General features: G+C 37.2%; 5 protein-coding genes across 5 annotated transcripts; 3 read left to right on the top strand and 2 right to left on the bottom strand.

Annotated features, from left to right (window-relative positions):
- The first annotated feature begins 17,447 nt into the window (after positions 1-17,447).
- On the top strand, positions 17,448-33,883 carry LOC129238388 (homeobox protein 5). The gene is made up of 4 exons (XM_054873413.1): positions 17,448-17,678; positions 19,394-19,583; positions 31,014-31,659; positions 33,130-33,883. The coding sequence occupies exons 1-4, from the start codon at positions 17,448-17,450 to the stop codon at positions 33,521-33,523; spliced, it is 1,461 nt and encodes a 486-aa protein (XP_054729388.1). The 3' UTR covers positions 33,524-33,883.
- A 3,624-nt stretch (positions 33,884-37,507) lies between these two features.
- LOC129238522 (protein canopy 4) lies at positions 37,508-38,658 on the top strand. Its single transcript, XM_054873570.1, has 2 exons — positions 37,508-37,807; positions 37,879-38,658. Exons 1-2 carry the CDS (start codon positions 37,635-37,637, stop codon positions 38,423-38,425), a joined length of 720 nt encoding a protein of 239 aa, XP_054729545.1. The 5' UTR covers positions 37,508-37,634; the 3' UTR covers positions 38,426-38,658.
- On the bottom strand, positions 38,640-41,148 carry LOC129238521 (pH-sensitive chloride channel 2). Its single transcript, XM_054873569.1, has 3 exons — positions 40,337-41,148; positions 39,748-40,254; positions 38,640-39,683 (listed from the first exon to the last, which is right to left on the bottom strand). The coding sequence occupies exons 1-3, from the start codon at positions 40,758-40,760 to the stop codon at positions 39,115-39,117; spliced, it is 1,500 nt and encodes a 499-aa protein (XP_054729544.1). The 5' UTR covers positions 40,761-41,148; the 3' UTR covers positions 38,640-39,114.
- A 2,636-nt stretch (positions 41,149-43,784) lies between these two features.
- Positions 43,785-45,572, top strand: LOC129238596 (host cell factor-like). Its single transcript, XM_054873667.1, has 2 exons — positions 43,785-43,985; positions 44,041-45,572. The coding sequence occupies exon 2, from the start codon at positions 44,044-44,046 to the stop codon at positions 45,172-45,174; it is 1,131 nt and encodes a 376-aa protein (XP_054729642.1). The 5' UTR covers positions 43,785-43,985; positions 44,041-44,043; the 3' UTR covers positions 45,175-45,572.
- LOC129238595 (histone deacetylase 8-like) lies at positions 45,309-51,161 on the bottom strand. The gene is made up of 4 exons (XM_054873666.1): positions 50,885-51,161; positions 50,091-50,830; positions 49,658-50,037; positions 45,309-45,468 (listed from the first exon to the last, which is right to left on the bottom strand). Exons 1-4 carry the CDS (start codon positions 50,963-50,965, stop codon positions 45,434-45,436), a joined length of 1,236 nt encoding a protein of 411 aa, XP_054729641.1. The 5' UTR covers positions 50,966-51,161; the 3' UTR covers positions 45,309-45,433.
- Positions 51,162-71,896: the final 20,735 nt, after the last annotated feature.

The following is a 71,896-nucleotide window of genomic DNA, read 5'->3' on the forward strand; positions in this document are numbered from 1 at the left end:
ATAAACATCACATTTTCATTACAAAGAGGCTGGGAAAATGCGAAAGAACGAAAACTCCAAATTATTAAAATGGTAATCTGGTCACACTGACCTCCAATTGCACCAGAGTGACTCCACGAAAATCAGCTGATACTGTCAAATGACTGAGAGCAAAGTAGTGGTTCCATGATCGGCACCATCTTATTATCCTCTCCATCGCGGTTTGAAATATTAAATTAAGTATATTTTTCTTTGATAAATTTAAGTAGTCTGAAGGAAATCATTAAATTTTTAAGGTCAAGTATAAATTGAAATCAAATAAAATGAAAAGTGTTTGCTATATTATATTCTTTTCAATTTCAATTTGCAAAAATGTTTTCATTTTCTCACTGGGCCTTTTCAGGCTGATCGAAAATTCTCCTAACGGTGTTTAATAGCATCAACTATAGTTGTTTTTGTGTCTTTTGTTTTGCCATCTTCACTGGTCATATGCAACTTTTGAAATCTACGAAAATCGTACGCTTTGCCATTGTTGTTGTAATGGCGTTTGTGTTGTTGCTGCAGATTTGATTGGTTATCAATATTTTAATTATACCTTCCGAACGTGCAGATGCATATGCATGCATGAGTACGAGTAGCATAGACATACATATTTGTTCATGCATGCGAGCAAATGTGTATGGATGTATGCATACAGTCCTTCATAGCTTCTACAATGTATACGTGTGTGTGTGGGTATGTTGTACGCTTGTTTTGTAAGTTGCCGGTGTGGGTTGTTATTGTTGTAATAGGACTGGATGTGCATTGCTCTCTGCGTTAATTGAAAAGTGGCTTTTGATTTTGTATTGACAGAGCTGGCGACTATGAAATATGCATGTATACATACATATGTATATATGTATGTATATATGTACATATGTATACATATGTATGTATGTATACGTAAGATGAGCAGCTCTATAAATAAAGCATTTCATGAAAAGAAAGGAAATAAAAACAAGGAATGAAAATAAGATGCGGAGAGGGGGGGAAAAACGGATGTAAAGAGGGGAGAAAAGAAGAGTTGCACAGTACTATATTATAGATACTAATTTCCCCTACACTTGTATAAATTTTTTCACTAGTTGATCACTTTAACCGAAATAGTTAAGTTTAAATGACGCCATGGTACAGATCCAAACTGGTCAACTGCTGTAAGGAGGAGTTAAATTGCGTTGGGTGTACAGGTAAAATTTTTCTGATCTGGGTTCTCCACGACATAGGAACATAGAGAGAAATGAAATTGCTGATCAGAATTGAGAGAATTGATGAGAATTGGTCTCAGAGGTCTCGTATGCGGTTATCGGCATCCTCTTGACCGTTTTTCAAGGGGAATTGCACAACTAATTTCTCACAAAAGCGTAGAACAGATGGAGCTCCATTTCTGCGTGTGCGATTTGGTCCTGGTACAATAGCATTATTGAAATTAGGCGCCATGGCGAGATTAGCCGGCGCAGGGGGCGCTTCGACTATAAATATTTCATGACAATGCAGGAGCTCGTGATATCGGAATTTTCTTTTAAATTCAAGTTGAGTTAAAGCGCACGTTGTGGGCAGAACTAACTTTTTAAAAGATTATATTTATTAGACCTAATTTTACACACACGGATTAAAAACTTAGTTCTTATCGCTCGGCCCTCTATTCGAGTTATACCTCTTTGCGCACATGGCTTCCGCTTCGCTAGACTTCTCGCATTTTTCTTAACTTTTTTATCGACCAATCAGCGATCGACACGTGTCGCAGGAATGCAATTGAGCAATAGCGATGTTTACTCATTTCCTCTTTCACCTAATCTTTCACTTCCTATTTTTTGCTTCTTGATCATGCTTTCATTGTTTAATTACGCATCTAAGCTCATCAAAATCTTCAAATAAATCTGTAAATAATGAGAGATTGACAAAGCCGAATAGTTAGAGAGAGAAGATGTTGTATAGTATTCCTCTTCTCTACATTTTCGGTTAAAAACTGCAAAAATAATGACTGAGCATACAAAATTCATGGAATAGAGAAGCATTTTTCTTGAGCCGGTGTCTAACCTGACGAATTTAGAAAACCCAGCAATGACGAATTCAAAGTGCACCACTCAAAGAATTCGTCCCAAAGAATAGTTCGCCAAGTTGTTGTTGTTGGTGTTTATATCAGCAAAAACATTATCCATAAATGTTAGCATTCCCCAGTGAATGAGAAATACTTGGTCGAACCCGAACCTAAATCAGGGTCGTTCCGATCAAGGCAGGTTTAGCCGCGTTGGATTTGAAATATTACAGTGTAATATAATAAAAAAAGGCATGCTTTGCAAGGCTGAATCCGACCCACAACGTTCATCGAACGCATCATTACTGTAGTCTAGACGTGAATTTATGAGTACGACATGCAATTCGTACAATAGGCAGGTGAGAGAAGAGCGCCGAATGAACCCAGACGAAAAAACCACGTCGTTTTCAGTCAAAGAAGAGAGCAATGCTCACGGTGTTTATGAATTACAACGGTATTTTACACCAACATTTTTTTTCAGAAGGTCAGACAGTTTATAAGTACCTTTATTTGAGTGTTTTGAGACGTTTCGTGAAGCAGTTCGCCAAAAAGAGAAAGGATTTGTGCGAAAACAACTCAAGGATTTTCTACCCTGATAACGCATCGTCACACAATGCCCTCATTAGCCTTGACTTTTTGAACAAGAACGAAACAAATAGTTGGTGTCGAAATTCTGTACGTACAAAATTCTAAAAACAAAATTCTGCTTTTTAAAATTCTGCTTTTTAAAAGTTTGCTTTTTAAAATTCTGCTTTTTTAAAATTCTGCCTTTTTAAAATTCTGCTTTCTAAAATTCTGCTTTCAAAATTCTGTATTACAAAATTCTGTATTAAAATATAATGTTAAAATGTATAAAAAGTGCGCACTTTTCCAAAATAATTACATTACCTCTTTAACATTGTTAACATTATATTTTAATACAGAATTTTGTAATACAGAACATTGAGGGATATTCATTGTCAAATTTAGGCATGGTTATTTGTTAGTAAAACTTTTTACACAATTTGAGTATATGCGCCCCATTGTTTTTAACATATTCGTACATATGTACATACCTACATTAATTATAGTTGACAACAGTTATACATTGGTATGTACATACATATGTTTGCAATCAAATATTACCTGGAGATGAGAACTTCTATCACAAATGGGGAATTACAATTTCACCACACCTGTCTACACCGGTTCTTATATTGTTTGTTTACCTTCTGTTAAGTGCTGACTTTTTGTGAAAGAGCGTGGTTTAATATTATATTGATAAAAATGTCCGAAATAAGAATTTTGAAAACAAATAAAAATAAGGAAATGTTGGGTGTTGATGGGTATTTCTATTATTTAGAAAGAATAACAAAACAAAGGACATATAATTGGTCGTGTTCCAAAAGAATAGCGTGTCACTGTAAATCTCGATTGGTGACTGAATTAAAAGACGGTATCCATTGTGTGATTAAAAGGTCCGGTGTACATACCAATAGCCCTGAGGCAGTGGAAGGTTTTGTTCGCGATGCTAATATAAAACTTAAAGAGTTATCTAAAAAAACATGCTTGCCGGCTAGCCAGATAATTCGAGAAAACATTGTGCTAACTACGAGCGATAGCCGTGATGCATTACCTTCCAAAATGGCCCAAAAAAGTAAAATAATGCGGACAAGAAAAAAGAAATGGAACATGATAGAACCAAAACCTGTAGACGATATTGATATGCCACTTAATTTATATGTCCTTCAAGGCGAGCTTTTTGTCTTAGCAGAAAATTGGGTCGATGATGAATTTTTTATAATTCAAAATCTTCATTGGAAATGCTGAGTAGCAGTGATTGCTGGGCTGTTGATGGAACTTTCCATGTTGTTCCTCGCGTTATAAGGCAACTTTTTTCCATACATGGCAGAGTACATGGCGAAATCGTGCCTCTCGTTTTTTGCTTGATGAGCAAAAAAACGTTGAAGTCATATGTCGCTGTTTTTAACGAATTGCTGACGATTGCAGGTAACCATGAACTAAATTTATGCCCTCAGGGTATAATTTACGATTTCGAAATGGGTTTCATATCGGCAATTAAGCAATGTTTCTCAAATACTAATTTACGCGACTGTTTGTTCCATTTTGGACAACTAATATGGCAAAAGGTTCAGAAGGAGAGGTAGTTAAAGCCTATTTTATGGTTGTGTATGTATACTATGTAATAATATGTATAGATTGGCTCAAAAATATGGGACTTCGGTGGAATTCGCACTGCAAGTCCGAATGATTAAAAGCTTAGCTTTCGTACCGCCAAGCGAAATACCGAATCACTTTCAAACATTACTTAATAACTGCGATGATGAAAGTGTAAAAAATTTACTAGTTTGGTTTGATAAAAATTATGTATATTGATATAAATAATAATAATTCCAAATATTCTCCCGAGTTTTGGTCAGTGCATGACCATAATGCATCGCAAACAGAAACGTTTCCTAGAACACAAAACAATATTGAAGCGTGGCATCGCCGGCTGAAAGTTATTGTTGGAAGAAGAAACTCGCAATTTTACCATCTTGTGCTAAGTTTGCAAAAGGAACTTATTTTAACGAAAACTCAAATATCAAGAAAAGAAAATGGAGAAAGAGTTAGAAAAAAAAAGGAAAATAATTTAAAAAAAACAAACAGCTGCGAAGAATTATTAAGAAAAGAAATGTATTAAGTCACACTACATATTTAAAAAGAATTGCAAAAAATATTGTAATTGGCTACACTATTTAAAATATTGTTATCGCTTAAACATATACATATGTATATTTATGGAATAAATGTTTATTTTGTTACTTCTTGTATGACGAAAATCACAAAACTTGAATAAAGCAGAATTTTTCGCATTAAACATGGAGTCAAAAAACCACTACTGGGAACGCGTTTCAGCAGCCAAAAGGAAGTAAAGAAAAAATTGAAGCCGGCTCTGATGAATATACCGAAAGTACCGAGTTCCAGAAATGTTTCATGAGCTGGATCAAATGTACTTCCATGTACTTTGAATGCTATAATATCACTTTTGAGCAATAAACTTGTATTTGAAATTTTCTGAATATATTCCGGGAAGTTTTTGATTGAGGTGGTATTACCATTGAATATAAATCTCTGAAAATTAAATTTTCACTCGATGAAATATATTGCTTTTTTTTATTTTAATCCGGCGCTAGTCTCGCTAACTGTAGAACCGACTATTGTGGCAACTAGTCCGGTAAGTACTTTATGTGCGTTGAAGTAGACCTGATATGGAATAAGAAAGAGGTGAAATGCAATTTAAGAATTGAGACCTACACACCAGTTAGTGGCCCATTTTTAGTTCTATTATCCGCTTTGAAAGGTCTATTATTCTAAAGCATTAGTCAAGAGCACTTCATGCTGCAGAAATTCATTTAAAGCAAATGGACAAAAAGAAGCAGATACGGCTGCGGTTACGTTGAAGCGTAATATCGATTGCAGTACCACTCAACCGAGCTATTTCTATTTATAGTGCGTTGAAAATCGTGCTTCACTACTACAGCCTTCATTACCTGCCGACTGGGTGGCACTTTAAATCTTTGTTGTGGTAATTTAAACCGCAATTAGTACTAAGTTCCGGCGCAGATGGTGCAGAAGTCTGTACATACAGTTTTGTAATTCGATTATATGCACTTCTATGTGCGCTGTTAGTTAGAATTACCAACAGGATATGAGTAAATCATAATTAAACTCCTACGTTGGCGATTGTATGACGGCAATGAAATTAATTTCAGGTGATTTAGAGTTCATATCCATGCATTTATGTACATAATTTAACACGACTAAATGTTAAACCCACTGGCTGAAGCAATCGCTTGAGTTTCAAAACTGATTGCCGAAAAGAAATTCGGATCAATTTAGAGGTATCGGGTTTTAAGTTGAAATAAAACAACGAAAATTCAAATTGTTTATTATTTTTGTGCAAAACCATTCATGACAAGCCCATCAGGCTATTCTGTCAAATTCGCTCAGAGCCGAATAACGGTCTGCTACATAGAACACCTCTAAACATCTTCCCACCATGAGTACTTTTTTACATAATATGCAATCAGCTGAGTAAGACGTGTTTTTGTTTGTGCTCTTAAGTGTTAGTGTATTTTTGCGAAATTTGCCGAGCGTTGCTGATCCGCCAATTGTTCCAGTTGCTGACATACATACATATCTACGTGTTCATTCACCTGACATACCAGCACTTTTTTTACCACGAATATTTAAAAGGTGCGTACAAGTATGTCATCAATAAGAAAAAATCCAACGAGAAAACCTGCATCTCCCCTGAAAACTGACGCCTGCATCAACTATGTTGAAGAGAATCGAAACAAAAATGGAAGAGCTGAGAGACTCAATCATCCAACAATTGACTGCAGTAATGGTCACTTCAGAAGAGAGAGAGGCTGTTGAAACGGCAAATTTAAAGCTCACGACAACGGGCATTGAGAGAAGAGTGACTGCCGTTGATAGCAGATTCACAGCTGTTTCGGCTCTTCGCAGTGAACTAGCCTCTGCTCAGGCTCAGCTCAATGCTTTTGAAAGCAGCGCAGTTGCAGCAGATATTATTATTAACGGTATACCTTAAGCAGCTGATGAGTGTCGCCATAACTACTCGTTAAGATTTGCAATGCAGCCTAGCACCACGGTGAAAAGATGTTTGGAAGTATATTACCTAGCAGACCGTTATTTTTCTCTGAGCGAATTTGACATTAAGCTAAAAGTAAATTTTGTGAAACACAAAACGAATGGCGTAGAATCCAAAGTTCCCCTCAAACATTTTTTTTTTCACCATACCTAATGAGCAAACCTGATATTTATCAACCTCGGCTTAGCAAATACCTTCGCCTTTGCGTGAGCCCTATTCTTGTTATGAGCCCAGTTACGTCAGTCCATCAGCTGATTATTTCAAGCTCACTGAGAGCTGGTTAATGGACTGACCTTTGCCAGACCTCTGAAATCGTTTCAATATCTTTAACTCCGACTTTTCACGATGGTCGTTGCGGTACGGAAGATTGCATCGAATTTTCTCCTTGCCACCTCCAACATAGAACGCTGCAGAACACACAGCTGGCTGAATCAAACACAAAACTGTAAAAGCGCTTTTTTAGGCGTAATTCCGTCTTTAAATCGGTACACACTCTGATCTGATGTAAGACATACATATATCGTGGGACAAAGTCATCTATCGGAAAACGCTGAGAAATGATCGAAGTGACTAATGGAGTATTAAGCTCAGCTTTTTTCCCTCATTTATTCCATCGCTTTTTTGTTTTAAGTAAAAATGCAACAGCTGTCATAATTTGCAGGCAATAAATTTCCAAATTCTCATGCCACAAATTTCATAACCAAAAATAACCTGCAACAACTATTTAAAGTATTTTTCTCTTATTTAGACAACAGGGACAGTTGGGTGGTTGAAAATATGTACATATGTACGCGCTGAAGTCTAGCACGCATTTACATTTAATGTTTAATGTTAAAATAGCAAATAATATTCAAATACTCGCATATAAGTGACCAAATTAGATTATCTTCCACAACATTTAACCGATTCACTGCATTTTATGTACATACATACACACATACATATGTACATATTAATGTATTTAGGCACTTGCGTCCCAAAGTTCACATGGCAAAGCAAAATTAATAAAAATGTTGAACAACCCTGCTGGAAATTCACTAGTTTCAAACTGGTACGCTTCTAGTGACTTTAAGAATCAAACGAGAATTTTCACCCGTCAGTGCTCGACGATGAAGAATTTATGCATTTTGAAAAAGTCATTAGTTATAAGAAGACATCGTGCCACTTCTTCTGTATTCCATATTTCTCGATTTTGGAAATTAAGTTCACTTTCATCCAGCTGCAGTTGCTCTATCGCTCAATCTTCCCCACATCTTTAGATTTGCCGTGTAGATTTCCGCTGTTTTGCAGCGAATTCTATTCTTCATACAACTTTTCGTGTTACCGTTAACTGTTTAGCCAGTTGAGTCCAATCTATTATCATTTCATTCCATGGTTAACAAAATTCAGAAGGTATGCTCAATATCATATTGTAAACTGGCTCTCAGCGAATTTGAAAGAATCAGCTGATTTGCTGACGTAATATTATAATATTTCTATTCATTTTTTTGCCTTATTGTTTCACATTTTTATTGTTATACACGAGTACATTTCCCCTACTACCCCCTTCTATTTCTTGTTTATCTATTCTTATGGTACGTTCCAGCCATAATTACTCTCAGGGTTGTCGTAATCTTGTAATTTCTCATTCTTGAGTGCACAGGTTAATAAGAAAAAGGAGCACATGAGATTACAGTTGTTTAGCTGTTAAGCGCACGTATGCAATAAATTATACATAGTTACACCACTGTAGAACGCTGACTTTTTTGATACCCCTTCAATATCTTCTGCCATGCCGCTGTTGAAAGGATTTACTCTTTCTCGTTCATCTAACTTCTTAAAGCCCGAGAGTATGACCGTTGAGTACACTACGATAGCTAGCATAGTGAACAGATTTCAGAGGTCAGTACAAGATCAGACCGTTAACCGGCTCTCAGTGATTTTAAAAGCATCAACTGATTGGCTGAGGAATTTGTTTAGGAAAAAACTGAGATTGTGTTGGTGCTATATGAAAAAATCAACACAACCTTCGCTGATGTTGCTTTGTTACCGGCTGAACAACAACTAATTGGGCGAGTGCGTGAATACGTATAAAACGAGCGAGCAAAATACTGCTTGCGAGGCAACCGAAGTTCTCGCTCCATTTCATTTTTCTCCATAGCTGAAGGCCAAACTGAAGTTTGAGAAGAAGTTCAATTTTACCTGTTGTGAGCTCAGAGAGCTTTAAATGCACATACTTGCTGACGTAGAAATCGTTCAATGTATTTACTTTCAGATCACTGACTATTTCAAATTGCCGAGAAAAACATTTTTCTGTATGTCACGCAGATCACAAAAAGTACCCGGAAACTTATTTCTGCATCATTTCTGGCATTTTGGCAGACGCCCTATGCTCCAGTAGGAGTTAAAGGAAAAATGTAAAAATTAATATAGTCGCATGAAAAAGACTATACTTCGAGGAACAGAATACCGCAGGTATACGGAAACTTATTCCTCTACACGATTACAATATTTTCAGCATAAGATACGCCATGACACGGACTCTATACATATATCTCGAAGAGCGTGCAACTCTGTGTTGTAAGAGGATCAAAGTGGAGAGCTTTGCGGGATTTCTGTTTCACGAAGAGGCTCTCAAGACATTTTCATCCGAACTCGCGCTAACACAGCTGAACTTAACATCTCTTTTGGACCTCCCAAGAACATTACTTGCTTCCTAGGGTGCATGTTTGTTGAGAGTCAACCACGAACTGAATTTTCTTGTGTCCAATCAGAGTGGAACTCGTTGCGAAATTTCTTTTTTCACGAATGGGTTGTATTGAAATTTTCATCTGAACTCGAATTAACTTAGTTGAACTCAACATCTCTTTCCTATGATTATTTTTGGGTCTCCGAAAGGACACTACTTCCCTTTCAGGAGTTATATTTCATGAGAGTCACCGACAAACGGAATTTTCTTGTGTCCGATCAGAGTGGAACGCTTTGCGGCATTTCTTTTTCACGTATGGGTTATCTAGAAATCTTCATCCGAACTCGTGCTAACTTAGCTGACCTCAAAATCTCTTTCTTATGATTATTTTTGGGCCTCCGAATGGACACTACCTGCTTTCTATGAGTCATATTTGTTGGGAGTCACCGACAAACTGAATTTTCTTGTGTCCGATCAGAGTGGAACTCCTTGCGAAATTTTATTTTTCATGAAGAGGTTTTCAAGACATTTTCAGGCATTCCAGAGGTTCTCACGACATTTTCATCCGACCTCAACATTTTCACACTTTTCGCGTGACACACTTTTCCAATGAATACTACTTGCTACCTGGGTCTCATGTTTGTCGAGTCCGATGAGTACGCTTGACAATATTAGGCCGATTGACTATTGTGGCTACAACAACAATATGCCAGCTTACAAATGTATCGTAAGAAGGATATCACTGACACATTAAACACTAAATACACCACAATTCTACACAAAGCACACACACACACAACACTACGCACATACGCTAGAGTCCACTGCCGCGCATCGCTTAACCCCCAAAAAACTTGCTGGCTGTAAACAGCACAACCCAAAGTAATACGAAAGTAAGCAGACAGACGATAAAAAATAAATAAAAAAATATGTACTCTAGCGAAAGCATAGGCAGCGCTGACGAGCCAAACAACCATCCCTCAAAAGTTTGCATGCAGACCGGCAAGCAGGCGATGTTGAAGAAGAAGTCATCATTTTTCTGGTCCATCAAATCGCTTAGTTCGGCTATTAGTTATGAAGTGTAGCGGGCCATAAACGAACGCACTCTTGCTTTGAATGACTAACCCAATGGGTTGGATTCGTGCTGTGGTTTCACCAACTGGCGGCGCATGTAAACACTTTGGCGGTAAATGTCGTGCTTGCTTTTGGCTTTGTGTCCTCTGCACTCGCGCGTTTTCACTTTTACTTGCCAAAAAAAGGATTCGCCATCTCTAGCCTTATTTTTTCCTTATTTTTTCTTATTTTTCTTCATTTTATTTTTTTTTTTTTTCTACTTTCAAAATATTGAAAAATATGCAAAAATCCCGAGAAGCTGAAAATATTGCCTGCCACTTTACAAATTTCCTTTACTTTTCCGCAACAAATCATGCTTCGTTAGTTTACTTTGGGATTCGCTGTGAGAAGTCGCAAAGTGTCCACTGTGTGATGAGATTTGCATCAGCTCAACCGCTCGCTCGTACACCCCAGCACAGCTGGCACTATACATAGAATTGTGTATGGATTGGTGCTCTATCGACCATAACGGTTGGTGAAAAATTCACATAATTTGTTGAAAGTCGTGCCATAGTCGAATGTGAATTATGGCTTGCGCATGCGAATATGAATTTCTTGAAAATCTTAGTTTTGTTTTAAATCCCTGCGGAGTGGGAGGCTATTTTCTCCGCAACTGTCTGTCACACGGCCATTGTGAGTTTTTTCAAGTAGATATGATAAATGACTGCTCAATAGCGAATGGACAAGTTGAATTCATAGGCATTTGCGCAATAATGTTGGTTAACATTTCAGCTGTGGGCGCTTGAATAACTACCTAATAGGCGAAATATTGCTAAACGAATTAATAAACTGCAAGATATTTGGTTTTAAAGTTAGAGAGTTGCAAAGGTCTGCCCTCATTGGAATCAGTGTGGCACTCCGTACCACTCCTACTCTAGCGCTTAACGCTATGCTGAATGTGGCGCCCGTGGACATTGTAGGGAAAACTACCGCTACACGCGCCGCAATCAGATTAAGATGTTCGGGCCATAGGCTAGACTTAAGTTACGAACACTCTAGCATTCTTAAAAACTTTGAGTTCATCCCTACGGTGCTGGACCACTGTACACCCACGCTAGGTCCGAGCGGACCTTTTTCTACTCACATTCCCTCAAGGGATAAGTGGGCGGGGTGCAACATTCGGCGGCAAGGCATGGCAAACATGTTCACGGATGGCTCGAAGTTGGACGGAAGGGTTGGTGGGGGAGTATTCTGTAAGAAGCCTCCCATCAAACTTAAATTTAGGCTCCCGGACCACTGTAGTGTTTTCCAAGCGGAGGTATCCGCAATTAAGGAAGCAGTGAACTGGTTGCTTAATTCGGTAATTACCGTTAAGGAAGTAAATATTTACTCCGATAGCCAATCGGCAATTAGGGCCTTGGGCTCGCTGTTTGTGCGTTCGAGATTAGTCGGGGAATGTCTGGCTTCTCTCTCGATTGCATCCGAATACTTCATCATCAGGCTCATTTGGGTTCCCGGTCACAGCGGCATAGAGGGAAACTGCTGGGCTGATGAGCTGGCTAGACAGGGAACTTTGGAGACGGTTTCGTTGCGTAATGAGAAATTGGGGTTCCCCCGAGAACCTGTGGTCTGCTCCTGGAAAGATGGGCCTCGAGTCAACTCAGCGAACGCTGGGCTAGTGCGCAAACGTGCAAGGTCGCGAGATCCTTCTGGCCACGGGTAGATCGGGGACGCTCAAGGGAACTCCTAAGGCTAACAAAGCCCCAGCTCTCAAATTTGGTGGGCATCCTTACCGGACATTGTCCGTTAGGTGTTCACGCCGTGAGACTTGGAATTACCTCAAGTCCGTTCTGCAGAATTTGTCTGGAGGACGAGGGGGAATCATCTCAACACCTTCTTCTCAGCTGCCCTGCTCTCGTCTGGCAAAGACTTAGAAATCTGGGCTCCAACTTTTTCGCTACGCCTGCGGATATAGCCGGCGTAAGTATCATAAATTTGATGAAGTGCATTAGTAGCTTGTTACGACTAACTACGAACGCAAATCAGCCCCCGTCGGCGCCGTCGTAAAATGTATGGTCATCATCGTATCTAATCCCAAGGCTCCTTCTTCCTTCCCATCTCCTTTCTCCTCTCCCATGTATGGCACCACAACGGACGAATTTCTTAACATTTGTCCAAGTGAGCCCTTTAGCTTAGGGCAGCCATTTAACCTAACCTAACCTAGAGAGTTGCATTTAACAAATAGGCATGCAAATAAAAATACGATGGAACCATTGAGAGAAAGATTTAAGAAAATTAGCAAAAAGAAAAATAAGGTTAGGGCAGCATATTTTGCGGCCGCCGTAGCCGAATGGATTGGTCCCCGACTACCATTCGGGAGTATGTAGTTTTGAGTCTCCGTGCATGAAACATCAAAATCATAGAAAAAGTTTTTTCTAATAGCGGACCCTCCTCGGCATGCAATGGCAAGCCTCTTATGATCATAATGTACCGGGAATGTTTAAATAAAACAAAACAGAGTTAAATTTCAGGCAAATTTACTTTATCTCCTTCCAAATATGACCCGTCTGAAACAACACACACAGGCCAACGTTTAACCCAGTCCTCCATGCGACAATGGTAGGCTAACGAAGGGATGGCCTTCAGCTCCTTCGTCGCATTCTCTTTGATCTCCTCTAACGACTGCAATCGCCTTCCACGAAGTGGTAACTTCAACTTGGGAAACAAACAGAAGTCGCACGGGGCCATATCAGGTGAATATGGTGCTTGCACGATGGTATTTACTTGGTGCTTGGTCAAATAATGCGGCACAATTTGAGCTCGGTGCGATGGCGTGTTACCATCATGCAAAATCCAAATATTGTTTGCCCACATTTCCGGCCGTTTGCGACGTACAGCATCTCTCAAACCCTTCAAAACAGATAAATAATATTCTTTATTGACTATCTGGCCCGATGGAAGGTACTCATGGTGCACTACGCCTTGGCAATCGAAGAAAACAGTCAACATCACTTTCACTTGTGAGCAGCTTTGGCGCGATTTTTTCGGTTTCGGCTTCGGTTTCGGCAGTAATTATCCGTTTTATAAAGGTTGGATCTCTTTGGGGTGCAGAAATCATTTCCTCAGCAACCGGGCTTACGGTGGTGTTTTTGCACGAAAATCAGGTCCTTCGGAACGAGTCTGGCTGTAGCGCGTCTCATACCCAAAACATCAATCACAATGTGTTGTGCCGTACCATATGAAATGCCAAGTTCACTTTTTTTTTTGCGGTGAGGTTGGGTTAAAAATGCCCTCGCACCATATAGTAACCGTCGCTACTACGTGTGTGGTGATTCCACTAAAAATATCCCTCCTCTTCTATTGGAGTTTTCCCTCCACCCCGGGACTGCTTCCGCATTGCTTCGAGGTAGAGAGCCAAGACGGCGTCCTAAGAAGGACACTTACTTACTCACCCTGCGTCCAGGGTCGCCTGTTTTGAGAAACCTATGCTCAATGCTCTTCAGCATAACTTTCCATTTCGCGCTTCTTTTTTCAGATAATATCCTCCACAAAATTTGTTACGGCATTCCATTTTTCTTCGTCTATCACCATTTTCTCGATAATTTCTTCAGGTGTAAATACACCAATAGCTCGTTGCAGACCTGTTCTCTCTACGTTCCACCTCTCGCATTAAAAGAAGGTGTGCTCCGCATCATCATATTCAGTATATCCATATATGCAGTTTGGTTGGCTCACTTTACCCATTCGCCACAAATACTTGCGAAAGGACCCATTGTCCGGACAAAAACTGTGTGAGGTAATAGTTAACCTCACCGTGCTTTCTTTCTACCCACTTTTTTAGATCGGGTATTAGTCTCGCTGTCCATCTACCATACCGTTCAGAATTCCATCTTGCCTGCCAAAGTGTGAGCGTTTAAACTCTAATATCGGAGAAACGTGGTACTGGGATTCCTGTGTTTTTTGCCTCCCATCTCCGTTTGCGCTCTTGTGCTAGAATATCTATAGGGATGGTTCCGCTGATAACTACACCGCTGCTTCAGATACTGTTCTGTATGACGAAGCCACTCTGAGAGCGCAGGCGCGTTGCACAGATTGTAAAGTTTTCCGCCGGCATTGCACCCTTAGCGAATCTGCCCATATTTCGCATCCGTATAAGAAAATCGAGTTCGTCGTGTCCAGTAAAAGTTTTCGCTTGTTCTGCGTTGGACCTCCAAGGTTTGCCATGAGCTTACTTAACATGCCGCTTACTTTGGCAGCTCTTGTAGCAGCATGGTTTATATGCGCCTAGTAGGTTAGCCTTGTGTCTAATTGCACTCCTAGGTACTTGGCCACTCTTTTTGTCGATAAAGCGGCATCGAGTACTTGTATGTCTACTTCTAATGGGATACGTCTGTTCGTTAGAAGGATTAGCTCTGTTTTCTCTGTGGCCAGCTTTAATCCATGGTCTTCTAGCCATGTCTGAACTCGGATCATCACCTGATTTAACTTCCTTTTGGCTTCGTCAGTGTTTCGGGCTATTATTACAGCTGCAACGTCGTCTGCGTATCCCATTAAATGCACATCCTCAGGCATCTCTATTCGAAGGATTTCATCGTAGCTTATATTCCAGAGTTCAGGTCCGAGTAATGATCCTTGGGCCGCACCTGCTGTTATTTGTTTGGTCTTACACCCTTCTCGCGTTTCGTATAAGAGCACGCGATTGCTGAAATAGCTACGAATAATCTTCAATAGATTATTCGGGTTCTTGAATGTTACCTTTAAGGCTTCAATTACGTCGTCCCAACTTAAACTGTTGAAGGCATTTCTAATATCCAGTGTGGCTAGTAATACTAAACGTTTATAGTATCGATTACCTGCCTGGGCATGTTCTACGCTAGCTATTACATATTGGATGGCTCCTAAGGTAGATCTGCCACTTCTAAAACCATGCTGCCTGTCGGAGAGGCCGCCGCTGTTCTCTACGGGTTCGCTAAGCCTATGCTTTATCAGTTTCTCAAAGAGTTTTCCTGCGCTATCCAGCATACATAACGGTCTATAAGCGGACGCTAATGTTGGGTCTCCCTTTCTCTTACTGATTAATACTAGTTTTTGTTTTTTCCATATTTCTGGAAAAATTCCTTCTTTTAGGCATGAGTTGTACATGTTTAGCAGCAAAAAAGGGCGTTCGATTGCCAATAGTTTCAATATTTCTGCAACTATGCCATCAGGTCCTGGCGCTTTATTTCATTTCATTGCTTTTGCAACATCCATAAGTTCTTCTTCTATGAATGGGACAGGTTCCGTTGTTTCATACTCGAGTTCTTCCCTCTCAGCACAGTGTGTTGAGAAGAGTGTGTCGACTATTTTGCTTACCATTTCGGTTTCCATATCAGCAGCAGGGGATTTGGCCCCTAACGATTTGCCTCATAACGATTTTGTAGCCCAACCCCCATGGGTTATTGTTTAGATCGTTTCGTCTTTTTGATTTTTGCTCATTTGTCTTTTTTGCTTTGGTTTATAGCTTTCCTCAATTCTTTTCTGCCCTTTTTGTATTCTTCGGATTCCGTTATCGCCGGGCTCAATCTTCTGGCTCTAGTATACTTTCTACGCTTATGGATGCGTTCTAAGTTCTGCGATCTCATGTGTCCACCAGTATACAGCATTTCTTTATTTGTTCTTATCTATTTTAGGCATAGATGCGTTGCAACCTATCTTAATGCATTGCATTGTGTTTTTGCTATTTTTTTATTTTACTATCCGTACAGATCGTCGTTTTATTTTCGTCAATAGTTGCAAGGAGCGTCGCTCGGTTTAGCTTGTTAATGTTCCATTTGCGTGTACTTTTATTTCGATTTTCACGCACTCTTTGGTTTTCCATTTCAATGCAAAACGTGATGTATTGATGGTCACTCCCATTGTAATCTTCCAGGACTCTCCAATCTTCAGTAAAGGTGACTATGCTTTCCGATGCTAGGGTTATGTCGGGTGTTGTGCCTTCACAACCTCGCTTTCGGTACGTAGTCGTTCCTGTGTTGAGTACCACTAAACCTAGTCTGGCTGCCATGTTCAGCACTCGTCTAACTCTTGAGTTCGTTGTCGCCGAGCCCCATTCGGTTGCTTTTGAGTTGAAGTCTCCCGCTATTATGAGGCGTCCCTCTAAACTAAGGGCTTTGTATTCAATACTTTCCAGTTTCCGGGTGAATTCATCTATATTGTCGTTCGGTGTAAGATAACAGCTTATCATTTTGAAAATGCCAAGTTCACTAGAAATCTCTCTTAAGCTGGTACGACAATTTTCAAGCACGATTTCTTTCACTTTCTTCACGTTTTCGTCGGTGTTCGATATCGATGTACGACCACTTTTAAAGTCTTTATACCACTCGTATGCTCTTGTTCTTGATTGAGCAGATTCGCCAAATGCTTTTTGCAACATTTTCAGTGCATCAGAACACGAAATTTCGTACGCAACACAAAATTTCAAAAAAACTGTTTGTTCAACAAAATTATCCATCGTAAAATGCGACAAATTGAAAAAAGTTGACTGACGTAAACAAACACCAGGCAGACACTAATGATCCGATGGCGCTAAAAAGTGACAGATGTGTGTCTTACAGTCCTACCAACATAAGAAAAAGATATGGACCAGTTCCTACGTGCGCGGTTCGTTCAAATTAATCATTTGCGGTACTTTTTGATCATAAGGTACATAGTAGGCTGCCGTGAGGAGGCCATTTATAACTGCATGCAACACTAGCCCTCAATATAATAAACAAATGGCGCACCGTCAAAGGGCTCTCTATTACCCAACCAAAAACTGCGCTAGTGTCGTTCACTAGGAAAAGGAACAACAACATTAAATATCCTCTCCTAAATGAATCCACTCTTAAACTCTCCACGGAAGCGAACTACCTGGGTATCAACCTTGACAAGACGCTCACTTGGATCTCTCATCATGAGAAAGTTACTACAAAGCCGAAAGGGTATTCTTTGCCCGCGCAAGGGTTTTTGGAAAAAACATAAGAGAATAGAGCCCCAGAATGACTTACTGGACATTTACTAAAGTACTTAAATATTCCATGGCATGGTGGCCTAAGGTTAAGCAACGAAAAGCGGTAAATAATCTCAACAAATTGTACCGCCTCATCTGCATCGGTATAGCAGCAGCAATGAAAACATGCCCAACTAACGCATTAGGTCAGGTGCTCCTAAGTAACCGAACAAAAACTATTTGTTACGGAATTTCGGAGACAAATGGAGTGACACAGCGGGTAGGTGAACAAATTTCGATCGGACATCGGACTGAGAGAAGCTGCACTAAAATTCAAAATTGAAATATTTCAAAGCTTTCCCCACCCTAATTCTTCGTGTATGTATTTATTATGCAAGGTTGATAGATCACCAGGCATGGCTAATCTGCTATGGTGAAAAACGAAATTGAGCGAGTAACTTCGGCAGCCACGTCACCAGATACTGAGCAGCAGAATTATGCTCGCTCATTTCTCGTGTATTAACACACTCGTCCAATAAGTAGTTGTTCAGGCGGCAACAAAGCAATACGAGCATAGACTGGATAGATTTTTTCATATACATATCACCAACACAATCTCAATTTTTTCGTAAACAAACCGATTCAATACCCCTGCTATAACAGCCCATCAACTAATTTCTTTAAAGTCGCTGAGAGCCGATTAACGGTTTGATCTTGGACACACCTTCTTCACGTTTATTAGAGTACTAAGCCTCACACGCAGACGAAGAGCAGATCAGTGAGCTTTAGCTGAGCTGATAAGCATCGAAAAGAGAAACGCAGTGCATGAATGCAACAATAATGTTTGATTGCAAAATTGGCACAACGGAGAAAACAAAATAGGCCTCGACGAAGTATAACAAAGTGAAAGCTCACAGACAGAGACATAAGAAGACGAGTATATAGCATGAAGCTGGCTTGGTGGATCCAGACGTGGGTGAATAGAACTGATCCATTTCATGCACGACGTTCTGGGCTCTCCCGAAGCAATGCAGGAAATAATCCCGGGAAGGCAGTCTCACCAGAAGAGGGGAAGGGACTGTTTTAGTAGTCACCACACGACGCAGTAGACGACGTTCGCTGCCCTACCTCGCCCACCAAAAAAAAAAACAAAAACGAAAAAAACACTTTTCCTAAAAAAAGACAAACTAGGACTGAACTTTTTTTTTTTAAATTTTCGCAAGTAGGAAAAAAGGGAAAATTTTTCTAAAATTATATTAATAACAAAAAAAAATAATAATAAATAAATAAAATTAATTAATAATAGTAATTAGAAAAAAAAGTGAAAATGTTTTTAAAATTTTCGAAAGTAATTAGAAAAAGAAGGGAAACATTTTTTAATATGTACGAGTTCTTGATCTTCGAGGTTATTTTAATGAGTTTGTTTCTACACCCCATGGACTAGTCCATCGGACATATGGAATTCGAACTATCTTTTTTCTTTATTCTTTCAGCTAACATTCGTAATCGGCCCTAAATTTAGCTAATGGTTCCCGAAACTCAATATGGGACCTCGAAAAATTAATAATCAGCTGAAGAAGCGATTTGACTACACATTTATATGACTATTTTTTTGTGTAAAAGTTACATCAACAATCCATAGACTATTTAAAATTTAAATATAGCATGGGAATTGCCATTGGTGAGACTACGCGAGAATGCGCTAAAGTATAAGTGAAAGCCATGAAAGTGTTTTGCATGAAATTATTTTCAATGTTTAAAGGCAAGTTTTGAACTATCCAATAAAAAAATTTTTTTTTTTAATTATTCATACGCAATTACATGACATCTCAAACTCTATATGAAGCACCCTGCATATGCACATTTCAGAAAATACTCGTTTACCTAACGAAATTATTATTATACTCGAATAATATTTTACGAAATATTTTCGAACTATTTTTTTCAAAAGCGCAACTAACTCCAACACTTGTTTCACCTTTTTTTCACTTTCAGGTTTGGTTTCAAAATCGTCGTGCCAAATGGCGCAAAACAGAGAAATGCTGGGGACGCAGCACAATTATGGCCGAGTACGGATTGTATGGAGCGATGGTGCGCCATTCGTTGCCACTGCCGGAGACCATTATAAAATCGGCAAAAGAGAACGACTCAGTGGCACCATGGCTACTAGGTATGGAGACGGAAAGTAAATGCAAAAATTTATCAAATTTACTTTTTTATTATATGCCAACAATATTTGATAGCCAATGACTTTAGTAGCTAATTTAGAAGTAGTCAAACTATTTTATTATTATACTATTTTTTTGCATTTGTAGATAAGCCAAATTGCTCAGTAAATAATTTTATAATTATTTTCAATTTTTTTTTTCACAACATAAAATTCCCATCCGCTCATACTCAAAACAACAACAAATTTCAAAAATTGTGAACATATTTGAAGTGCATGACGAATCCATGTCGTCGACGATTTGCGTCATATGTTCATAATATTAACAGCGGCCCATCCCCCTACTTATGAATTTAAACGTTGCACAACATCTCTGTCGTATCTATTGAATTTGCTGAAAATGACTTTGCGGATTAGCCACAGATATTCACTTGGTCGCATAAAATATTCAATAGACAATTGTTTGTCTCAACTAACTGGCTCTGGCAGCGATGAAGGGTGAAAAGCAACAAGCAAGCCCAAGAGGAACAACAACAGCAGCAACCAAGAACAAAGAATGTACGAGTATTAGATTGCTGCTTATTGAAAGGTGCTGCGTGTAGTAGTGCAGTGCAATGGAGGGGTGAAAACTCTGCGACACTCACTAAAAATGCACTGCTCACCACAACTAGGCAGAGCTTTATTATCTGTTTGATTCCCTTCTCCCACTCGCCTTTCCCCTTTCTGATCCTATGCGTTGTATGTGGCGGCAGGTACGTGCTTCTGCGATTCCAGCTCATTGTACTCATTATACGCCAACTTGATCCTTTTATTGTTAATAATCGCTTAATAAAGGCAAAAGAACGATAATAAACGAAACAGCAACAACAACACTTGTGAATGCTGAATGTATTACTATGGGTTAGTGGAAGGCTTTGTAGCATTGCCAGACTTACAGTATCGGATAGCGCAATAAAAAATTTAATTAAATTTAATTTAATTGAATTATAAAAACAAAATTAAAAAAAGATTGAAAATAAAATGAAAGTGAATTAAAACTAATAAACTAAATTAAGTTAGAAAAATAAAAGAAATAATAAAAATTAAATGAAATTAATGTGAAATAATTAAATTAAATTAAATTATTGAAATAAAATAAATAAAAATAAATAAATTAAATTATTAAAATAAAATAAAATTAATTAGATCAATAAAATTTAACTAAGCTATAAAATCAAAATAAAATTTTATAAAATAAAATAAAATTAATTATTCAAATAAAAATGTATTTAACTAAGTAAATTATAAATCTAAATCAAATGACATAAATCAATGTATGCTAAAAAATAAAATAATTTAAATTAAATAATTAAAAAAAAACTTTAACCGAATTACATAATATCAAATAAATTAAAATAAATTAAATAATAAAAATAAAATTAAATTAAATTAAATGTTTCATAAAATCAAATAAATTAATTTAAAGTTCGAAAAAAAAAGTATTAAATAAAATCATATATATGTATACATATAATTGGGCCGCACACCTTTTTTGGGTGTTTGGTCGCGCTCCTCCTCATATTTGTGGTGTGCGTCTTGATGTTGTTCCACAAATGGAGGGGCCTACAGTTTTAAGCCGACTCCGAAAGGCAGATATTTTTATGAGGAGCTTTTTTTTCATGGCTGAAATACACTCGGAGGTTTGCCATTGCCTGCCGAGGGGCGACCGCTATTAGAAAAATGTTTTTTTTTTCTTAATTTTGGTGTTTCACCGAGATTCGAACCGACGTTCTCTCTGTGAATTGCGAATGGTAGTCACGCACCAACCCATTCGGCTACAGCGGCCATATACATAATATAAAATAAAATACTATCAAATAAAAAAAAATAAGATAGAATAAAATGAAATACAATAATGCTAGTTTAAATTAAACTAGAAAAATATAAAATAATTTTAAAGAGTTAATACCACATAAATTATAAAAATAAAATTAGTTTTATTGAATTATAAAAACAAAAATTTATTAAACAAAAATTTAAATTAAATAAATAATGTTATTGTATAAAAATGAAGTAGATAAAACTGTATAATAAACTAAAATAAAGACAACTTAAAATAAATAAAATATTATATAATAAAATTAAATTATAAAAAAGGGAAATTAAATTAAATTATAAAAATTTAATGAAATAACATCAGACAAATAAAATAAACCAAATTTAATAATGCAATACCACAGGAATTATAAAAATAAAGAAAAATAAATTAAAATAAAATATGAAAATAAAATTTAGTAGAGATATAAACATAAAATAAAATAAATTAAATAAAATTATAAAAATAAATTCAATTATGAAAATCAAAAAAATTGAATTAAACATAATTAAATAATATCAAAGAAATTATAAAAATAAATAAGCAAATTGAAATAAATTAAATTAATATAAATAAAATAAACTTAAAAAAAACTAAATTAATATAAATTATAAAAATAAAATTTAATTTGGTTAAAAAAAATAAAATACAATAAATAAAACTTATTTAAAAAAGAAATTAATTAATAGGACTATGAATAAGTTCGTGCGGTTTTTTTTCGAAATTTGAAACTTTATTGACGTAAAATGGTTACAAATTTAATATTCAAAGTATTGTCCATCGCTTACTACTACTTTTTCCCATCTTTCTGGCAATTCACGGATTCCCTTTGTGAAAAATTCGGTCGGTTTTGCCGCAATCCACGAATCGATCCATTTTTTGACTTCATCGTAATTACGGAAGTGCTGGTCAGCCAGGCCATGTTGCATCGATCGGAAGAGATAGTAATCGGATGGCGCAAGGTCTGGACTATACGGCGGGTGGGGTAGGACATCCCATTTGAGCGTTTCTAAGTATGTTTTGACCACTTGTGCAACATGTGGCCGAGCATTGTCATGTTGCAAAATAACTTTGTCGTGTCTATCGGCGTATTGCGGCCGTTTTTCTCGCAGTGCTCGGCTCAAACGCATCAATTGTCGTCGGTAGACATCCCCCGTAATCGTTTCATTCGGTTTCAGTAGCTCATAATACACAACACCCAGCTGGTCCCACCAGATACACAGCATAACCTTCAGGCCATGAATATTCTGCGCCGACGTCCATGTTGAAGCATGGCCAGGGTATCCATACGTTGCCCGACGTTTTGGATTGTCGTAATGGACCCACTTTTCATCGCCAGTCACAATTCGATGCAAAAAACCCTTTCTTTTGTGCCGTTGAAGCAGTTGTTCGCATGCCATAAAACGGCGTTCAACGTCTCTTGGCTTCAATTCATACGGCACCCAATGGCCTACCTTTCGGATCATTCCCATGGCTTTTAAACGTTTGGAAATGGTTGATTGATCAACTCCCAAAGTTTTTGCAACCTCTTCTTGCGTTTGAGCCGGATCTTGATCGAGCAATTCCTCCAATTCGGTATCCATGAACTTTGGCGGCGCACCCTCGCGTTCTTCGTCTTCCAAGACAAAATCACCACTTTTAAAGCGTGCAAACCACTTCTGGCACGTTCGCTCAGCTAGAGCATGCTCACCATAAACTTCCACCAAGATACGATGACTTTCGGCTGCTTTTTTCTTCATATTAAAATAATGAAGAAGAATTCCCCGCAAAAACACATTATTTGGCACGAAATTCGACATTTTCAAGTGTGGTAAAAATATTGTTGTTTACGCTTCAAATAAAAAACTTATACTGACGTTTGTGCCTTACGACAGTAGCTCTCCAATGAATGTTTGGAAATGTGGATCGATGGAATAATAATCAAGTTACGCCATCTGTTGTAAAACCGCACGAACTTATTCATAGTCCTATTAATTAATTTATAAAAATAAAATTAAATTAAGAAACATCAAACAAATTATATAAATAAATAAGCAAAGTAAAATAACTTAATTTCAATTAAATTGTAAACATAAATATAAGTAAAGCCAAGTTAAACAAAACTATATAAAATATTTATTAAACTATAAAAATATAACAAAAGAAATTAAATTATTTTATAAAATTAAATTTAATTTAATTATAAAAATTAAATTTAATTATTCTAAACTAAATAAAATCAATTAACTTAAAATTCTAAAAATAAAATAAAATTCTATTAAATGATATTAAATAAATGTAATTAAGTTAAATTATAAAAATTAAATAAAATAATTTTTTTTTGTGGGTGCGGTTGGTTTCGAAATGCCTTCGCACTTATACCAGCCGTCATCTGCTGCATCGAGTGGTGTGGCCACTAAAACAACCCCTCCTCCTTTTCTGGGGAGACTGCCTTCCGGGACTATTTTCAGCATTACTTCGGGAGGGCCCAGAATGGCATCCATAAGAACCAATTCTATTCAACTTCAACTCTGGGTCCTACAAGCAGCATTATGCAATAGACTCGACTTCTTATGACTCTGTTTGTGAAGCTTCGCTTTGTTGTACTGCGTCGAGGTCTGTCTTTTTTCTCCGTAGTACGCCTTCAGCGTATATTTTAACCGGGTATCTTGGCGATCAACAAGCTCTTTCCACGAGCCATCTGTCGCAACTAAAGAACGTGTATTCGGTGTTATCGCGCGGCTTACCTTACCCATGCGGTAGAGGTATTTCCGTGAGTATCCGTGGTCCGAGAAGAACTGAGTCATGAAATAGCCCACTGCCCCGAAGTTCCATTTAACCCATTTGCCTATGGTAGAAATAAGCTTCGGCGCCCATCGATCACTTGATTCAGTGTTCTATTGACTTTGCCACCGCTGCATGGCTTGGCATTCCGTCCGTTCAGCGGCGTTAGTGGTGGCGAGCTTTTTCCTAGAATCCCACACATCCACTTGTTCGCGGGCCATGAGGTCGATAGGTATCTGCCCTGATCACACAACTGCTGATCACAAAAACTGCTGCGCCTGAGACTGTGCGGTAGCTGAAGCAAATCTGAGTGCTGCTGTCCGTTGCACAGCCTTCAGTGCTTTGCGCTTAGCTTTGCAGTTTAACACATCCGCTTCTTCTTCGCTGCTGTACAGGAGTATTGCGTTTGTGGTCGCCATGATCAGCCTTCTTTTACTCTGGGTTGGTCCATCGGTGTTCGCCATTAATCTGCTCAACGTTCCTGTGATCTTCGCTGCTTACTAGCCACGTGCCGTATCTGCGCCCAGAACGTAAGCCTGCAATCGAGTTGAATGCACAGATATTTCACCGCTTTTTGAGTTACTAGAGATGTGTCGCCTAGCTGCATGCTGATCTCGATTGGTATGGGGCCTCGTGCCATCAGGATTACTTCGGTCTTATATTTGTCAAGCTCCAGGCCATGGTCCGTAAGGAGAAATTAGGTCATTAACATGTCTTGGTTCAGTTTCCTCCTGGACCCCGCAGTGTCCCGGGCTATATATCGGCACTATATCGTCCGCGTATCCCACGAGATTTGTGTCTTCTGGCATTTCTATGCTTAGGATCTCGTCGTAAAAACCACTTGACTACGGCGGCTTATTCAAAGGTGTGAAAAAAGACTCGTCAGTAATCAGTTGACTCATAAAGTTTAAAACTTCATTCGACTATATTTCTTTTTTTCTGGCAACACGCCATTCATATTGTGGCCAGTACCCATTGTTTTCACGTTAATACCCGGCTGATCCTATTAGTTGTGTTTTTATCTATTCGCCTCGCAATTTGGTACGCTTGCGTTCTCACTATTTCCGCGACCTAGCCACTTGCAATTACACCCCTAACTCCTGTTTATGCTGCAGTGCCGTGTGCTTAGGATGTTTGCCTGCTTAAGCCCGTCAATGCATGGCATATGGCTGTCTCATATTTTGTACTACGCCCCTCACATTTCAATAGAAAGCCTACTTCACTCACAAACAACTGATTGTGAGTCGGCGCTTCCATATAAATACATACACACATACACACACACATGTATATAAATATGTATGTATATAATCCACCGATAAATTTTCAAATGTTTGCGCTCTTAATACACACACACACATGCGCATAAAAGCGTTGTTTGTATGAATGAGAATGCGTGAGTTTTTGTTAATTTCAAGTGGCTTAGCGTGGATTTAAAATGGCAATTTTCATTTCGTCTCCTTTTATTTATTAACTACTGTCAAAACATCCAATCCACCAGCCACCCGCCGCTCGCTACATTCCCACAATATCGGGCCCATTCGTATTTCAAAGCCATTCACTTCATTCCGATTGCTTTTTCGTTTCTTTTTGAAATCTGCTAGCAATTTTTAATTTTCTGCTGTCTTTAATTTATGTCCTTAATCGCTTTGATAATTTCAATTAAAATTGCTTTCAAGTTGTCATGTGACAATTGAAGGTGGAGGGGGCGGGGAGCAGTAGGCAATGCACTGAAGGGGAACGTTTTATTGACATTTCTCTTTCTAATTATAAATTAATAAAAAGACATTAACAATGCAGTTAAGACTCTTGGCTAGTCTGGTGGGCGTACTTGCATGTGGTTGCTCTGTCTGTGTTGAGTTTGCTGAATTAAAGCAGCTTAGTATAGGAGGAGTAGATTAGGGGAATCAATAAATTGAATGGTTGTGTATTTTCTATGAGTAAAGGGTGATCAATTTAGAGGTATCGGATTTTAAATTGAAATAAAACAATGTAAATTCAAATTGATTGGGCAATCTTTATTATTTTTGAGTAGAACCATTCATCACATTTATTTTTTAAAGATTTTTTGTTTCCTTGTTCACTCCATTGGGGAGCATAGGGCTCGACAAGACTCAGTCTTGTGTTGGTTTCGTTAATCTATTTTCTGACAGGGTAGGTGATTGGCCTGCCGCTACATTTTTTAAAGATAATCCCTTTCAAAACTCGGCCACAACTGCGCCGTATTTCGGCCACCATCCATAAACACCAATTTTGAATAACTCGCTGGAGCACTTCGGTCCGTATCTCGTGAAAAATTTTGGTAATGTTGACTTCCAATGCCACAATCGAAGCTGGTTTATCCACAAAGCATTTAGACTTTACCTACCCCCACAAATAAAAGTCAAAGGTCTGATATCCAATAATCTTGGTGGCGAATCCAATGGTCCGAAGCGAGAGATAAATTGCGACGCAGTAAATCCATTGTTTCACGGGCTGTATGGCAAGTAGCACCTTGTCTTGTTGGAAAAAATTGAACAGTTGTGGAGATCACGAGCTTCAATTTCCGGCATCAAAAAGTTGTTTATCAAAGCGCAACAGCGTTCGGCATTCACTGTTACTATCTTTCAAGAAAAATAGGCAGATGCTTCCTCTAGTCCATAGGCCGCTCCGAACGGTTATTTTCCATGGATGCAATGGCTGTTCTTGAATGGTTTCGGGTTGCTCTTCAGCCCAAATGCGCCAATTTTGCTTATTGACGTAGCCATTAAGCCAAAAATTAGCCTCATCGCTGAACAAAATTCGGAACCCAAAATGAAAATCTGCGGCAAGTTTTTCAAGAGCCCAACGACTGAAATTATAACGCTTTGGAAGATCGGGCGGCTTTAAATCTTGGCTGTATTGTACACATTCAAGATCTTTGCGTAAAATCGCTGAAGTAGTGCCGTAAGACAGGCCAAGTTGTTGAGACCGACGCCGAAAGGATTCTTCTGAGTCTTCGTCAAAACTCTCATTTACAGCCGTAATATTCTCTTCACTTCAGGCTGTACGTGGTCTTATCGGTCGAGTATCTTCTAATAATGTAAAATTTGTAATTATGCTCAATTTTGCAAAAAAAAAAAACAAAACAATAGATTAAAAATGAGCAGCAGTTTAAAATCGATTGGCAGAGAGCGGCAGATACCGTAACAAAAACTAATGTCCATCACCTAATGAGAGAAGTGAAATCAAAATTGCGCCATTTTGTTTACAACAAAGATAGTTGATGTTAGGCACACAAACAACTGCTTACCTGCAGTGTTCATTGTATCAGCTTATTCCAATTTGTATTACACACTCATATGTAGACAGATGTAACAGAGAACATTAATGTATCATTGTTGTATCATAAACGCTTTCAGATGAGAAATAGAAATGAGAGAATTTATTAAACAACAAAACGCATTTACATCCAGAGAACGTTAATGGTACACAATGATACATTACCGTTCTCTGGATGTAAATGCGTTTCGTCGTTTAATAAATTCTCTCATTCCTATTTCTCATCTGAAAGCGTAGAGATTTATGTATATGTATTATAATGTAAGAAATACGGTTTTAAAAATAATTTTATTTATTTATTTGAACGGATTAGTATTAATTACGAAGAGCAATTGGGTTTACAACTATATAATATAGTTGCATGGAATGTTCATTAAGACATATGGGACGATTACATTTGTTGCAGTTATAACAAGTTTTACGTCGCTTTTTCGAAGAAGAAGCAGCACAATGGTAGCACGATGACCGTGTTGAAGCGACTTAAGCATATGATTGTTGCTGTGCTGCATCCGATGTCGATGAACAAGTTTCCGGTACCTAAAAGTAGCGAAATAATTTATTTTAAATTAGTAAATATGAATACATGCATACACATATCTTTATACGCGGAGATATATGTAGGTGTGTATATAATTCATACTCACCTTGATATTGAAAAGATTCATTTCTTGTCTTATATGAGCAAACCTCCATACTAATGGGTTAGTCGCCCGTTTCGTCATATGTGGGATAAATGAGCGCCTCTCACTCTGCTTTGCCGGATTCAGCTCGTCATAGATGATGAATGAGGCCAAACCGGCAATATCAAGCATATTATAAAACATTGCCAGTGGCCAACGGTTTTTCGAGCGTTTGCACGAATAGCCAGTCAACATTTGATCCATTGTATCTACCCCCGCTTTAAATTTATTGTAGTCCAAAATTTGATCTGGCTTGAATCCTTTCAATGGATCGGTGCTTTGACGGTAATGGGCAGTGGATAATATAATTACTGGCTTTTTCGGCTTTGCCATATACGAGCACAGATCGATATTATTATTGTGATAACAAAATAAAGTGCTTTTAACATCACGCTTCGGGTTAAGCAATTCATGCGGAATGAAGGTCTTATTTTTTCTTACGGTACCGACGAAAGCCACTCTACGATCCATCAACATTTCTGCCAAGTTGTATGTTGAAAAAAAATTGTCAGCATAAACAGTCCTACCGCTGTCCATATAATTTTCCATCAATTTCATAACGACCCGTTCACCTTGATTCGTTTCTCGCTGGCCACCTGGTGGTTTTCCGGTATAAATTATACCTTTCAAAGGGTAGTTTAAAACAGAGTCACAAATCCACCACACTTTCATGCCATATTTTGCCGGCTAACTCGAAATATATTGGGTGAATCGAGTGCGCCCACGATATGGAAATAACTGTTCATCGACGGTTACATGACAATCCGGAGTGTATGCTTTCTCTAAATTGGTCATCAGCATGAGCCATACATCGTCCAGGGCAGCAGATTTGCTTTGCTTCAACCTCTCAGCACGAGTACCACTGTTATCAAAACGGATGAAAGTAGTTAAGCTCTTGAACCGATTCAATGACATAGTGGCCTTATAAATTGGCATATGGTAACTGGTCCACAATTCTTTCGCTGGCTGAGAATTCGAGTGGAATACATCAGCAATAAGTAGCATTCCAAAAAATTCATACATTTCATCTTCGTTAGTCATTACCCAAGAACGCTGTTTATTACTGGGATGCTTTTCATTCCATAGACGAAACGCTTCAACGGCTTTTCTGTTGGTTTCCCGCACAATGATACTTACGATTTTAGGAGACAGCAATGGCTTGAAAAGAGCTTTATGACTCGGTGACGCTCCACGTAGTGGCCCTTTACGAGTAAAAGTTGTAACATTGTGACCACGAGGCCTTCCAGGTGGTGGAGGATTTGAATTCCACATCTTACCATCTTTCGACCTGTATATAAGGCCCTGAGTAATAGATGTTCTGCATGATTCCATTGTGGTTGAAGCCTGAAGGGCGATAGCTTCTCTATATAAATCCTCAATATCATCATGGTTTTCATCCAGAACAGCCTCTAACTCGATTTCCTCTTCTATATCTGATGCTTCACCGAAGTCATCTTCATCTGGAAAATATTCTTCATATTCTACGTCGCCACTTGTTTCAAATGGATCGGACTCCTGTCCCATAATTTCTTCAATTTGTGCCTCAAGTCGCTGACGTCTTCCGGACTCACATTTGCTGTACTTAGCTTACGAAGCAAACGCGTCATCACATCAACTTCATCCATATTTACTAGTTCCATTTTATATAAAAAACACTTCCTACTAATTAAAAAACACGTGTTCACTTTAATTTTTAAATGTCAACTAAAAAATTATTTCTGCCGCTGCCTCCGCTAACATTTTAGTTGTTTACACATAACGGTTAACCAATTTACATGAGAAGCTTATATGGGTCTGCACAGACCCATGTGAGCTTAATTAACGAAATTAGTTTAAAATTATTATTTTTACAACAAATATAGCAAAAATCTTAATTTTGCTAAATATTTCATTGTGTTTAGCACACTACATTTTAGGAAGTCATGGACTAAGAAGCCTCAGATATTAAAAATAAAAGATCTACATACATTTAAAAATCGAATGGGTCTGGCCAGACCCATATGAACATCGGAGGGTTAATAAAGAAAAAAAAATAGAAATTGTTTTGATAACTTATACAAATTTTATGTTATAATGATTTTCGCCCGACCTATTGTATATTTTTCGTGTCCATTCTGTACTTATTCTTGCAAAACTATGTCATCCGTTCAACAAATTCAGACGCGTTCAAATTTCTCGCATTTGTTTCCGATTTCCAAAACAGTCTTCAGTTCACGCAAAGATTTACATTCAAATTCTTCTATGGACTTATAACGGTATAGTTGTTGTTGTTGTAGCAAGTTGTAAAGCCCTTCTTAAGGCGGTGACTAGTCAGGCAGTCAGTCAACTTCGGTAGATAGTTTTTTTATGCGTAGCTTTTACATGGCAGAAAGCCTCTCGAGAGTTCGCCGATGCTGCCGAGAGGCAAAAAAATATTGAAAACAAATTAATTTAGTTAAAAAAAAAAATTTTTTAAATTACAAAAATAAAAAAATAAGTAAAGAAAAAAGAGAAAAAGAAAATATAAAAAAATAAAAAGTAAAAACAAATAAATTAAAAAAATATAAAAATAACAGGAATTTAAAGTCACTCTTTGATATCCCACGTAACCTCACTGCGGGTAATTCACGCACAAACAAATTAAACCAGGATGGTGCCATACAAAACTAAACTAAACTTTGTATAAGTATCAAAATTAATACAAAACCAAACTAGTATTTGGATCGGCCTTTAAACTCAACTTGACCGCTTAAATTGATTAAATATGAATACCTTAACGCAATCCCCCTTCATTTACTATCACAACTCAACGCTCTATTTCTCTCACCAAATTCACATATTTTTCTCTTTTCTTTTCCCACCCAACACCAGGCATGCATCGTAAATCAATAGAGGCCCAACAGGCATTGAAAGATGATTCTGGCGTTAGCGATCACGAAGACTCGGCCGGCTCGAAGTCCAACGATGAGACGCGTCGCTTAAGTTCTTCCACTGAATCGTTGAATGTTGTCAGTCCCGGACCGACGCACGAACGCCATCAGACATCCTCCAGTGCGACTACACCCACAGCTACAACCGCTTCATCATCGTCACCGCACATCGACTTAAGTAGTCCCTCCCCCCCAACAAGCCACGCTACAACGGCAGCGCTGGCACTACAATTGTCACCTTTACAACAACATCAGCGTCATTTGTATCATCAGCAAGCAGCAGCAGCGGCTGCGGCACTAGCACCGCCAACTGCTCAACCCTCTTACCATCCACTATTGGATGCGGCCAATGCTAGCGCTGGTGCGGCTACAAGTAAGGATTTTCACATGATTATGAATACGGCAGTGGCAGCGGCAGCAGCTGCAGCTGCGGCCAGTGGGGCTGTCACTGGCAGTGGAAGTGCTGGTGGCGGTGGCGGTGGTGGAAGCAGCGCTGTTGGCAATACGAGCGGACTGCATCATCATGCGCATGTGGCTGGTGCTGTGGGACCGTATGCGACGCTCGAGCATGATCCGGACACTTTCAGGTGAGTTTCATTGTTGGATATTGGCCCTTATTATGAGCAACATTCGATCTTCGACTGTAGTCGAAAGTGCTGATCGAACGAATTTTCATTTGGTATTATGGTACTCATTCGTTGAAGAATAGGACTATTGTGAATTTCGATCGCTCGACGCATTTACAATAGATAATTTTTTCTCAGCTGATACAGCAAATCAAAATAAAAGAAAAACCGATTGTATTGAAATTCTTTGCTAACAACATTTTTAAAAGTTAAAAAAAGTATTTTTTGTGAAAATGACTACAACGGAGTTGTGGTTCGACGATTTATTGGACGATGAAAGATTAGCGGAACTAGCTAGAAGTAGAAAACAGTTGAGGGGCGCATCCAACCCCCTAGAAATGGCTTCCACTGAGTACGTTTAGAATTTTCAAAATGTGTTGACGTACTAATATTACAGAAATTTCCTTACAGATTTTTAAAGAACTTTAGATCATCTAAAGAGGCGTTTATGAACCTACTGTCCAGTACAGGAAACCAGTTGCAGCAATGCACCCGAGCCAAGAGCTCTTCACTATTCTCCAAAAAAAAGCAACACAAATTATTAATGTGTGTGCAGCTTTGCACAACATTTGCTTGTTTTATAATGTTCAACTTCCGGATGAAGAGTTATCCGATGAGACCCTCAACGATGATGCTGAAGATACTGAAGTGGAGCCAAATAACGGAGAAGCAGAAAACATAAGAAATGCTATATTATGAAATGAATATTATAGAAAAATCTAAAAAGTATTAAATAGAAACCTTTACGCCACAGTTTCTTTTTTATTTTTGTTATAAATTTTCTTTATTCAATTATTCGTCATTCGAAAAAAATATGTATTTCAGTTCCTCTACGTATTTCAGCCCATACCTGCCAAGGGAAAATAAAAATGTATTTCTATAAACATCACAAAAAAAAAGCATTATTAACCTTAATCCAATTTGCTGCCGTTCTAACTGGTGGTCCCAAGCAATTCAGCTCCGTAGTAAATTCTTCCCATTTTTTTGCTGCTTGAACTTTGGTGCAAATCCCTTTTGCGACTTTCGACCTGCATAAAATTAACAAAATTAGTATATATTTATTATTTGCTTACTATAAAACCATAAATAATCGCAAACAACTTACATTTTAACAAGTTTACCCACAATACGCAACACAATCGAAAGCAAAATTGCATTCGACTCTAAATTCGGTATTCAACGAAAATTTGGACAGGGCTGCACCGCTCATAATACCAAATTGACATTCGATTTTCGATCTTCGACAACCAACGAATATCGAAGATCGAATCTAACTCATAATAGGGGCCATTGTTTTTTTTTGGAGCTTTTCAAAACCTTACAACGTTTTACAAGTTTAGAATTGTATTATTTTCTTTATTTGTTTTGAAGCTTCTGATGCATTTTATTTAAAAATATCCGCTCACCTTCTCTATCTCGCTCTCTTTCCAGAAACAACTCGATCGCCTGCCTGCGCGCCAAAGCTCAGGAGCACCAAGCTCGTCTACTCAATAGTGGCCTATTTCTGCAGGTGCGCTCATTCGCTGGATTTCAAGCGGCGGCAAGCAACAATGCGGCTACTCTCAGAACCAATAACAGCATTTCCAATAGCAACAACAACAATAGCAATGAGACCATAAAGATAGTTGACGATTCAGATGAGCAATGCTCGCCAATTGATTTTGGCAGTATTTGTAATGCAAATAATAGTAACAGCAGTGGCAACAACAACAACAACACGAACATGAATTTTTGTTTGCCCATCGCAACTGCTCTGCAACATCAACAACAACAGCAGCAGCAGCAACACCAATTGAAATTGGAGCGCATGTCTTGTGATCTATAGCAACGAAATGCAACGCTGCAATCTAATCAGTAACAAATGAAGCTGTTGGCGCAGTCTGCAGCAATACGAAGTGAATTTGTTTTATAAAAAAATAACGAATTTATTAATTAAAATCATTTTCAATACACATATTATTAATAATTAAGAAACAAAAATAGTAGTTAAGCATGCACATACATACATACATACATCTGCAGTACATGTAGGAATGTGTAATAATAGTCGTAAGCACCGAAATGAAAAAGGTGGTGAAATTCTGAAAGTGGCTGAACTGATGAAATTTTAAGAATTAGGAAATATAACTTTTAAAGCAAAAACAAACAAAAAAAATTATGTAAAAAATTAATATACTTAACACGCGCAATTTTCTTTTTGAAAGCACAGCATAGTATTCTGCCAAAAAAATAATTTAAGTTTTTTTCTTAAGATATGTATGGTCAAATTGACAAAAAAAAGAAATATGGTATATTTGCATTAATATGATTGCCATGGATTGGAAAAAATATAATTAAAAATTTTGGGTATAAAATGTATTAAAAATTAAGTATTTAAACAAAAATTAAATAAAAAAATTTTACAGAAAAAACTTAATTTTTTTTATTTTAACATATACTCGTACATATGCACATATGCAAGCAGGTAAGGTTTTAAGAGGAAAAACTGTCAGCCCTACGTTTCGAGACTTCTAAATTTTCTGAAAATTGTTTAAAAATTGTACCTTAAAAATTAAGCGAGCGCAGAAAATAATTAAATTGTTTTTAAGAAAACAAAAGCCATCTGAAACCGATTTATATTGAAGCATTTTTTACATAATTTTATTTTACCATCCCATTTTATCGCATATCTCAAAAAAAATGCGTCGAACAACCCCTATCGGCAATTATAAACAACGCGCGAAAAGACACGGATGCTCCACCCAAACACAAGTACTCCACATAGGAACTACTCCACCAAGCGTAAAAATAGTCCTGTAAAATTATGCTGCATCATGAGTACGCGCTCAAATTAAGACGCATTAAATAATCGAACTAGAAGTATCTGTGCTGATAAAACAGTGCAGCCATAACCAAGATTCAACTTAACTGAACTGCCTTATCACAAGTAAAACAGAGTAGTTAATTCAAGGTGGATTTATTAAGGTGACAGCATTCACCCAGCTGAATTTTTCGCCGTAGGTATGGCTTACGTCAAAATGATATGCTTTGTTTGTATGTATTGGTATGTTTACATTCGTATGTTTACATTTGATTACTGATTTTGACGTGATGCTTGGACCAAACGCAACAACAAATACATGTAGGGTTTTACTTATATGTGTTTGCCTTCACCTGTAATAAATTCGCCTTGCAGAGTAGTTAATTGGATAGCGAAGTCTCACCAGAGAACGTTCTGACGATCTCACGGACTACGAATTGTGTGAATTGTTAAAAATTAAGAGGAACGGTAAAGACTATTTTGGTTCTCACCCTCACCAACGTATCATAGTCCATCGCCGCAACCCGTAGAATACACAAAATTAAGCAAATCTTATCCTGTAGAACACAACTGCGTTCTTTTAGTTACATATTTACACAATACATCGGTTTGTGTGTGCTTGTGTTTGGTTGTACCGACACAATGCTGCCATTGATATTTTTGCATACACATTTTTATACGCATCCGCGTTATCAGTTACAATTTTTCATTGTTTAAAAAACCAAAGCCAAAAACCAACAAATGCAAATAAATAGTTCATTTATCTGTAATTAACATTAAATTAAGTTATTTTAATAAAAAAATATAATTTTTCTAAAAGTACATTCACATATGCATTAATTACCAATAAATCCACAAAATTAATCTACCCGTATTAATCTCGCCATATGTGATGGCAGATTACCTGTAAAATTGCCAATCAGCTGTCAATACTGTTGTGAAAGGTTTTTCTTCATAGAAATTATTTTGGTGGAATATTTCGGTGTTTTTGGTTTGTTTAATTATTCTTAACGATATGAAGAAAAGACAAGGTGAAGGAATAGCTAATTTAATTGCGCAATTGGCCGCTAATAATAAGCCACAATAAGCCACGACGTTTACTGAGGTTGCAAAAAATTATGGCATCAATGCGCATGGGAAATTCTATATTACATTTTATAATAAGTAATAAGAGGACAAAACATTTATGGACACACGCTTTTTTCTGCAAAATGAATTCATAATTAATAATACAATATTTAACACAAATTTTATTAGAATTACGTTTACAGACCTGTTTTCTTTGCCGGCGTCCATTTCATTTAGTTTTTATTTTGATGTTTCTCTTTACATTGGTAATAATAATTATCGATAAAATAGGGTTGTATGTCAAAAAGTATGGTTATTATCTAGGATTATTTTATAATCTCTGATTTTGGGAGAGAAATTTTATATGGGAAATCTCCCGTTTTAAATGCGGATTGGGAGTTAATCACGAAAAAGTAGATCATCTACTTATATGTGAACCTAATGTAAGTTTATTTTGTAAATAATTTCGAAGTGTACTGTTTGACAACACTGTGTGGTGAGAGAGCAATCAGCTCACCCGATTCTACGGAAATTTCCAAAATCCTACGATGAAATCTACGATACTACGGAACGGTAAGGTGGTGATTTTTCATTTACATGGGGCTAAGAGCAATGGATTCTCTCTAAGTATATTGGCTCGGCACAGTTTTTGGCTTCTGTGGGATATCAACTTGACTAATAGCCGATTGCAATTTGCAAGGCATTTGAATATGTTTTGGAAAAACTTTAGTATATCACTTTGGAAAAAACGGTAAAAAGGGGGTGATAGAGGGGTATATCCCCATCTTAAAACTGAAAACAGAAACTGCCGGAGGCTTATAGTTTTTAAGTAATTTAATGTTAAAGTTCTCTAATTTAGCGAAAAGTTGGTGTTGCCATACACCTGAAATGAAAACAAAGTTCGCACGCAGGGATGTTCAGTGGAAGGTTCATTGTAAAACTGCAGTATTTTTTGGTGTAATTTAAAGTTGAGAAATAATTTTGAAAATAAAAACATACAACTTATTTAAACTTAAAAACAATGATATTAAGCGTATCACAAAAAATAATAAAGTAATTAAAATTAAATTCAATTAATTAACACAGTATTTTTGCGTAGAACTCCTTATCGCGTGGGCGGCCTTCGGCCGCGCTTCAAAAAAATAACCCTCATCAGTCCAACTCCGGCTACGCAATCCACAGTATTTTTGCGTAGACGTCCTTTCCTTGTTAAAACCATTGAACCCAAAATTAAAACGTCATATGCGTGAATGTAGTAAGAAGGCACAATAACCCCCACCCCCATGATTAACACTAAACTCAAGAACTTATTTTTTGTTTTCATTTGCAGGCATCCGGCAACACCATACTGTTGGCATTCCAATCTTGTTCTTATTCGCGCTTAAAATTGGAATGTGATTGCATAGGCAAATGAATTTGCATTTAATTTTAATAGATATAATTAGATTATTAGCATAAAAATCGGTAAAAACACGCGTGTGAGTGTATATTTGGTGAATTTTAGTGAAATGTTAAAAAATATAGAGTGTAATGTAGCAAATTATAGTGAAGTTCTCGAGGGCATTTTGAATGTAAATAATTAAAAAATTATTATTTCCCGAATAATTTAAAGTTATAAAGAGTATTCCTTAACACCTCATTAACATCTCCACCAAGTTTCATTAAAAAAAACATTATAGTTTGCCAGAAATTCCAAAATATACATTGTTCTAAATTCCAGCCTATGTTTTTATTGCTATATTCCTTGAAAAACGAAAGTTTATTCTTGCCTATTTTTTTGCAGGCGTTTCATTCACACTATTCGTAGCCTGTGAGACGTCTCTCCATTAACATTCTTTGCAGTGTACCTCTCACCGAAGTTTCAAACCACTCAAAATTAACTTAGCAGGCAATTCACATTCTTCGCATCTGGCAACGTCCATTAGCCCGGTAAACACACGTCAGTTTTTGTTTTTGCCATTGCATTCTCAGAACGCTTTGTATTATCAGAATCGCTTTGTATCTATTAATTCCAGCTGTAACCAATTAATTTGTAATCAGTTGATTAATTGAAGACGTCGCAAAGCTGATGAGGCCTCTAATCTTAATACTGCCGTTGTTGGTGTGTTTAGCGCACGCTGGGCCGGAAGAGGAAGAGGGTGTGCGCTATGCCAATCGTTGCGAAGCCTGCAAAATTCTTGCCACAGAATTGCAGGAACGCCTCAAGGAAACTGGCAAATCACACGATGTTATCGAAATGGGGTGAGCTGCTGCAAAGAAATATAGAGCTAAATAAATTTGAACCTAGGTATTTACGCATAATTTTCTACCAGTTACTCACTCGACGATGTGAAGCCGAAGAAACGCACCGCATATCGGCGCAGTGAACTGCGTTTACTCGAATCACTGGAGAATGTTTGCGAACGTGTTTTGGAGTATAATTTACATAAGGAACGCACCGATAGCACACGCTTTGCCAAAGGTATGTCGCAAACGTTTCAAACTCTGCATGGACTCGTCGACAAGGGAGTTAAAGTGGATTTAGGTATACCCTACGAGTTGTGGGACAAGCCACCGGTAGAAGTGACGCAAATGAAGGCGCAGTGCGAAGAAATGGCTGAAAACTATGAGGATGTTATTTCCGATTGGTATTTTAAGCATCAAGATGAAAAGCCGTTAATTGTACATCTTTGCGAGGATGCGGTGCTGGCGCAAGACAATCGAAAATGTTTGACAGAAACATTGCCGGCTGTTGAAAGTGGCATAAAAATTGATGATAAAGAAAATACGAACAAAAATAACCAAAAGAAGTCAAAGAAGCAGTCAACGAACAAAAAAGGTGATACAAGTAAAAGCGATGCGAACAAAGAAGAGCTTTGAGGGAATACCATTTAGAAATTTAGTTTACACTTCCTATTAATTTTATTTTACTTACTGAAATTAGTCTTAAAAGCTAAGCATGTAGTTGTTGGCTACATCAACACTTCCACGAACATAATTCGCCAACAATGCATTGAATTCTTTGCCTCTCATAGCATTTATTTTTTAGTAAAACTTAAGATTCCTAAAGCATAATAAATATGTGCATGTTAAATTAAGTAGATAAAGGTAAAGATTTGTTTTATTTTGTGACAGCAATCGATTAAGCTTATTGGGGTTCCGCAACGAGTTTCTAAAACAAAGGCTGCGTGAGCTTTGGCCGGTTTTAAATATAAGTCATGCACATTTTCAGGCCATGCTGCCATATATAATACTACATTTTCGGCTATAATTTTGAGGAACATAAAAATAATGAAGAAAGTTGGGTTAATATTTTAAATTAGACACATTTTTACATAGAATTAATAAATTACATCACATTTTGCATCTGCGAACTTTAAAATATCAGATTATTTGAATTTGCACTAAAGTTATTATAATTTTTCAGCAAGGTGCGCTTATTATAAAATAAATATTAGCCACGTTTTAAAAATAAAAATATCACTCAAATCAAATCAGTTTTAAAAAATGAACCGCATTGCTAAGCATTTATGAATGACCAGGTTGGTGTGCTCTCACTTTCTATTACACTAAACCACATAGACAAACGTCCAAAAGAATACGTTAAAGATAAGAAAAGCTAATGGAAATGCACAACGCGCCTTTCGATCGATCCACATGGATATTTCTTGTGGTGTAAGCGTGGTCCAACCGTTATTTTGTTGCTCTTCGCCCATTTCCATATTTATCAAATCACGCTTGCTACAACAACTCGAATCCCCCGTATTTGCGGTTGTCCCGGTAAAACTAGTATCTTTCGACGAGGTATCCAGTGCTTCATTTTCGTGTATGGTATGAATAGGTATATTGTGTACGGTTAGGTAATTATTAAATGACAACGCTTCATTGGATCCTTGACCAGTAGCAGTTGGCGCACAAAAGGAACGTGAACGCACCGAGGCACGACGTGAAGGACGTGGCGACAACGTTGACTTCAGTATATGTTTGCTATTCAATTTCTTTACATCCACATTGCGTTTGCGACGCCAAATGGTATTAACGAAAGCAAATTCGATTAGACTACCGAAAATAAAAAGTGTGCAACCAAGAAACCACACTTCGGAGACTTTGATATAACTAACTTTTGGTAAAGTTTTACCTATGAAGAGAAAAAATTGAAATACATAGAGCAAAATCACTATATCGGCGTATCATATACACACCTTGAGCTGAAGCAAGTGTTATAAATGTTAACATTGTGCTAGTGCCAAGCATGATGCGTGGCGGCGCTTGATCAGCTTGTAACCAGAATGATACCCACGATATGGCCACAATCAATATTGAGGGCAGGAAATAGTCCATGACGTAGAAACCTACTTCACGCATTAAATGCACCGAAAAACTCAGTGAGCTGTAATTCCCAGCAAAGGCACCATGCCTCAAATCATTCAAGTCTGCATTGACAACAGTTTCATTGGACCAGAGACCGTTTAAAATATATTCAGTAAGATGCAATGCTGGATCGATAGTTATCGGCCGCTTTTGTTCCCAATGCAGCACAAGCTCGGAGGTATTGTACATCCAACTCTCTAATATGGTACTGCATTGCTGTTCATCAAAAGGAAATTTCTGCAGATTCATCCAGCAGTACAGCGTAGCTTTAATACGTGACGAGATAATTACCGTACCATCCGGTGAAATTGAAGTTAGTATGTCCTTTTCGTTGGTGCCTACGGCGGTGTATTGGAAAAATATATTCAAACACGTCTCTAGCAATATGCACTAAAAAATCTGTTAAATCAATTGTATTACCCAGGAGGCTCGAATCCCTTTCGTTTGCCAGAAAAATATGCGGCATCCAAAGCGTATCACGTAACTGTTTCTCGCCCAAAATCGGTTGTCTTCTTTTTGGTGCCACTTTACGAAAAGTTAGGCGTGGATCGAGATAGCGCAACTGCAGCAGAACATGTATTTTAAATTGCAAATCATGAGCCTCCAAGTTTTGCATAAAATATATGTACGCGCGCACATAAACATCTATTGGTAGGGGGGCACCACTATCTGGTCGCTCCAGTCGATCATAACGACATCCGTGAGTGAGACGCTGAATTAACTGTGTCTGTGAGAGATTATCAGCATCATTTAAGGGTGGACAGTCCTTATCAGCAGGGATGGTGTAAGTTAAAGTAATAAGCACAAGAAATACAACTATTTTCAGAACCATGCGGGTGCCCATTGTGCGATGTTGCGTTTAAATGTTGCTGCTATCAAATCTCAAAAACAACTTAAAACTATTTAATTAGCAATGTTCTTTTACCGACGAGTCATATAGAAATGCAAATAACGTGGGGACATGCAAATAACGGCAATTCTGCTGAATTATTGTTGTAAAAAGTACTGTAATTCAATACAATTATAAAAACGAAAATGTACAATGGTTGCCATGAAAAATAAAGAGTTAATACGTTATTTATTGGATGCATAAAATTGAATGAATTGCTGAATTTTCAAATCCAACAAGTTTTTCGTAATATTTTTTTAGTATATAAAGTAAAACTTGTGAACAGTGATCTTCAAACTGTAATATTGGTAAGTGCTACCAATTCTACACAAAGTGCTTCCACACACTCTTACCAACGAATCACTGCTGTGCTCGCAGTTCGCTGCAGTTCGTGGCAAAATGTTCACGTCAGTTTTTGTAAAATCATCGCAATATTTTACTGGCGTGGCCAGATCTTTTTTATTTGTATCAATTTAGCTATTTTATTTAATTTTATATTTGCTGTGAATCCTGTGCATGTATTATTTACTTTTCATTGTGATATTCAAATTCCGAATACAAGTGAAAATGTTGCCAAAATGCCCAAGATTTATTAATAAATGGCTTCAATACTTACTGAATTCAAACAATAGCGGTAGATCCTAATAGTGTTCTTTCATAGGTAGAGGTGAAAATGTGGAAGATAACATATTGTGACAAATCGCGAATGTTCGCGAAAATACTGCCAATGCCCAGCGAATGAGATACTAGGCCTCTTCATTTCGCCAAGACTTAGCAAGTGACGAACAAATAAAGCAATTACTACAAATAAGCATATGTCGGCAATGTGGGAAGAGAGCTGCCTTAAATTACATGTGCTGGTAAGGCAGTGCGTCTAATGAGCTAGAGCCATACTTGCAAGGCGAATTTATTATAGGTGACAGCGACCACATATAAGTAAAACCCTACATGTATTTGTTGTTGCGTTTGGTCCAAGCATGACGTCAAAATCAGCTGTTCATTTGCAATGTGATTTGCCTGTGAAACCTACGCTGGAAATAGTCACAAAATAAAAAGTCGCCACATTTCCCACAGTTCATTGAAGATTTCGTATGTAGCTTATGCGCAAGGTGGATTTATTATGTGTGAATTGTAAGCTCTTGTGGATATGAAATAAATCATTTTAGTTTGCGGTATTTTAATTATTAATACGTATTAAATCCACCTGGCATACTTGCTAGCAGCGAATCTTACTCGATAACTTTGTTGTTGCTTCCGCAAGCAAATTTTTCGTCAAATTAATCGAGCATAGATATGGCGAGCGGAGAAATGGCGAATAGAAGAGGCCTACTGAAGCTAAAACATGAATGACAGATTACAAGGCAGAAATTGCTAGAAGATACGAGTTGCCACATCTAGAAATTACGATAGTTTTTAAGGACAGTTTTTTGCGAATTCGACAGAAAAAGTGACATTTGTAAAGAAAATAAAAAATCGGTTGGGTGCAAAGTTACTTGTTTGCAAATCAATTAATGAATATTTGAATTTTTAAATTAAACAAAGTAATATAATAATTTCGGCTTTCGAGAAATTAAGATATTCGATCTGAATAGTCCTAATAAATAAAATATAACCTTAAGGCCTTGGCACACGGGCCGTATCGTAAACGTAGCGTATGCGACAAAATGCGCTCGAGGCATGTTTTTTTTAATAAAGGAATAATCTTATTTAAAAGGTTTTTGTCTGCAATTAAAAATTTGTCTATGAACTTTCCTAAAAAATTATATAGTTTACAAAAATTTTGTTCTCAATTGTCTAGAGATAGTAATGCGAAAAAAAATCACGCAGTATTCTATAATAGAGTAGCTTAAGAGATAAGGGATAACTTTTGTCGAAGTTTAGGCTTAGCTAGAGAGTGAAGGCGGCTACAATTTCTACAAGCTCATTAAAAGCAATTTTAAACATCTTGTGAAATGTCTGAAATTTGTAATCATCCTCTTGCAACTCCTTCGTGGCAATGAATAATCTGCTGTGCGAGTTGTTTATAATGTACGGATGCATCCGGTGCCTCCTTTTTCTTTCATTTCGCCTCCAATGGAAAAGATAATACAAGAAAATAAATTCGCCTTCACCGCTCGACATATTGACAACTCGTACTTTGACTTGCACTGTGTGCAGACAAGCAATCGTAGTGCCGATGACGATACGACCCGTGTCCGAAGGCCCCTTACACAGCACGCATACTCCAACTTTCACTTAACGAGTCATGGGAATGTAGTATGATTATAAGTCGGATATGCCTTAACATTAATATTCATAAACATTTTGTTTTGGTTTTTATTTTATTGTCCACTTATGCATTCACTGTGCTGTGCCGTTTTAATAAAGTATCATATTTCTTAAAAGGTTCATTACACTTGAAAGTAAACGCAAATATAGCTAACGTAATTATTATATGCGCGGCGCGTGAATGCTAGAATCATATTACACAAGTAAACACCGAAAAATTGTTGTTGGCTTGCATTGATAAAAGTTACTATAAAAACGCTTGTAATTAGTATGTAAGACACAATAAAGAAAATAGTCGTTCGCCAAGCTGGATGCCTAGCTTGGAACGACAAATAAATATATTTAACAACTCAAATAAATATTCTTTCATTACAGGAATTATAATATTTTCAAAATTAACTCTTAATCGTTTTAAAAAACTATCGTTTAAAATACACAGTAGTAAGTGCCTCTTCTCTGGCTTCACACCTTATATTTGAGAAATACATTGGGACCATTTAGACCTCATTTTAAAAAACCATCATTCAAATGGTTTTTTTTTAATCATTGGAGCAAAACACATTTTTTTTTTGTAATGAAAACAATAGTTTCCTCTTTCCTATATGAGATGTTATCTGTCCAATTGGTTTAAAAGTATTTGTGTAGACATAGGATTATTCACACTTTTCATTCCTCGTGGCAATCCTTTATTCACACTTGGCAACCGTCAACACCACGCCACAGCTGATTGCGTCTACTAACAAAATCCCATTTGTGTAAAGTTTGCTGAAATTTCGATTTTTTAATATGAGTGAAAATGTTTATTTGTGCTAGTTTGAACAATTAATATTTTTCATTGATTATAGAGTTTGAACAAGGGTTTCACTTTGGTATTGCGATCTTCGAGTTAATATATAAAACCTTGAGACGCAAGTACGGAACTGGTTGAAATCGCAATATCATCAAATTTACTTATATTAAATTGCAGATAATGGAACCAATGGAAACATCAATATCCGCTAATGAGTCTGAAACTCCAACAGATACGTCGACTCTTATGGAAACAGATGAGCCTAGTGAGTCTTCAGCGCCTGCGGGTGGCGTTGCAAATACAGGAGTCAACGGAAACAATGATGGGAATAACGAAAGTGCTGCTACCGATGAATTACGCACCTCATCAACTGACGAGAAGAACGACAGTGCTAATGCAAACGATAACAGCCAATCAAGCGATCAGCATAATGGTGTGTCCTCGACTACAGACATGCCACCGCCGCCCCCATCAACTGGGAGCGCACCCCCAGGAGAAAGTAACGTCACAGCAACTACTACGGGAGGACCTCCCATTGACGAAGAAGATGCCAAATGGCATACGGTGGGCATTTATACTGGACTCAATGCAACAGTTTCTTCGTACATAGACAACAGTATTTGGTCGTCGTCTGGGTTGAAATTGACATCCAGAGACTTACCAGATCTTTCAACAATTCAACGCGTTAATCTGGAGCCAGGTACTGCTTATCGTTTTCGTTTGCGCGCTATCAACACGTGTGGTGCCAGCGATTGGAGTGAGATATCGAGTTTTAAAACCTGTTTGCCCGGTTTCCCTGGTGCACCATCTGCTATTAAAATATCAAAATCATCCGAAGGTGCTCACCTTACGTGGGAACCACCACCGAGCTGTGTGAATTCGAATGAAATTATCGAATATTCCGTATATTTGGCAGTTAAACCGGGCAAAGACAAAGATGGCAAACCAATAGGCGCAGGCGCGCGTCTACCGGCACAACTTGCATTTGTACGCGTATACGTGGGCGCAGCTAATCAATGTACAGTAGCGCATTCATCATTGGCTACAGCGCACGTTGATTGTTCAAATAAGCCGGCTATAATTTTTCGCATTGCTGCGCGCAATGACAAAGGTTATGGACCGGCTACTCAGGTTAGGTGGCTGCAGGACCCGGTACAGAGCGGTGCATCCCCGGGAAGCGGTTTGGCTGGTGGAGCTGGTAGCATACAATCGCCAACACGCATTAAGCCGGAATTGGGAAGTGCGTCGCCTAACAAACGTTTTAAGGGCAGCGGTGGAGTTGGCGGTGGCGGGCGCGCAGCATTGCCATAACTTGATCGACAGCGAGAAAGCGAGAAGTGATGAAAATTTGAGCGTGCAGTATACCATGAAAACGCAAAATCTGCATTTTTCCAAATTACAACGGACCATGCGTATATAAAATAATTAGTTTTTAAGACATACTATTAATTTCCATTTAAAAGGTAAATTTTTATTGCTTATATATGTATATATGGAATAAATAAAGATACATAGCCACAATCAGTCGATTAAAATTTCGCAAATTGTGGAGACACGGCGACACCTCGTTTCACACAGCGGTTACGCCATATTTCCGAAAATTTTCTGCAAATGTATAAAATAACAAACAAGACTTTGTGATGAATATGTAAAATTCCATAAACAAATAAACATATTTGGGTAATAAATTTATGAAAATGCGACTTAAATCCGTTACAAATAAATCTAGTTTCTGTTTAGGTTCAGACACGATTGACAGTTCAAGCCGAATCTATTAAAGGTGGTATCGGTAAATAAGCTGATGTTTATTTCTTTCGCGGTGTCCCATGTGGCTGTCAGCTCAGAATGAAATAGAGCAAATTCATTATTTGTTATCTAGTTTCTCAATACTTTGCTTTGACAACGAAATGTACAAAACATTTTTGTTGGTATAGTGCCACCACCTTTAATGAATGTGACTTGTGGCAGTTGATAAAAAACTTGAAAACTTCGAAAGATGGTGAAAAAGGCATGCTTAAAAAAAAAAGAAAATAAAAAATAAATAAAAATAATAGAAATAAGAAATAATAAAAATAAAAAACAATAATAATAAAAAAAATTATAAAAAAAATTAATAAAATAAATAAATAAATAAAGTAATACAAAAAATAAAAAATAATAAAAAAATAGTAAAAATAATAATAAAGAGATAACAATACAAAAATAATAATACAACAAAAATAATAATTAAAAAAAAAAATATTACAAAAAAATATATAAAATAAATAATAAAAATATATAATAATAAAACGAGAAAAGAATAATAAAAAAAGTAATATAATAAAATAATAATAATATAAATAATAATTGTATATACATATAACAAATATAAAATAATAATAAAAATAATAATTAACAAAAAAAAAAAAAAATGGAGGATGGTTCCATGTGTAGAAGTCCACGCAAGTGGGGAAAGTTACTGATCGCCATTCACTTGGGAATGGCCAGGACGATTCTTCTGCATATGGTTCAAGCAGCTCACGACGGCCGGGATTAGCCCACGTATCCTCTGGGTAGCTTCCGAACACCCGTTCGGGAGTGAGCTAAAGTGAGAAGGCGAAACATTCCAGGATAGCTGGTTGTGCGTTGGGTTTGGGACCCGCTACTTAAAAATCCCCCCAATGAAAACTTTAAAAAAGCCTCGGATGAGACCTCCCTATACTGATGACGACCCCTGCAAACGAACTAAGGACTATGATTTGAGGGCATGCACCTGGAATGTCCGGTCCCTTAATGGGGAAGGTGCCTCTGCCCGGCTGGTTGATGTCCTCGTGAGAGTAAAGGCTGACATCACTGCCATCCAAGAGATGCGATGGACGGGGCAAGGAAAGAAAACCATAGGACCTTGCGACGTCTACTACAGCTGCCATGTAAAGGAGCGCAAATTCGGTGTCGGATTTGTTGTGGGAGAGAGACTTCGTCGCCAAGTACTGTCGTTCACTCCGGTGGACGACGAGCGTCTCGCAATAATCCGCATCAAAGCCCGTTTTCTTAACATATCGCTAATTTGCGCCCACGCCCCGACGGAAGAGAAGGACGATGCGACCAAAGATTCCTTCTATGAGCGCCTGGAACGTTCCTATGAACGCTGCCCCCGCCACGACATAAAAATCGTGCTTGGCGACTTCAACGCCAGGGTGGGCAAGGAGGGAATTTTTGGTCCCACAGTCGGAAAATTCAGTCTGCACAACGAAACATCCGGTAACGGACAGAGGCTGATCGACTTCGCCGGGGCCCGAAACCTGGTAGTCTGCAGCACCAGATTCCAGCATAAAAAGATACACCAAGCTATCTGGCTGTCTCCTGATCGAAAAACGCGAAACCAGATCGATCATGTTGTGATAGATGAAAGACACGCTTCTAGTGTATTAGATGTACGCACGATCCCAGGACCCAACATCGACTCGGATCATTACCTTGTTGCAGCCAAGCTGCGCACCCGCCTCTGTGCAGCAAAAAACGTACATCTACCTGCGCAAAGAATGTTCGACATCGAAAAGCTGCAATCACAACAGATAGCCAGAAGATTCGCCACTCGACTCTCACTCCTGCTCTCGGAGAGCACTGCCCAACAAACCGGCATGCGCGAGCAATGGAGCAACATTTCTCGATCCCTACGTACCGCCGCCGAAGAAGAAATCGGATTCCGGCGAGCCCGAAAAAACAATTGGTACGACGAGGAATGTCATGCTGCCGCAGAAAGAAAGGATGCCGCCTATAGAGCCACGCTGCGATCGGGCGCAACGCGAGCCATGTGGGATCGCTACAGAGAGCTGAAAAAGGAAGAGAGACGTATTATCCGAAAGAAGAAACGAGAGGCCGAAATACGTGAGTGCGAAGAGCTTGAGATGCTGGCCAACAGGAACAACGCCCGAAAATTCTACCAGAAAGTTCGGCGGCTTACAGAAGGTATTAAGACCGGGGCGTTTTCCTGTAAAAACAAAGACGGCGAACTGGTGACTGACGTACAGAGCAATCTTAAATTATGGAGGGAACACTTCTCGAACCTATTAAACAGTGACAGCTGCGCATGTCACCGAGAAAGTGAAGATCCCGATACCCCAATCGCTGACGACGGAATTGTCGGTCCGCTACCCGATCATGACGAGGTGAGAATAGCGATAATGCGGCTAAAGAACAAAGCCGCGGGCGCCGACGGACTGCCGGGTGAGCTATTCAAACATGACGGCGAGGAGCTGGTAAGGTGCATGCATCAGCTTCTATGCAAAATATGGTCGGATGAAAGCATGCCTGCCAATTGGAATTTAAGTGTGCTCTGCCCAATCCATAAGAAGGGCGATCCTGCAATTTGTGCCAATTACCGCGGGATTAGTCTTCTAAATATCGCCTATAAGGTTCTAGCGAGCGTATTGTGTGAAAGGCTGAAGCCCACCGTCAACCAACTGATTGGACCTTATCAGTGTGGCTTCAGACCTGGAAAGTCTACCATCGACCAAATATTCTCAATACGCCAAATCTTGGAAAAGACCCATGAAAGGAGAATCGACACACACCATCTTTTCGTCGACTTCAAAGCTGCATTCGACAGTACGGAAAGGAGTTACCTGTATGCCGCGATGTCTGAATTTGGTATCCCCGCAAAACTAATACGGCTATGTAAGATGACGTTGCTCAACACCAGCAGCGCCGTCAGAATTGGGAAGGACCTCTCCGAGCCGTTTGATACCAAACGAGGTTTCAGACGGGGTGACTCGCTGTCGTGTGACTTCTTTAACCTGATGTTGGAGAGAATCGTACGAGCCGCAGAACTTAATCGCTCAGGCACAATTTTTTATAAGAGCGTACAATTGCTGGCGTATGCCGCTGATATTGATATCATTGGCCTTAACAACCGCGCGGTTAGCCCTGCCTTCTCCAAACTGGATAAAGAGGCAAAGCGAATGGGTCTGAGAGAACGAGGACAAAACGAAGTACCTTCTGTCTTCAAACAAACAGTCGGCGCACTCGCGTATCGGCACCCACGTCACTGTAGACAGTTATAATTTCGAGGTTGTAAAAGACTTCGTGTATTTAGGAACCAGCATTAACACCGATAACAATGTCAGCCTTGAAATCCAACGTAGAATCTCTCTTGCCAACAAGTGCTACTTTGGACTAAGTAGGCAATTGAGTAGTAAAGTCCTCTCTCGACGAACAAAACTAACACTCTACAAGACTCTCATCATGCCCGTCCTAACGTATGGCGCAGAAGCTTGGACGATGACAACATCCGATGAAGCGACGCTTGGAGTGTTCGAGAGAAAGATTCTGCGTAAGATTTTTGGACCTTTGCACGTTGGCAACAGCGAATATCGCAGACGATGGAACGATGAGCTGTATGAGCTTTACGACGACATAGACATAGCGCAGCGAATAAAGATCCAGCGGCTTCGTTGGCTGGGTCATGTCGTCCGAATGGATACAAACGCTCCGGCTTTGAAAGTATTCGATGCGGTACCAGCTGGTGGTGGTCCTCTGCGTTTGAAAGATCAGGTGGAGAAGGACTTGGCTTCACTTGGTGTGTCCAATTGGCGCCGGTTAGCACGAGAAAGAAACGACTGGCGCGCTTTGTTAAACTCGGCCAAAATCGCGTAAGCGGTTATAGCGCCAATTAAGAAGAAGAAGAATAATTAACAAAAAAAAAAAAAAAATAATTAACAAAAAAAAAAAAAAATAATTAACAAAAAAAAAAAAAAAATAATAATAATAAAAAAAATAAAATTAAGTAAAATTAAAAAAAAAAAATGAAACACACCTTCAATTGCTTGTGCGCTCTTTTCCAAACACTCGGCACTATTATGGTCCTTCATTACACTGGATGCCTTGATTTGCACACTATAATCCGGGCCATATTGGAGAAAATCTCTGTTGTCATCAGGTATGTCCTCTGGCAGTTGTATGGCGCAACAACTTGCGGTGAGCTGCGTCCAAAATCGACTGGCATTTCCAAAATTATAGCCACCGCCACCCAACAGTACAGTTGGTAGCTTCTGCTGCAATACAAATTGGACGCAGGCAATTATATCTGTCGGAGTTAAATTGGTACCACCAAGCGGATCACCCACAATAACATCAGCACCACATTGTACTACGCAAGCCTCTGGAGAAAAGTACGTAATAATTTTGCTAAAAACGCTGCAAGGAAACTACAAAAGTAAAAATTGTAATTTCCAAGTGCTTGAACTCACCGCTTAAAATATTTGCAGAAATTTCCGCCAGCAATTCCATCACGATAGGGAAAATTCGCAGTGTATCCTTTGCCGCCGGCAAATCCACAATCATCACAGCCACCAGTGCCTGGATAGAAACCGCATTCGTAGCGATGCATGGAAAACGTGAGAACGCGTTGCGTCACCTCGAACGCTTCCTGCACACCATCGCCGTGATGTACATCCAAATCGACATAAAGCACACGCTTGAAATGCTTCCGCAGCACGAGTATGCCTAACACTATGTCATTGACGTAGCAATAACCAGCAGCGCGATCGCGTTGAGCATGATGCCAGCCGCCTGTCCAATTAATTATCACAGTTTGCGCACCGTTTTTCTGAGCACCATATTTGCATAATGCTGCACATGCGCTCATGGTGGCGCCGGCAATTGTGCAAGCATATTCCCACATTCCCCTCCAGCTGGGGCAATCAAAGCCCAAACCGTACTCCATATGTGTGTGTGTAGTATCCAAGCTGTAGTCATCATCATCGTCGCTTAACAGATCTTCCTCTACAGCGCTAGCGTTTAATGTCGCCTGAGGCATGGGTGTTGTACGCACCTTTTCATTGCTAGGCGTCGCCTTTTCTAATAGTTGCTGTACGTAGTCATGATTGTGGAACATTCGTAGATCTGCGAGTTTACAAACCTTTGGTTCCAGCCGTTGCATATGCTTGAGCAAGCCATAAGAGGCGATCAGGCGGTGTGTTAGTGAAGCCTATGAAGAAGGTGCACTGTTAGCGTAGTGTGTTTACCCTATCGAGGTACTTACTCTACCTCGAACGGCAGGATTCTTATCGGCTTGCTGTATTAAAATCTCGTTGTGCACATATATAACTTGTCTCTGCCGCATTTCTTGTTTTAAACACAAAAAAATCTTATATATTTCAAATAGGCGCGAATATACACGAACAATCGTTCTTAAATACTGCCAGTACTAACAGGTACCGAATTCGAGTACTCGATCCGAGGCTCTGAGCCTATTCGTTTTTTAATGAGTATTAAAATACACGAGTACCAAAAATAGCCGACCCGGCACATCACTAGTCAGTGTTGCATTATGCAAAAATTTGCATGCGAAAGCAACAACAAAGTTATTTAGTAAAATTCGCCACTACCGATTATGGCTACAGCTCATTAGGTCGCACTGCTTTACTAGCACAAGTAATTCAAGGGGTTATATACAGTTAGAAGGCCGAAAAAAGCGAATTTTCCAGAATTTTTTTGAGAAAACTTTTAAATTTATTGATCTAAAAATTTGTACACATACTATGTTATCTTTTAACTGTATTTTAAGGTTTAGTATTAGGAAAAATGTTTATTTGGAAAGGAGCTACAGCTGATCTCCGGGAGCTCCTCTCAAAAAAAAAAAAAAAAACGTTTTGCCGTGACCTCTATATCTACGAAATTAAAAAAAACCAAACAGATTTGGTTCAAGTAAGGTTAAACCTAGTAATTAATCGAACGAATAAGCAAAATAAAGTTTTTGAAGTGAAAACTTCTTTAGAATCGTTGGGAGTGATTTGAGAAAAAGTGAAACGAAAAAGCGACACCAAAAAGAAGAAGAAAAAAGATATACGTATATATATGTATGTATAGAAAATGCTTTATTACCAGGCACACAGAAGGATGGCATAAGCAAATTTAAATTTGTGAATTTATATATGTATGTACAATATATATGCGGATATATGTATATATGTTGTGTGTATGTACATATGTGCCTCGCCACAGCAAAACATACTGTAAAATTTCTCAAGAAATCCAGCGCGCATTCATAGGCACAGCGCACATTCATAGGCACAGCATTGCATGTACAGTAGGGCGGGTCGATTTAAAAATCTCTCATTGCTCTATGAAAATCGTATTCTAGGGATCAAAATAAGAAACTTTGCCGAAGGAACCATACCTCTAAAACGAATTCTGCCTTCCCACAAATCGACCCGGCCTAATGTACAGTAACCTTGAACAGGCAGCTGCGGTTGTCGAGCATTTAGAAACATATATTTACATACATATATGGGTGCAAACATATTTACGGAGCCGCGGGCACTCGACTTGACAAAAATTGAATATTGGCAAATAATTCTACGCGAAATATTCCAATATTGACTATTTTCGAATTGTCGAGAAAATTAGCATATGGGCGGCTCGTTTTATGAATGAAAGTACTTGCTTTTAGAACTATGAGCTCGAATTTATAAATCAATTTTTTGATGATGAGTTTTTGTTGCACAGTACAATAGTTGAAACTGTTCGGCGCCGCCGTGACTGTTCAGCGCTATGGCAACTAGGATGATGGCCGCTACGCCTGCGCCTATTAATGCATTTTGTTCTTGTAGTCGCTAGGCATACAATTTTAGCTTGGGACGACATACGCATTTACAGGAATAAAGTGAGTGGCCTGTGTGTGTGGTTGTATGTAGATGCATATGTGTATATTAATAAGCATTGTTTTGCTGGAAGTTCAGAACACAAATATGTATGTACGTACATAGGCTAGGCCATAGTATAGCATACATACATATGTATAAAAAATTCAAACCAAGCGTCCTACGAATGTTTGCGTGTATGTTAGTACGTCTGTGTATTCGTAAATATTTTCATTTTTAAATATTTACCGCAATTATGCCGAAAAATAATGCAGAAAAGTGTCGTGAATTTCGACAGAAAAAAAAAAAAATACCAGTCTAACGGTTAGACGCGATAGAAGTGAAACCTTCCGTAAAACAAACTGAGAGAGAATGAGACGAAAGCAGTATTAGGAGCGGGATAATTATAGGTTCATTATAATATTGCTATAAAGTTCATATTTTATTTTCTTCATTTTATTATTATTCATCCTCAATGTTTTCAATTTCAACAAATGATACGAGTGGCTTATGATAGCTAAAATATGATACAAATGCTTTGGTTTCGATGTTGTCAACATATCTTTGAAATACCGCGTCAATTGTTGTCTTTGATCTCATTCTCTCTCAGTTTGTTTTACGGAAGGTTTCACTTCTATCGCGTCTAACCGTTAGACTGGTATTTTTTAATTAAATTCCGGTTTCTCAAAAAATAAAAAAAATCGATATTTGACCTTAACCTGACTTACCTTGACCTGAATAATGAGGAAAGAAATAAAATTAAAGCAATAATGGAAAAAAATATAAGTGACCAATACGAGATTAAAATCCCCCGACCACTTAAGTCAAAACTGATGATAACAGGTATGTCTTTCGAAAAGAATAATGAAGAGTTATTAAAATGCTTGAAGAAGCAAAACAAATGTATGGAGCAAGGTGAAATAAAGGTCTTGAAACAATACGCGGTCCAAAAAAATAACAAAACCTACTACAATGCTATACTGGAAGTGGATGAAGAACATTTCTCGAGCGCCCTAAAAATTGAAAAAGTCAGTATTGGATGGGAAAAATGCAAGGTGTATGACGGAGTTGACGTGCCGAGGTGCTTTAAATGCAAAGGATACAACCACAAATCACTAGAATGTAAAAACGAAGAAACATGCAGCAGATGCTTTGGAAAACATAAAACAAGCGAATGCAAAGACGACCTCAAAATTAAATGTATTAATTGCATAAGAGCAAACGAAAAATTCAATTTGGGTTTAGACGACAGCCATGTATATACAGGTAAACAATGCCCAGTGTATATAAGACATTTAAATGACAAAAAACAAAAAATAGGATATTAGCAGTCAGAAACTATTGTAATGAATAATCCTTCAGAAGGCAACGGGAAACCACTGAAGGTACACTCTCCTATGACAATTACATACAAACAACACACAAATAATAGGAGTAAAAATATTATAAAACACTTAAGGAACTTAAATATTGCGACATGGAACGTACGAAGTTTATACGAATCAGGTAAATTAGACAACACCATCAGTGAATTTAATAGACTGAAACTTGACTTTCTTGGTATAAGCGAAACATGGGGGCAATCAAACGGCTGCATAAAAAAAGACGTACACTTTTACTACTCAGGAAATGATTCTTCAAGACATAGAAGAGGAGTAGGCATTATGATCGCGAAAAAGCATTGTGGGAAAGTTAGCGAATTTATTCCATACTCTGATAGGATGGCGATCCTAAAATTGAAAACAAATCCAGTTGATTTAAATATTGTCCAAGTATATGCTCCCAATGCTGACTGTACTGATGACGAGATTGAAAGTTTTTATAATGACCTTAAAAAATTCGAATGATGACTAAGAAACATGACATAAATATAATCATGGGCGACTTCAATGCAAAAGTAAGAAAAGAGGAAACAACAAATGTGTATAGACTAGTGCAATTTTGTCAAGAAGAGGAATTCATAATTGGTAACACGTATTATAAATTACCAGAGAGACGACTGTACACATGGAAATCACCACAGGACGAAATGAGAAATATAATACGTAATCAAATTGACCACATCTTGATTAACCCTTTCGCTACATCTTTTTATTGCGCCATCCAAAAAATCCAAATTTTTGTCTGAGTATTTATTTTAGGACCAATAACAATACAAATACATTTTGTTTTTATTTTTTTTGTTAAGAGCTTTTTTTTTAATGTTGCCATATGGCAACAAATGTTTTGTATTCGTTTCAATAGCAAATAAACTTCTTCTGCAATCTAATGCAAGTTAACACCTTACGAGAAATTGGCAACAAGCTTAGTTTTAAAAATTAGCACAGCTTTTAAAGCTGCGAGCGAAAAAATATTTATTTGCCAAATGACAGATTGAACATTTTTCTATATACTTTATTCAAAAATTGTTGAAAACATTTGCCCAAAATGCCTCAAAAATCTAAAAATGCAAAATACAAATTTCAGAATGAAGTGCTATATGCCAGAAGGCTTTCTTTAAAAATGTTGTATTACCGATATATAATGGGCGGTTATTATTTATTTTATTTCTGTTTAACCATTAAACTTCAATTTTTGAAAATATGTGACAAAAAAGTTGATATTTTTTACAAGGGAGTGTTGACGGCCTTTTAAAGTTTACTGTTGCCATATGGCAACAATATCGCGAAAGGGTTAACAAAAGATTTAAATCATCTATGATACGGGCAAAAACATTACCAGGCGCAGACGTTCCTTCTGATCATAACTTAGTGCTGGCAACGATACGATCGCGATTAACATCACGGAAAACAAAACAGAAAAAATCCCATATCGACATACAAAAACTGGAAAACGACGATATGATATGATATGACGATAAATGACTTCCAAAACAAGCTAAATAAATGAATTATTGACAAGCTGCAATACTGGTGAAAATCCGATTGAATGGTGAAATAATACTGCTGACAAGATAAGAATACTGACAACTAATACACTAGGATCAAAAATTAATGTAGCAAAAGAAAAATGGATGGATGATGAAATTCTGAACTTGAAGTATATAAACGCAGAAACAAGGAAATAAGAGACGCAAGAAACCAATGGATGGGCAAACAATGTGAGGATATAGAGCGATTGGCAAAGTTACATGATAGTTTTAATTTACACAGAAAACTAAAGGAAATATGCAACCTGAGAAGATACAATGCAATTAATACATTATACGATACAAACGACAAAGTTATAACAGACGAAAACGAAAAACGCAATATTTGGGTACAATATGTCCATGAATTATTCAAAGACGATTCAAGAGATGTAAATATAAGCACAAACGACTCAACAGATGATCCGCTACTTAAAATAACTATGTCTGAAATAAAATATGCGATAAAATTATCAAAACCAAAGAAAGCAACAGGCTGTGACGAAATCTCAGCTGATATTCTCAAACTTATAAATGACAGTGGAATGCCAACCCTAATGAAAGTGTTTAACCACATATATGAAACTGCTAATTATCCAAGCTCATGGTTAAAATCCATGTTTATTGCGATACCAAAAAAGACCAATGCAAAACAATGCAAGGACTATCGGCTAATAATGAGCCATACGCTAAACATTTTTCTTAAAATCATTCACAACAGAATTTATCAGAAATGCGAGGCCGCTATAGGAACAACACAATTTGGCTTTAAGAAAAGGTTTGGGACCAGAGAAGCAATACTTAATCTCCAAATGCTTACACAAAAATCACAGGACGCCAATCAAGATATATGCATGTGTTTTATAGACTACGAGAAAGCCTTTGACGAAATACAGGGTGGCTGATGAAAGCCGCTACCAAAAAAAAATTGAATAACTTTTTTTCTTTTTAAGTTATCTGTTCCGTTTTTGTTTTAATTTGCAGATTGATCTTTAAAATTTATTAAAATGGATAACTGGGACACGCAAACAAGAATTTGGATAGTCCGCCGCTATCACGCACTGGAGTCCGTAGTTTTGGTACAGAGAGAGTACAGGCGGATGTTTGGCGGCGATCCCCCGAGCAGATGGACCATAATGAGACTGGTGAATAATTTTGCTGAGCAAGGAACAGTCGCAAGAAGGCCTTATCATCGAAACCCACCAGTTCGGACGGAGGAAACGATCGCTGCTGTAGCTGCAGCTATACAAAGCAATCCAAGGGTTTCAACAAGAAGCTTATCTGCTCAACTTGGTGTCAGCCGACAGTCTTTGCAAACAATAATGCACAAAGATTTAGACTTATTTCCCTACAAAATTCAAATGGTTAACAAACTGAATGCAGCAGAAGATCCTGCAAATGGTGGAAGAAGACCAAAACATGTTAAACTGCCTTTTCATGTCTGATGAGGCCCATTTCGATTTAAACGGCAATGTGAACAAACAAAATTGTCGAATATGGAGTACTTCTAACCCACAGATACTCCACGAGACGGAATTGCATCCTCTTCGCGTGACAGTGTGGTGTGCGGTTTCTTCACGCTGTATTGTCGGGCCTTATTTTTTTTGTAGAAAATGGTCACACCGTTACGGTTACTGGAGACCGTTATTTGAAAATGCTGAAAGAATTTTTCTATCCAGAACTACGCCGAAAGAGAATTCCTTTCAACTCTGTGTGGTTTCAACAAGATGGGGCAGCGTCTCACATAGCCCAGACTGTTATGACAGAGTTGCGACGAAAATTTCCCAATAAACTGATTTCAAGAAACTCCGAATTTCGTTGGCCCCCCAGGTCGCCTGACCTTACTGCACCTGACTTTTTCTTGTGGGGTTTATGTAAACAAGAAGTTTATAAAACAAAGCCAACAAATTTGGATGAACTAAAACAATCCATTCGGGCAACAATTGCGGCTATTCCTGTCGCAACTCTCAAAGCAGCAATGAACAACTTTTTACTAAGATGCCGCACTTGTGTCAACGAGCATGGGGGGCATTTAAATTCAATTATTTTTAAAACTAGTTAAGCTACATTTAATAAAATTTAATGACCTTCAACTTGAAAAAAAAAAAATAAATGAATTCCATACACTAAAAAAAAAGTTATTTGAGTTTCTTAATGTAGCAAAATTCATCAGCCACCCTGTACAACATAACAAGCTATTTGAAATAATGAAAGATTTGGACATAAACAAATATGACATCAAATGTATACAAAACTTATATTGGAATCAGACTGCAGAAATCAGATTCGGAGACAGCACCACAAGAGAGACAAAAATCTACAGAGGAGTGAGACAAGGTTGCATTCTATCGCCACTATTATTTAATGTGTACGCAGAAAAAATATTTGAAGAAGCAATAAATGAAGCAGAATTAGGTATTAAAGTTAATGGGATATATAATATATAAATAACATTCGCTACGCAGACGATACAACGTTAGTAACAAACAGTTTCCAGGATCTCCACACTATTGTAAACAAAGTTGAAAAACACAGCAAAGACTTCGGGCTAAACATAAATATTGACAAAACCAAATTTATTATTGTAAATAAAAGCAGCAGAGACTATTCCTATGCGAGACTAACCATAGATGGCAAAACAATAGAAAGAGTAAAACGTTTCAGGTATTTGGGTGTATGGCTGAATGACCAATGGGACCATGATCAGGAGATAAGAGGCAGAATAGAAATGGCTAGAACAGCCTTCATGAAGATCAAAAAGATACTGACACGCCGGGACATACCAAACGGGTTAAAGACCAGATTTTTAAAATGTTATGTATGGTCACCACTCTTATATGGATGCGAGGCCTGGACACTGAAAACCGTAAGCATACACCGACTAGAATCTTTCGAAATGTGGTGTTACAGAAAAATGTTGAAAATAAGCTGGAATGACAAAATATCAAATGACGTAGTGCTAAATAGAATGCAAACCGCTAGGAACATGCTTACGGACATAAAAAGGAGGAAAGTCGCTTATTTCGGACACATAACAAGAGGTGACAAGTATGATATTTTAAAACTGCTGATGCAAGGAAAAATTGAAGGACAAAGAGGAATTGGTAGGAAGAAAATGACATGGCTAGACAACATCAAAGAGTGGACAGGCCTCAAAACAATCGGCGAACTAACAGCAGCAGCGAAAAACAGACAAAAATAGAATGACATCATTAATAATATGACTTGACAACCGTACGACTAAGATCACAATGACGTTTGTATGTAATCGCGAACATCCAGCATGGATACGCTGATTAAGAAGAAGAATACAGTTAGAAGGCCGAAAAAAGCGAATTTTCCAGAATTTTTTCTGAGAAAACTTTTAAATTTATTGATCTAAAAATTTGTACACATGTTATGTTATCTTTTAACTGTATTTTAAGGTTTAGTATTAGTAAAAATGTTTATTTGGAAAGGCGCTACAGCTGATCTCCGGGAGCTCCTCTAAAAAAAAAAAACGTTTTGCGGTGACCTCTATATCTATGAAATTAAAAAAACCAAACAGATTTCGTTAAAGTAATGTTAAACTTAGTAATTAATTGAACGAATAAGCAAAATAAAGTTTTTTATTGTAACTAAATACCGGTTGCTCACAAAAAAAAAATCGATATTTGAACAAAATTTCGGCTTTAAATTGTTTATACAAAACATACTTCTCGTTCAGAAAAAACCTTAGACTATTTACTAAAAGAAAATACTAAACCATACTCCCTCGCGACAACACCAGGCCCCATGTTGCACAAGTCGTCAAAGCCGCACTCCAAGAGCTCGAATGGGTAGTCCTTCAGCATCCGCCGTATTCTCTTGCCCTTGCACCGACCGATTACCATCTTTTCCGCTCCCTGTCAAACCATATCCTAACAAAGAGGTCCTTAAAAACTGGTTCAACAATTTCCTTGACACCAGACTAGGCGATTTTTGGCGGAACGGCATTAACAAATTGGTCGAGAGTTAGGAAGAGGTTGTAAATAGTAACGGCGAGTGTATAATCGATTAACTTATTGATATAATTCCTGTTTTTTGTTTAAATAAAAGTCTTCGTTAAAACGATACGAACTTATTTTATTCCCCAAGTTAATACTTACAGTTAGTAACATAAATAAGTATACAGGAGCCTGATTTATGGAATTGTTTGAGGCTAACGCTTTCCTCAATATGTAATCAAAATATTTTACACATGGTAATTGTGTACTGGGATAAGCTTTCGCATGCGCCTTAATTTACCTGTAAATTTTAGGTACCGTTATCCACGCTTTGCTTTGTCTTTTATGCCAGCGAAATTTATGTCACTAAAGTTAGTATACAGCAAACGATTGTTCAGTTAGCATAACATTTATTTTTACGCATTAATTAAGAAAGTTAAAACTATTAAAAGGAAATAATCAAAGTGAGTATACAAATTTAGCGAAGTACGTTTTGTATTAATTTTTGCGACATTTTTAGTAATGGCACCAAGAGGAAAAGAACTTTCTGATGATTTAAAAAAACTGATTATAAAATATCACAAGGAACATAAATCATTGCGAGAGATCGATCGTTTGATAGATAGGAGTTTTGCTACAGTTCAAAAGATTGTAAATAAATATAAAAGTGCGGGAAGCACCACTAATAAAGAGCGTTGTGGGCGTCCGCCGCTCTTAAGTCCCAGAGAAAAAAGCTTAGTCGTACGGAAGATCAGGACAAACCCCAAAATAAGTGGCCCAAATTGGAATCTGAAGTAAAAAATGAGCCTGGAACACAATTTAGCACCCAAACTATTCGCCGGGTTTTGCATAGTGCTAGTTATCATGGGCGCAATGTTAGGAAAAAGCCCTTCGTGAGTAGTGTCAATCATTCGCAAAAGATCATGAAAAATATGACCAAACGTTTTGGAACCAAGTCATATTTTCTGATGAGTGTAAGTTAAGTATCTGTGGATCTGATGGGCGTGAAAAAGTTTGGAGAAAAGTTAACGTGGCCTTGAATCCAAACAATATGACCGGCACTGTGAAGCATGGAGGGGGCTTTGTGATGGTTTGGGGAGGTATGGCTGCGAACAGGGTTGGAAACTTGGTATTTATCGAAAATATTACGGACCGATATGGTTATTTAAATATTTTGAAAAATAATTTAAAAGAAAGCGCTACGAAATTAGGCATTGGAGGAACGTTTATCTTCCAGCAAGATAATGACACCAAGCACACATTCAACATTGTACGAGAGTGGCTGTTATACAATGTGCGAAAACAGCTGAAAACACCGCCAAAGTCCCCGGATACCAAACCAATCGAACATTTATGGGCACATTTAAAGCTACAAATACGTAAACATTCGATTAGAAATAAGGAACAACAGAAAAACGTCCTTCAAGAGGAATGGAATAAAATACCACCAGCTGTAACTGAAAACTTGGTGAAATCAATGCATTTGCAGTACTACGAAGTCATTTCGCGATGTCATACTGCGCATTTTATTTTAGTGACTATGAGCTCCTGTGTAAAACTACGACGCAATTATTTTTCTACTATGACTCTGACTCTGATTGTTGCGCAGTTAGAATCATAGCTTGGAGTCCTAATTTGACTTGAGCAAGAGCAAAATTGAAAAATCCGCCAGAGTAGAGCATTTTCAAACGCTGTTTTAATTGCTTTGTTTTTTTCTCATTAAAATGAAAATCACAAAAAAAGAGATTCTTGATTTAATTTTAAAATCACCAGATGCAGATCCAATTAAATACATATTGGATAAACATAATAAAAGTTTAACAGATATAAATGAAAATACGTTGCAACAGATACAGAAAGCATTACAAACTTTAAAATCAAAATATAAAAGTAAATATAATGCAGCAAGTAGAAAGACTGACAGATTTATTCTAAAGAATAAAGTTTGGCTTGATTCAGAATTTATGACACTTCATTTCATTCCACAAAAATTAAAACAAGCAATGGTAGAATGTCTCTGGATTATATTGATAAATCAGATCGATAGGGTTTAGCGCTAAAAAAAAAACACTTTTTTTTGAATTTTTTACAGAAATATGGCTTAAGATACTTTAATAAAATCAGTTGCATGTTATTGTACATCTTTTCAATAAGTTTTTAAAAAATATTAATAATAAAATATTGACAAATAAGCCCATGACAGAGTTTTTTTGGAGATATGTTTTTCTAGAGGTGCTCTGCGGTGCCAATCGGCATTCGTCGTAGAATCATCTGAAACTAAAAAAGTCGAATTTTTCAGTTAAAGTATGACGTAATGCTCCCCCCTACATTAATAAAATTTTTTTTTTTCATTTTTGTATATTAGTTTTGGTGGCAAAAAAACGTAAAACGAGCATTTTTGGCGAAAAATTTCGCCATATTTGTAAGTGAAAAACAACCTAAAAAAAAAAAAATGAAAAAAAAACAGTCTCCCCCCTACACTGTTTTTTTTTCATTTTTTTGATTTAGAAAACGTGTGCCAAATTTGAAAAGAATCGGTTGAATAGTTTCGGAGTTGTGATTGGCACCGACTTTTAAGAAGTCGTTTCGGGAAAAACGCGTTTGAAAAAATGACTCTGAGAAATTATCGATGCTCCGCATTCGAGGTAGAGTGCCTACAAAGGCTATAACTTTGAGAGTTCTGCTCCGATCCACTTAAAATTTTGACACAACATTCTTGAAATGATTTACTATAAGATGAGTGAAGAAAAAAAATTTCGATTTTGTGACCCTACCCCCCCCCTTAAATCATTAAAAATATGAGTCACAAAATTACTGTTCACTTCTCTTTACATTTGACTTTAGTTGATGGGAAGATTTTGAATATTTTAACAGGAACAAAATCATCACAATGGTGTCCAATCTGTAAGGCAACTCCAAAACAATTCAATGATCTAAAAAATATTAGTAAAAAAACAAGCGTATTCCTTCCAGATAACTTCAATATGGTATTAGCCCATTACATGCGTGGATTCGATTTTATGAATGTTGTTTGCATATACAATAGCTTACAGAATTAATATTAAGAAATGGAGGGTAAGTACGCCTCAGGATAAAAAACTTGTTGCAGATCGGAAAGCTCAAATTCAAAAAATTCTACGTGAAAAGTTGGGACTATTAGTTGATATACCAAATGCAGGTGGTTCTGGTACAACTAACGACGGAAATTCCGCACGTAAGGCATTTCAAAATGCAGAGATTTTTGCTGAATGCTTAAAGATTGATTGCCAGTTCGTAAATAATTTGAAAATTATTTTAGTTTGCCTTTCTTGTCAGCTACCAATCAACACAGAAAAATTTGAAGAATTCTGCTTAACCACTGCAAGCTTGTATGTTACCTTGTATCCTTGGTATCCAATGCCAGCAACTCTTCATAAAATCTTGATTCATGCTGGAGAAATAATAAGACATTGTACTTTACCAGTTGGTGTATATGGAGAAGAGGCATCTGAATCGAGAAACAAAGATTACAGAAACTTCAGACTCAGGCACAGTAGACAATGTGATAGGAAAATAAACTTAGAGGATCTCTTTAATCGATTACTAGATACTTCTGATCCATTACTGTCTAGTATGAACAGGTTGTCTAGAGCTAATAACAGAAGACGTTTACCATTTTCAGCAGAAGTTAAACAGTTACTTTTGTTAGATACTCAAAATATGGAAAATGATCATAGCAGTGTCAGTGCAAATGAAGACGAATATGAATCGGAAGATGATTCAGAGGCCGAACGCGATCATGAAATGATTGCGTCTAATGACGTTCACAAACTTCTAGATGAACTTGAACTATCAGAAGAAGAAACTTCTGATTCTGAATAAATTGAGCTTAAGGGGTTACATCTAGTTAGAATTTTCAAAAAATCGATTTTTTTTTTATTTAATTTTTGTAATGTACATATATTTAAGTAAACACTATGAAAATTTCAAGTCATTCCGAAGATTATTTTTGAAGTTATACGCATAAATGTAACGACGCGTCAGAGCACTTTAAATTAGCTTTTAAAACTTTAACCTTGTTTTTCTCAAAACTGTGTTTTGAAAGTCGGTGACCACGATCTCTCGGAAACGGCTAAACCGATTGGTCTGAAATTTTTACACCGGCTTCTGAACTATATTTTCTAGTACTTAATTGAAGCTTTTTTAAAACCGATAAACATTTTTTTGTTTATACACAATTTAAGGCCAAAACTATTCAAAAAAATAGATTTTTTTTTTTGAGAAGCCGCCATTTTGTCAATAAATTTTTTTTTGCTTATTCCTTCGATTAATTACAAGAATAGATAATACTTTAATCAAATCCGTTTGATTTTTTCATTTCATATAATCCACTTCGGAGATATAGTGGTCACCGTAAAACGTCTTTTTTTGGAGGGGTTCCTGGAAATCTGCTGTAGCAGCTATAAAAACTGTTATTCTTGCAAATAAAATTTTTTTAAATATTATTCTAAGTTACCATAATATGTGTACAAAGGCTTAAAACAATTAATTCAGAAGTTTTCTCAGGAAAATTTTTTTAAAAACCTCATTTTTCAGGGCTTCTAACTAGATGTAACCCCTTAAATGCAGATTCAAAAATTAAGTCAAATTAAAAAAAATTAAAAATTACAAAAATTACAACAAAAAAAATTATACATTACAAAAAAAAAATTACAATAAAAATTACAAAAATTACAAAAAAAAATTAAAAATTACAAAAATTACAAAAAAAAATTAAAAATTACAAAAATTGCTAAAAAAAAATTGGGATACTAAATCGTACTAGAATCCTCCTCGCGGTGTATCCTGGGTGTATGAGTACAGCTAATTCTAGACGTATTTTCTTTGTTCTAAACCCCTAGATTCTGAGTTTGAAACAAAAATACTGATTTTTTAAATTTTATGTCCGCCATTTTGGATCCGCCATTTTGAATTTCTCAAAGTTGACATTATATTCGTAATGTGCATTGTTCTAAACCCCTAGATTCTGAGTTTGAATCAAAAATACTGATTTTTTAAAATTCATGTCCGCCATTTTGGATCCGCCATTTTGAATTTTTTAATTTTGACTTCAGATTCGCATTCATAGAGTTAAAAAACTATAATAAACGTGGTTTTAATCGGTTTTATGGCCTTTTCGTAAGAAAAAAGATTTTTGGCCACTCACTCGGGTCTTCTGGCCCAGTGTGCAATGCCATCACGACTTAAAGCGATTGTAAAGTCTAATGGTTATCCTACCAAATACTACGATTTAATTTCAATTATGTTTTTGATTTCACAAATTAATGTGTTGAACTGTATACTTACTTTTGAGACATGCATTTTTATAAAGTTTACTTACTTCTGTTACGAACTGTACTTTTTGCGCCGGCGCTAAATTTAAATCAAATATCAAATCATATAACAATTAATAAATTTATTTTTCTATAATTAGTGCTTTTGTATTATAAATTTACAATTTTACGTTAAACTACATACCCAAGTTACACTTAACATTACTAAGTACCACAATTTAAAAATTACTTCAATGCAACTAATACTCGTACATATGAATTTACTAACATTCGTTAATTCACTAACATTTTAAATGTTGATTTTTATATCTAAGAATGTACTTGTATTTTGCTTACAACTAAAATTACAGTTAGTTATTTACTTATGCTGACATGTACAAAAAGATTTAGAATCTATGAGTATGCGAAAGTAGTTTAGTAGTTTATTTAATTTTGTTTCTGTCTGAAAGAATTATAGTTTTACTACAAAATATGTTCGTTTGACTCTTCAAGAACCGTACAAAAATGGGCAATCGTATTTTGCTAAATTTATTTTTGCGGAACCACCTAGGATATCATTTTTAATTATGTATATGCAATATGTTTTTATACTAATTACATAAGTACAGACTGACAGCGAAGAAATGACGTTCTAAAGGTATTTACAATCTTTTCGTTTTTCTTTACAATCTTTTAGTTTTTCTTTGATATTTTGTTTCTATGTATGTATTTATGTGTATACTCGTATTTTATGTATTTTTGAAAGAATTTATTCAACGTCTATGCACCGCTAATGAAATACCTTGACTACCGATATTTGTTGTTGTTATTATTATATGTCCTTTTGCAAACTTAAGAGCGAATTTCACATTTACACAGAATCGTTGGTTCCTCAAACACGAATTGTTGATTTCCTCACAAATCATAGCCCTAAGTTCGCGTTTCACGTGAAATGGCTGTTAAAATTCATACAAAATGCATTGCCGTGAAATATGCGTGAAATTTCGTATGCCTCTCACGGCAAAGTATCATAGTACTTAGTTCACATCGTCAAATAAAAGCATCGCGCAACATTTTTTCACACCTATTTAACTCTTTCCGGGGCGCTGGTATAAAATTTATACCACTTATTTAAATGTTTTTCCTGCATTTTATGCGCATTGGTATAATTCTTTTACCACTTATATAGGCAAATTTAAGCTTATATTTTCTAAAAAAAAATATAACAAGTGTTTGAAAGAGATAAATATATATGTTTTTTACGCACAAAATGAGTAGAATATTGAAGTATTAAAGTGTTACTCAGAATTTATCATATTTTGTAAATAAAAGCACGAACAGCATCGGTTTCCTACAATTTTAATAAAATAAAGTGCTAATGAATTAATTACTCAGCCAATGGAATAAAAATAATCAAAAGACTTAGTGTGGAAAGTGTTTAAAGTTCCTGGTACAAAAAGTATACCACCGCGCGGTATATACGTATGTAAATGACAATGTCTAAAAAACTTAAGCAGGGTTCGAGATATACTATATACGGGTAAAAAAGGATATCTAGTCGAAAAAAACTTGGAGAACGGGTCGTTCTCGGCTTAACTACTGATTTTTGGGGGAAACACCATAAAGTGTTTTTCGATAATTTTTTCACTTCGTTCAACTTGATTCTTGAACTGAAAAAGCAGTTGATAAATGGATGCGGAACAGTGCGAACCAATCGAAAATTTCTTCCTACCTATATTAGACCAGGTAAGCAATTAAAATGGGGTGACTATGATTGGCAAATTAGTGATTCTAGTATACTCTTTATGAAGTAGATTGACAAAAGAGAGGTTACAGCTTTATCTAACTTTCATGATCCGAGTAAATTTGTAAAGGTACAACAACGCCAATGCGATGGTTCTGCCAAAGAAATCGAAAAGCCTGAAATAATACGCGACTATAATATGCACATGAATAACGTTGAGAAGTTAGATCAGCTAAAGAAGTACTAGGAGCTGAACAGAAAAAGCCGCAAGTGGTGGCACCGAATATTTTTTCACTTTCTTGATATTGCAGTCGTGAATTCTTTTATTATTTCTAAAACCATAGGGTACCACTTACCCCTTAAGGACTTCAAACTTGATTTGATTTCAATACTATGCAGTTCAGCCTCACCACCTACTCTTGGAACCAAAAATAAAAAGCAAGCTAGAGTCCGCATAAAGAAAAATAAACCGTATGTAGATCCAAGCCTCGTCATCTCACCAACCAGTCAGAACAACCTTACGTAGATGTGCGTACTGCAGCACGACAAGCCACCAAAGAAGGACTCAGTGGATGTGCTCAAGTTGTAATGTGCCACTTTGCCTCAGCAAAACAAAAACTTGTTTCAATGAGTTTCATAAATAATCCTCGCACTCCATGCGCGATGGTATAAAAATCGTACCACATCCTTGTACAAAATCCTGCAAGGATAAACATTTTTTTTTTTACATTTTCTTCATTAAATGTCTCGAATAAATGAAATAAAAAAATCTTTGTGTTTAATTTTTAGCGATTTTTTTCAGTGCGCCGGAAAGAGTTAAAATGCATATAAAGTTTTGTTTAGTGAAACGAGCTTTTCGCTTTAAGCCGCAGAATTGGCGTCACACCCAATAAGCTGGAGTTTTACATCAACCAAAAATAAAGGTAATTTTACGACTGCACTACTATTTTTCACTTTCAGTTATCGCAAGAAGAGTTCATCTAATCGACAACAGGTTTTTCCATGCAAAAATTAAAACGCGTCTGAAAATCAAATTAATTCACTTTGGTCTATTTGCTTTTTACGAGTACTCGCTCGCCTCCCTTTGGTCGAAACAGCCTGTGTTCTGGGCTTGGTAATGGTTGTACGTTTTAGGATAAAGCCTTTATGCACTGCGTCCAGATTGGTCTATTGTGCGCCCCTAATTACTTAATTATAATTATTTAGTATACCGAGGAATCGAACCAGCTCCTTAGGAGGGAGCAATTGTAGGTCTTCCTCCTATAGTAGGTACGAGCCCAGGATTCTGTGTCTTTATGCCTCACAGTTGGTGATTAAGTGTTCCATAGACTCCTCTTTATCACAGCACAACCTTCATCACTAGAACAATATACACTTGGAACAATATACGACGGCGTCCTCTGCCTCAAGATACCAAAGAGAACCAAAATAATCGCCTTTGCGGACGACATCGCCATAATTGGTACAGCGAAACATTTAAGCGATATTTGCGACAAAACTACAATAAAACCACAGAGGTTGTACAGACGTGGCTTCTACCAAAAGGTCGAGTATGTGCGCTTAGGGTATGCAGCGCATTCAAAACAGTATCGGAAGAAGTAGCATTAGTTTTTGTCGGAATGTATCCAACCGCTATATTGGCAGAAGAGGCAACAAAGCTTTTCGAAAGCAAAATCGAAGGTTCTGCTACAAGAGCAACCAGCATGCAGGTCTGGCAACAAAGATGGGACAATTCCACCGAGGGCCGTTGGACATATCTTTGGATTCCAAATTTGAAGTGCGGTCTCAAGGGATCGCATGGTGAAGTAGATTTCTATTTAACTCAGTTCTTCCCTCTACGAAAAACTGGTTTATCCTGATTTCAGAGTGCCACTTGTGGGTATTGCGCTACCATAACGCGCATGAAAAAAAAAATTCCACTAAAACCAACGACTGATTCGATAATCATTTTAGGGTTATGAATAATTTATTGGCTCTTGCTAGCTGAGTTGGTCAGATGCGAAACGGCTCTCAGACTTACAGTATTCCTTTAGTCTGAATTTCACTATGTAATGTTTTATGAGAAAGGCAACCATTTAGTGGAAATATCAGTCATTATGGGTAAATTCCATTTTGTTTGTCATTTCGTGTAAAATTATGACGTCACACAAATGTCATAATGAAAACCGTGCCACAAATTCTTCTTCGTACTTTTTTTGACGGTACCCTTGGTGTGAGTTTGACAGACATCTAGGTATGTGATGGTGTGAGTGTTTGGTCATTTTGCTTGAGTAGATTGGTGGGGTTTTTATGCCAAATTTGAAACTTATGGTGACCTTTAAAACAATAGAATATCGACAGCAACAAAAAATGTAAAATAATATCTTTGACTTGGAAAACTTAGAATACAAATTATCTTATATATAAAATAAAGTCAACTTTTTGTGTGTGTTCGCTAACCGGCCGTGTCTTTGAACCGAATTAAACCAAACTTACACACATTGTTAAGAAGGTATTGAAGATGGTTTCCGTATAGTTTGGATACCTATTGGTGGATAGGTTTCGAGATATAGGTCAAAACGTGGTCTACGGTGGGTAACCTTCGGAAGTGTATGTACAATATGGGTACCAAATGGAAGCTGTTGGTGAATGCTTTAGTAAAGAGTATTTTTCATGCCGCTCCGTGACTGGGCTTCTCGAGATATAGGTCAAAACGTGGACCCGGGTAACCTTTGGTTGTGTATGTACAATATGGGTATCAAATGAAAGCTGTTGATAAGTGCTTTAATACGGGGTAATTTTCATACCTACCACCAAACGTGGACCCGACGTGTCTTTGCACCGAATTAAACCAAACTTACACACATTGTTAAGTAAGTATTGAAAATGGGTTTCGTAAAGTTTGGTTGTAATTCGGAACACTGGCAACGCGTACAGCGTTCTTTTGAACCAGCCATAATGTCGTTTACTTTTTTAACGCTTGGGGCGGAACTGAACTGTCAAATTGACAGTGTGAGTTACAATGTGTCAATATTTCTTTCTGATTTGGATGGCATAAGAAGAAGACGTAAGTGCAAAGTGTAAAAATTTTTTGTGAATTTTTTTGGAGTGGATTTTGGAACAGTGAATAATTTCTTCTTTTTTCCTGATTTTCAATTTATATTTTATATTTACTCAAAAACAAATAGAAAAACAAAAAATATTGTTTATGCCAAAGCGCTTGAATAAAGAATAAAGAAATAAATAATATGAAAACCATATATTTTCTGTTCTAAACCATATCTATTCTATATATTTTAGTGTGCCCAGCGAAGCGGGCCGGGCTTGCTAGTTTTCAATAAATTTGTTTGCTATAATATTGCGTTTTTATTCAGAATATCTAAATTTGTATGATCTTTTTTAGAATTTTTTCTAAGAATTCAATAATTTTTTACGCAACCATGTTACAGAAAAGATCGTTTTGGAATCAAGTGAGCTCAGCTGTGAGCATTTTGTGACAACCAGCTGAGAGTGTTTTTACTTATTGATTTGTACAATGCACAGAACCAAGGTGGATTTATTAAGGTGACAGCATTCACTCAGCTGAATTTTTCGCCGTAGGTATGGCTTACGTCAAAATTATATGCTTTGTTTGTATGTATTGGTATGCTCACATTCGTATGTTTACATTTGATTACTGATTTTGACGTGTTGCTTGGACCAAACGCAACAACAAATACATGTAGGGTTTTACTTATATGTGTTTGCTGTCACCTGTAATAAATTCGCCTTGCACAGAACTAACAAACCAAGGATGATAAAATGCATGGTTGCGCTTTTCGAGTTCGCCGTACCGTCAGAGCCCAAGAATGATGGAATACAGATTGCGCATTCCGAATTCGCTCTGTCGTCAGAGCACACGAATAAACGAACAAAAGAAAGGGTAATTATTAGTTTGTAAAGAGAAAGAGTAGCCGGAAGCAAAGGAAATGATGAAACACAAAAATTATACGCACATACACATACTTTCTTGTTGCCACGGCGTCTTCTGCATAAAAATGCAAAAAAACTGAATTTCAAGGCATTACATCAATTTTTCTTTTACAATTCAACCCACAGTACTTCGTTTAATTTAAATCTCACAAATCACAATATCACCAAGCCATTCACTGAAATTACACAAACATAATTTCTCCTACTTTTGTTTGTTTTGTATTGCGAAGGGAGCTGACGTCAGACTTGTCAAAATCGGGAAAAATAAGATAACTGTTTTTTAATGGTGCCACCTTAGATACTCAATTCGCCTTGCATTACTACAAATCGAAGAGATGGGCAAGGATCAAGGCGGATTTATTACAGGTGATGGCATTCGAACAGCTGATTTTTTCGCCGTGGATATGAATAACGTCAAAATTATTTGTTTTTTTTCTTAGATCTGTGTGTTTACTTGCCATTTGTATACAATGAGAATGTATGTTGATGAATCAAATAATATCTAAAGTGAAATGTTACAAAAACAAAAACATAAAGTGTACTGGGCTTGAAAAAAGTTAAGGGGGGGGAGTAAGGGATAAAAATCGATTTTTTGTTTTGCATGTTATTGTAGTAAAACATTTCAAAAATACCGTGTTAAAATTTTAAGTCAATCCGAGCAAAACTTTTTAAGTTATAGAGCATAAAGCCGAGCCGCCTCAAACATCTGCCGAGATAACTTAAAACTTTAAACGCGGTTTTCTCGAACCTTTTTTTTAAAAGTGCGTAGTCATTGGCATTTGAAAACTACTCAACCGATCCTTTTGAAATTTTGCACACATATTTTACATATAAAAAACCTCCCCCCAACGTTTTTTTTTCGCCATTTTTTTTTTATATTAAGGTGGTTTTACACCTACAAAATGGCGGCATTTTTTCGTCAAAAATCACTTTTTACTTCAAACGACTACCAAATGGCTGAAAATGAAAATAAATCGTCAAAATAAACGTTGGGGGGAAGTTTAACTCATACTTTAACTAAATTATTCGATTTTTTTGATTTCAGATGATTCTACGCTGAGATATGCTGACTACTGCAAAATGTATTTTTGAAAAGACGTCTACGTAAATGTGCTCTCATTCGCTCATTTTGCAATATTTTTACATGAAAATTTTATCAAATATTCTTGAAATGTTACTTTATAATATGCAACAACTTTAGTAAACTGACTTGAACCGTTTCGCTACAATAAATTCATGAAAAAAGTGTTTTTTTAGCGTTTATCCCTTACCCCCCCCCTAAGTTATGTTTTTAGCGTTCCTGGAGCGCAACCGCAATGGCGTGAGTGTGGAGGAGAGCATGCTGATTTTGTTGTGATGGAATTTAAAAAGCAAAAACAAAATACATGTGTCTGTTTACTTACGTATATACGGATGCCATCATCTGTAATAAATCCGCCTTGGCAAGGACTGTGCAGGAAGAACGCCCAGTTTCTTGTATCTGTTGTGTCGACAATTCGATGCGTAGTTTACCATCATTCTTAAAACAATTTTCTATTTAACTTTACTTTTGA

Source organism: Anastrepha obliqua, chromosome 2 (assembly GCF_027943255.1).
Source record: "Anastrepha obliqua isolate idAnaObli1 chromosome 2, idAnaObli1_1.0, whole genome shotgun sequence".
Classification (NCBI taxonomy): Eukaryota; Metazoa; Arthropoda; class Insecta; order Diptera; family Tephritidae; genus Anastrepha; species Anastrepha obliqua.

Excerpts from the sequence above, each read along its gene's own strand:
- LOC129238388 (XM_054873413.1), top strand. The coding sequence starts at position 17,448 with ATGACTTACTGGACATTTACTAAAGTACTTAAATATTCCATGGCATGG. Across the intron at positions 19,584-31,013 it reads ACTAGGTATGGAGACGGAAA|GCATGCATCGTAAATCAATA; the intron begins GTAAATGCAAAA and ends ACCCAACACCAG. Across the intron at positions 31,660-33,129 it reads CATGATCCGGACACTTTCAG|AAACAACTCGATCGCCTGCC; the intron begins GTGAGTTTCATT and ends CTCTCTTTCCAG.
- LOC129238596 (XM_054873667.1), top strand. The coding sequence starts at position 44,044 with ATGGAACCAATGGAAACATCAATATCCGCTAATGAGTCTGAAACTCCA.
- LOC129238522 (XM_054873570.1), top strand. The coding sequence starts at position 37,635 with ATGAGGCCTCTAATCTTAATACTGCCGTTGTTGGTGTGTTTAGCGCAC. Across the intron at positions 37,808-37,878 it reads CACGATGTTATCGAAATGGG|TTACTCACTCGACGATGTGA; the intron begins GTGAGCTGCTGC and ends ATTTTCTACCAG.
- LOC129238595 (XM_054873666.1), bottom strand. The coding sequence starts at position 50,965 with ATGCGGCAGAGACAAGTTATATATGTGCACAACGAGATTTTAATACAG. Across the intron at positions 50,831-50,884 it reads ATCCTGCCGTTCGAGGTAGA|GCTTCACTAACACACCGCCT; the intron begins GTAAGTACCTCG and ends CCTTCTTCATAG. Across the intron at positions 50,038-50,090 it reads TTCTGCAAATATTTTAAGCG|CGTTTTTAGCAAAATTATTA; the intron begins GTGAGTTCAAGC and ends GTTTCCTTGCAG.
- LOC129238521 (XM_054873569.1), bottom strand. The coding sequence starts at position 40,760 with ATGGGCACCCGCATGGTTCTGAAAATAGTTGTATTTCTTGTGCTTATT. Across the intron at positions 40,255-40,336 it reads AAGGGATTCGAGCCTCCTGG|GCACCAACGAAAAGGACATA; the intron begins GTAATACAATTG and ends ACACCGCCGTAG. Across the intron at positions 39,684-39,747 it reads AACACTTGCTTCAGCTCAAG|GTAAAACTTTACCAAAAGTT; the intron begins GTGTGTATATGA and ends TTCTCTTCATAG.